The 69,552-nt window shown below is 42.8% G+C and overlaps 6 protein-coding genes, 3 non-coding genes and 1 pseudogene across 13 annotated transcripts; 8 read left to right on the top strand and 2 right to left on the bottom strand.

The window, feature by feature from the left end:
* Positions 1–4,971: 4,971 nt before the first annotated feature.
* nppc (natriuretic peptide C) lies at positions 4,972–8,206 on the top strand. The gene is made up of 3 exons (XM_076151349.1): positions 4,972–5,191; positions 6,022–6,317; positions 7,770–8,206. The coding sequence occupies exons 1-2, from the start codon at positions 5,099–5,101 to the stop codon at positions 6,292–6,294; spliced, it is 366 nt and encodes a 121-aa protein (XP_076007464.1). The 5' UTR covers positions 4,972–5,098; the 3' UTR covers positions 6,295–6,317; positions 7,770–8,206.
* Positions 8,207–11,167: 2,961 nt separating this feature from the next.
* ncl (nucleolin) lies at positions 11,168–18,723 on the top strand. 2 transcript variants are annotated; one of them, XM_076151265.1, is made up of 16 exons: positions 11,168–11,323; positions 12,439–12,534; positions 12,707–12,821; positions 12,945–13,070; positions 13,511–13,735; positions 13,947–14,093; positions 14,553–14,633; positions 14,815–14,938; positions 15,288–15,424; positions 15,549–15,675; positions 15,787–15,923; positions 16,126–16,258; positions 16,669–16,814; positions 17,107–17,233; positions 17,473–17,777; positions 17,958–18,723. In XM_076151265.1, the coding sequence occupies exons 1-16, from the start codon at positions 11,306–11,308 to the stop codon at positions 18,020–18,022; spliced, it is 2,109 nt and encodes a 702-aa protein (XP_076007380.1). In that variant the 5' UTR covers positions 11,168–11,305; the 3' UTR covers positions 18,023–18,723. The 2 variants fall into 2 exon arrangements, with proteins under 2 accessions (XP_076007380.1, XP_076007381.1); XM_076151266.1 differs by lacking the exon at positions 13,511–13,735.
* Positions 13,295–13,429, top strand: LOC143001692 (small nucleolar RNA SNORA57). The gene has a single exon (XR_012963714.1). It is a non-coding gene; the product is annotated as a small nucleolar RNA SNORA57 (small nucleolar RNA).
* LOC143001691 (small nucleolar RNA SNORD82) lies at positions 13,802–13,873 on the top strand. Its single transcript, XR_012963713.1, has one exon. It is a non-coding gene; the product is annotated as a small nucleolar RNA SNORD82 (small nucleolar RNA).
* Positions 17,274–17,400, top strand: LOC143001690 (small nucleolar RNA SNORA75). Its single transcript, XR_012963712.1, has one exon. It is a non-coding gene; the product is annotated as a small nucleolar RNA SNORA75 (small nucleolar RNA).
* A 3,621-nt stretch (positions 18,724–22,344) lies between the features above and the next one.
* On the bottom strand, positions 22,345–26,403 carry b3gnt7 (UDP-GlcNAc:betaGal beta-1,3-N-acetylglucosaminyltransferase 7). The gene is made up of 2 exons (XM_076151419.1): positions 26,239–26,403; positions 22,345–24,946 (listed from the first exon to the last, which is right to left on the bottom strand). The coding sequence occupies exons 1-2, from the start codon at positions 26,247–26,249 to the stop codon at positions 23,698–23,700; spliced, it is 1,260 nt and encodes a 419-aa protein (XP_076007534.1). The 5' UTR covers positions 26,250–26,403; the 3' UTR covers positions 22,345–23,697.
* Positions 26,404–32,839: 6,436 nt separating this feature from the next.
* armc9 (armadillo repeat containing 9) lies at positions 32,840–50,929 on the bottom strand. Of its 3 annotated transcripts, none has more exons than XM_076151375.1 (25): positions 50,586–50,929; positions 49,906–50,067; positions 49,615–49,740; positions 49,343–49,513; positions 48,796–48,951; positions 48,099–48,191; positions 46,617–46,641; positions 46,224–46,381; positions 45,650–45,748; positions 45,166–45,201; positions 43,282–43,316; positions 43,054–43,165; positions 42,736–42,828; positions 41,806–41,896; positions 41,049–41,172; positions 40,580–40,719; positions 39,449–39,525; positions 39,172–39,246; positions 38,762–38,852; positions 38,610–38,671; positions 37,899–37,991; positions 37,360–37,472; positions 36,714–36,883; positions 36,247–36,352; positions 32,840–34,272 (listed from the first exon to the last, which is right to left on the bottom strand). In XM_076151375.1, exons 2-25 carry the CDS (start codon positions 49,990–49,992, stop codon positions 34,110–34,112), a joined length of 2,496 nt encoding a protein of 831 aa, XP_076007490.1. In that variant the 5' UTR covers positions 49,993–50,067; positions 50,586–50,929; the 3' UTR covers positions 32,840–34,109. The 3 variants fall into 3 exon arrangements, with proteins under 3 accessions (XP_076007490.1, XP_076007493.1, XP_076007492.1); XM_076151378.1 differs by having other exon boundaries at positions 49,906–49,969; XM_076151377.1 differs by lacking the exon at positions 45,166–45,201.
* An 81-nt stretch (positions 50,930–51,010) lies between these two features.
* On the top strand, positions 51,011–52,586 carry polr2h (RNA polymerase II, I and III subunit H). Of its 2 annotated transcripts, none has more exons than XM_076151379.1 (6): positions 51,011–51,112; positions 51,459–51,548; positions 51,746–51,829; positions 51,923–52,016; positions 52,142–52,225; positions 52,323–52,586. In XM_076151379.1, the coding sequence occupies exons 2-6, from the start codon at positions 51,476–51,478 to the stop codon at positions 52,438–52,440; spliced, it is 453 nt and encodes a 150-aa protein (XP_076007494.1). In that variant the 5' UTR covers positions 51,011–51,112; positions 51,459–51,475; the 3' UTR covers positions 52,441–52,586. The 2 variants fall into 2 exon arrangements, with proteins under 2 accessions (XP_076007494.1, XP_076007495.1); XM_076151380.1 differs by lacking the exon at positions 51,011–51,112 and adding an exon at positions 51,121–51,282.
* Positions 52,587–53,504: 918 nt separating this feature from the next.
* On the top strand, positions 53,505–58,404 carry LOC143001584 (major facilitator superfamily domain-containing protein 8-like; annotated as a pseudogene).
* Positions 58,405–61,907: 3,503 nt separating this feature from the next.
* LOC143001633 (major facilitator superfamily domain-containing protein 8-like) lies at positions 61,908–68,737 on the top strand. The gene is made up of 11 exons (XM_076151340.1): positions 61,908–62,249; positions 63,623–63,808; positions 64,009–64,071; positions 64,181–64,300; positions 64,538–64,617; positions 64,747–65,122; positions 65,382–65,455; positions 65,627–65,840; positions 65,993–66,115; positions 66,243–66,373; positions 67,005–68,737. The coding sequence occupies exons 1-11, from the start codon at positions 62,174–62,176 to the stop codon at positions 67,080–67,082; spliced, it is 1,521 nt and encodes a 506-aa protein (XP_076007455.1). The 5' UTR covers positions 61,908–62,173; the 3' UTR covers positions 67,083–68,737.
* The last annotated feature ends 815 nt before the right edge of the window (positions 68,738–69,552 follow it).

Below are 69,552 nucleotides of genomic sequence, written 5' to 3'. Positions count from 1 at the left end.
ACAGCCGGTGACAGTAGCCATGGTGATAATGGCAAAAATGGATATCAATAATTGGCAATATCAGCAATTAGCACAAATACTGTTACCGTCAATTCAACTGCTACACACAAATAGTAAAACAGGAGCCAGACAGAATCTCTTGTGGTCCAGAAGACAAAAAAAGGGGTAAGAATAGTTTTTGACCTCAGAGCTTCTTCCTTATGCTCTTTCCTTATGCCTCCAGTTTGGAATGTTTTTCCGACTGAGGCAATGTGCCATGAGAGCATAAATTACACACAGGAAATAGAATCTGCAGAGTATTTGTGGCCAAAGCGCTACAAACCTGAACAGTGGGCTAATGAGATGCTAGTGTCCTGCCATTAAAAGTGGTGCAACATATTGTAATTTAAAATCTTCACAGGGAACAGAAGAGACTCGTTCACTTCACCTTTTCCATCCTGACCGGAATTTAGCCTTTTTTTTAAAGATACAGTGCCGTTGCTGACGTTACTTCAAATTGCATCATATGAGCTTATTCCACTTGTAGCTTCTCTGTCCTTGTGTCTTTGCTTTTGTTTGTGTCCTTCAACATCAATTGTAAAACCAAACTTATTTGTCAAACTGCTGTTATATGCAGCATTACAGGGACCTGCAGAGATCGCAAAGGTCCTCCGAAAGAGAATATGTAATAATTTTGTCATTTCATTTTAAACAGAATTAGCAATTGTTTATTATTTCTCGACAAATCAAAATGCTTTGAAAGACAGTGCTGCCTTATGTGAGCCAGGCTGATCCACATGCTTGAGGACGTATTTTTGATCAGACAACACTGAGTACACATACTTGGTTTACACACACCACACAGACTACTGCCTTAGTAAATACAACGCTATAATTAGTCAATATTTGAGAGGAAGATGGTCTATCAGTCTGTATGTGGCTTCCCACCAGTTTCCATCCATGTTAAAGACACGAAGAAGGCTATGTGGTGTATCCTCAGTTCGGGTTTGATCTGTCAATATGTAATGTAAACATATAATCTCTGTCTCTGTCAGTGGTGTGTTTACGTGTCTGTGTTCATCCCTCGCACCTCACGTCACTGAAGCCAAGCATGTTGTTGGCACACGCAAAAGCCTTCAGAGTGCTTATGTAAAAGACATTAAAACACCCCGCACAATAAAACCGTTATTTATAGGAGTGTAAAAGCCTTGTAGTTTGTCTTACACAAAACCCCAGAGGAGGAACCAAGACACACAACCCTCCTGTAGAGACTCGCTGCCCCCCCTCAGCTTCCCAATGCAAACCAGTAAAGTTGCTTCATTTTTGTTTTCTGCCACATGAAAGCTAAGAAGAAATTAAGCGGATAACAATTTGTGGCGAAGTCACAGGCGAGTGAAAGAGCGGGGACTGAGCAATATAGGTGCTCTCACTTACCCTCATGATGTCATGTGGAAAAATGTGTGACATTGTTAAAATGAAGAAAAAGGACAAATATTTGACACTCAAACACTTGTGGCATCGAGAAAAAATGTTTGTTGCTTATTAAAATTTTAAATTAAGGCATAAGTAAGCAAAGAAAAATGTTCTGCTGCGCAGAGGAGTTGTCATGGACACAAGGTGAGGAGAGTTCAGGGACAATCGGCTTCACACTGTTGTTGTAAAAGTGAAGTTGGATTAGTTTGGAGTGCCACTGAGTGCAAATAAAGAGGCGACTATGTGTCCAAAGCATGTTGTTCAAATGCCCGACAGATATAGTTGTTGTTTTTTTGGACATCTTTCATCCAGAAGCTTGAAACCTTCTTGATCAAATCCAGACCGTATGACCCACTGACCTCCTACCTGTAAGTCTGCTGAATAACATAACAGCACCCTGCTAAGTGTTGAAACTGTTCATGCAATATACAGTGGCTGTGTGAGGTTGAGTGACAACCAGGTGGGCTCACTGACTGACCCCGGACTAAATATTTAGCTGGAAGAAATGAAGGAGGGTTTGCATTTCAAAAGAGTTTTCTAGAAAGAAACCACTCAATGACGTATTTTGATTTTGAAACTGTCCAATTATTGTATTTTTCTCCAGGACTCATTCACGCCAGCTGATGAATCAAAATCAGGGTCTCTTAAAACCTCGACGGCGTGTTTCTAGTAACAGAATTACAGATGGACGGAAAAATCGGGGTTGTGAAAGCAAATGAAAAGTAAGTGTCAGGGTGCCATTGAGCAAGGCACCTTTCCAAGTGAAATTGCTCAGTGGTGGAAGAGTGCTTGTACAGTGCCAGTGTGAAGAGAGGCCAAAGCTGAGGAATGAAACAGCGCACACACACACACACACACTCACACACACCGATTTAATAATTTTACTCCTAATTTGCTGTTTGACGTTGATCTCTCACAATGAAACAAACAGAACTAGTTAGTGAAGAAGTGAGCAATTTGGCTGATTAAAATCCAAATGCGGATTCAAAAGATATGGATCGTTTTTAACATTACAATAGCTCCTTTGGAGAATTGTGCGAGGAAGAACTTTGCATCCTTTGGGTGTTTGTTTTTTTGTAGATTTTATGTATTTTTATGGTTTGGGTCTGGGTTTAAGATTCAGCAGCAAATGATAATGTTGTGTTGGGAGAAACACAGAATATGTAGATTTTAGATATTTACATAAATAATAAAGGTTTCCTACAGGTAATGGCTTGATTTAACATAGAGTATAAAGGAGTATTGTCCTATGGTGACCCATATCAATTGATCCCTACTGTGTCGCCTTTGTGTGTGTGTGTTGTGTCATACAGTCACAAGTGTCAGCTGCTGTCCATAAACCAAACAATACCTTTCAATATTTGTCATCAATTGCTGCACAGTCTTAAATTACACAATTGTAACTTCTGCTAATCTAAAATGTAAAGATGGATGTGCTCTGGTGTTACAATCTATCACATTTTAGGAACAGAGGTCAGTTTAATAAGGCTTGCAGATGAATAGATGAGATCTATCACGCAGAGAATCTGGGATTTACTGACATTCCTCCATCGTATTCTTATCCTGCTTCCATCGCCTGATCTGCTCTGTGCGTCCTTCCTGCGATGTCCGTGTTCAGCTTTGGATATGAGTCGTTACAGCACATTTACAGAATGATATTGATCCAGTAAACACGGGACACGAGGGGTAAGCGCTTTTCGACACAGCAAATACTGCCACTCTGTGTTCCAAAACAGACGGTGCCTCAAAATGCAACTTCTCTCTGCGAGGCTCAGACTCTCTCAGAATCTCAGCCACACTGCAAGAAATATCCATTTGACCAAGACGTCACCAATTGTACAGATGAGTTTTTCTTTAAAGATGTGATACAATCTTTCGGAATTAGATAAATGAAAATAGGCGTTTTCTGCATGGCATTGTGCCAAAATTGTATTTGTTTCCAGATAGTGACATTGTGGCTCTAGAACATCCACGCTCCAAGTGTCCCTTTAAATATTCTATACAAGAGGCAGCGTCACATTCCATTACAGCATCATGTTAGATCAGATATGACTAATCACTCGTATCAGCATCACTAAAGTGTAACACTGAATGACATTAAGGGACTGTCACTGCCAATCCTCATGGGATCACATACGATCTACATAAACCAGCAGAACATGTTGTAAACATCTGTTTATCCTGTGCAGGTTTGCTGGCCTGGTCTATGGCAACTTAGAGATGCTGAGGTGTCAGAAATCACTGTAAAAATCTGTAAAAAAAAGCTTTAGTCTTTACTGTGCAGCATCTGTACAATAATCATTCTCTCATAGTTCTTGCGATTTCAAAATACCCCAAAACACATTTTACAACAACAGGCTGAAAATCTTTGAGAATAGACTTTTGTCATTGAAAGGTCATTGATGGAGGCGGGAAAATTTACATTATGATAAATGCCTTTTCAAGACTCATACACACATAGTAGTATTAGGATTAGTATTGTTGTTGTTGTTGTTGTTGTTGGACCGTACTGTATATTTCACTACTATGCGCTACAACACTAACAAAGGAATTTGATGGATCACTCTGTTGTGCGTGGGCAGGTTGCTGTCTGGACAGAGGAGCTCTGACTGATCATCTGCAACACACACACACACACACACACACACACACACACACACACATACTCAGACATGACCCCTAACCCCAACCCCCACACACACCTCCGTTATGGCAAACCACACTTGATAATGTATCACAATGGGATTCTGTGCTTACTGTCACTGCTGTATTTCATGAAGACGCAATAAATCCACGATAATGAGGCTCTGATGCTGGATTTGAAATAAATCTCCTGCTGAACCATCAGACTTTTCACTTTGAGTTAATGATGTCACTTCAAATGTCTCACTCCGCTTTCTTGGCACGCAGGTGGATACATATGAATCTTACATAATAAAGCTCACATTGTCTCAACAGGGAGTGGAGCCCTTTGTTCCATGGAAACAGTATCCGCGCTGTTATTCTGATGCTTCATCTGCAAATTCCCGATATGTTGCAACCCGAAATCCACCCCTGCTGCTTAAAATGTGACTGTAAATGAAAATAAATGATTCGGCGAAACCTCAATGAGTCGTTTTATATGAAGGAAGTATAGATTAGAAATGTCCACCCATGTCTCACTCTCTTCAACTGTATGTCATGAAGATGGGAGCGATCCGCGGCTGGCACCTTCATCCTCATCATCCTCATCATCATCCTCATCACCTCCGTGTCCCTCTTAGAGCCTTTGAAAGCACCTTCAGTTTCCGAAGCCAGAGGTTCTGAAAGCTCCGCGCCTATATCTCATTTCCTCCCGAACCCCCCCCTGATGACCGGAGCTTGTATCATTCAATTAATCAGCGGCGTGACGCGTTGAGAGGCAGGTAAAGAAAACACGGAGCTGGCGTAGAAGGAGGACCATTACGCAGGTTGTCATGACATCACCGCGGGCTGCCTATAAAGCGCGCAGGGCTCCACAGAGTCAGAGGAGCACTTTGAAGGAGCTTTGGAGTTAAGGACGGACTGAGCCGAGAAAACCTCTATGTTGCACAGCTGATTGGCTGTTACTACCATCCTTCTTTCCCAGCTTCGCCGCAGAGGAAACCAATACTTAGACTCTGTCGAGATGAACTTGTCGTACTTGGTAGCGTGTGGACTTATGGTCACCCTGCTTTCTGTGAGGATGGGGGCGAAACCTTTATCTCAGGCGCAGCAGAAGGTAAGAAGGAGGCTTGAGTGACTCTTGTTTCTCCTCTGTGTGCCCGTGGTGCGTTTGTGGTCCGAGGTTGTTGTGTTTACGCGTCACATTCGCGTCTTTATGAACAATTCTGCCACGGCGAGATTTTTTTTCCTCCCTTTTGCTGCCCACTGATGATCAAATCAAAGCGGCAGAATCGAGGTTTTTGAATCAAATAAGATGCGATAAGATCCAATATATTTAAACTATATTTTATATTTCGAAACGAAAAAAAAGAACCCAATACGTTCAGGGGACAACAATTCAAACATTATACACTTAGACTGCATGCGAGGCTACTTTTAAACGAGACAATCACGAAGACACGGTGAGCGAGGTTGTTAATCCTGTGTGAAAATGCGGCGTTTCCGTGCGTAAAATCAACTTTACGCACGGAATAAACCAGTATAGAATCGCCAGTTTACGTTTACAATCGCTCTTTTACGCTGAGATCCTAACCAGGCTGTTATATGGAGAATGTGGATGACTCAAGCGGGCTCCAGGCACCTGTCCGCCCCGCGTACCGGACCTCTGCTGCAGGCCAAAGAGACTTCACAACTCTCTGAAATGTAATCGTGGGAACTATAACTCATTGCAGAATTTCTTTCGGCGATGGCACCGAATTGATTGAAGTTGCGTTTTAGTCTTAACCTGTTATTTTTTTTTACAAGAGCAGACAGGTTCAAGTCTTATTAGCCCTGAGTCAAATATGGCAAAGTTGATGAAGTCGTTTTGTGTGTTGTTCCACTATATGGATGAACGTGTTGGATGAATATGGATTTTAACGTGAGATTGTAAAATGTTTGATCCAGTCTCTTAAAAGTTTGCTGGGCGAGGAGCTGGCGGAGTTTCTGGAGTCAGAGGAGAGGGAGAGGCGGCTGGACGCGGTGCGCTCCCGGATACGTTTACTGCGAGAATTACGCGTGGACACCCGAGCCAGAGGGATGTGGGCACGTCTGCTCAACGACCAGCCCGCGCCGAGGAGACACAAAACGGGGAACAAGAAAGGGGGCTCCACGGCACGGAGCGGCTGCTTCGGACACAAGATGGACAGGATAGGAACCATCAGCGGCATGGGCTGCTAGGGCCGGATCATGGTGCGTTCATGGTGAGTGTCAAGCCCGCATGCAGCATCAGCGCCCATCAAGGCACCAGGTGTGTGAGTGTATAGCAACATGGAAAGGATGGAGTTAAGGAGGAGAGAGAAGATAGAAGATCATATGTGTTGGATTGTTTTCATATGCAGTGATTATTGAAAGAAAAATGTTCTGCTTTGTCAGTAATTCACTTATAATGTCCGGTAGAGGAAGGAGTGAAAGACAGGAGGAATAGAGAGAGAAAGCGAGAGAGAGAGACAGACAGAGAGAGAGCACTATTAGAGCAGTTGTCTGTTTGGTTCGGTGGGTCTCCTGTTCAGCTGCAGAGATGAGAGGGATGGAAGAGGGGAGAGCGAAAGAAAGAAAGCAAGCAAGCAAAATAGAAAAAGCAAAGAAAGAAAAGATGTGCAAATATGATTATCGGTTTTCTGGATGGACTTCCCAGGACAATGTGTTCTTCACATCCACAGCCAGGCCAAGCCACAGTCACAATCTGTGTTTGCTGGCAGCGAGATCCTCTATGGCAAATAGACAGTGATGACCACCCGTGATCCTTCACTGTTATATGAGGTGTGGGGGGGGGGGTTACGCTATGGATCAAAGGTCAGACTGATGACAGTAATCACATCAAGCAAGTCACGTTTGACTGCTTGTCGTCGCCCTCAGCCTCTGACTTGTATCCTCATTATAAGTATAAGTGGGATGATGTCTGAGTGGTGGGATAGGGAAGGAACATGATGTCCCCCGATTGTGATCTCCTCTCGCCTCACAGTCGTCCGTCTTGTGACAGGAGCCCCCTCAACCACCCACTTAAACCCACGCGAAAAGGAAGTAAGGGAAACAATCCGGTGGTGTTTTAGGAAGTCCAACAGTATATCTGTGCACATCATCACCAAAGCTTCGCTCCGTGAGAAACCAGGAGGATGTGTCAGGTTTGTCAGAGAAGGAAAGGAGAGGAAGGAGGGAGGGAAAGAGAGAAGGAGGGAGGCAGACACTTGTACACAGTTGCTGCTCACAACATCCTGTGATGGTGGGGTATCTTTCTGGGAAACCCTTTGCTATACCGAGCTGGAACGAAAACAACAGCGTCTTAAAGTGTCTGTGGTGGTAAATGAAGTAGTGAGGAAGTCAGGTGACGCACAATTAGCCCCCAGGCGTGTTTTGCGGTGGCGTGGCTAACTGTGCAATCCTGACATGGGAGCGTAACTGTGTGTGACTAACGCGGCGAGTGTGTGTGTTTCATCAGTTGACACCTCTTGTTCCTCCAGTGAGCGAGTGTGTGTGTGTGTGTGGGGCGGGGGGTGTTTGTGTGTGTGCATTAGGAGATTTGTTTTGGACTTGTGTGCTTTTTAGAGGTGAAGCTGGAGTTTGGTGATGCAGAGACGAAGGATATAGACCTCAGAAAATGACAGATAATGTACATGTGATCCTAACCTTGCTTCTCTTGTTTGGTCTCTCTTCAGATCTCTGGACGATGGGTTTGGACAACAAGTGTTCGCTTTGTTCTCACCTGAGCAAAAAAAAAGAAACGACTCACCTAGTGACCGATTTCCGAAAAGTCACCACGACCAGCATAAACAAAGACTGAGAAGACAATGCTACAAAACCCATATATATACTTATATAAATATGCAGGTATACATACATATATACATATATGTATAACATACAGTCAAGAAATACAAAAAAATACAGACGTGTACTACAACATGGCGGACAACGGTGTAAAAACTACAAACTGCAAAGCTGTAAATTGTTGCTGCTGCTGCTGTACATTCATGTAATTCATCTTCTCCTGCATAAATGTATTTATGTTTAAAAAACTATTTATATGTTTATAAAAAGAGATATTTATAAATATGAGTTTTATTTATGTAACATTTTGAAAATGGATGCAAACTGCAGGTCAATTCTGTTTGTAACATTTTTCTTTTGTCTCAAATAGTTGTAAATGTTTTCAAAAATGATAAAAAAGAACATTCCATGTGCACTTACATGAAGCCTCTGAGGTTTTTATGTTGCAATGAAAGTGATGAAATGGGATTACTCAAGAGTTTGCGGTTGCCAGGTGAAGGAGAAAGGAATCTGTTAAGTGTCAGTTAATCAGGGAGGAAGGAGAGTTACCTTCATTTCAGCATCATCATCACTGTGTCATCATATCAAGTGAGACTGTAAGAAGGTTTCCTAAGCAGAAAGGGTTCCAGAATGTTCAGAAAAGTGAGAATATAGGAAGAGAAGGAGAAGATTCACAACTTAAAATGGCAAAGCAGAGTCATGTGACACAGGTAGAAGAGGAATAGACACACAAGCTGGATTTAATGGGGTTTCTTATCAGGCAGATACATTGGCTAACTTGTGAAAATGAGGTGAACTTACCTTTTACATCCACATTGTCCTGAAGAGTGACTTACAGTAAACAGTGGAATAAGCCTGGAGACACACCAGATGTTCTAAATGTCCCTACAGTCGTTACAAACAAGCTTAGAAGAGGGATAAAGTTGTGAGTAAGTGACTGTGCCGTCCTTAAGCCCGGCGCTCACTAACCTTGGATCTGAGTCAAGCCTTTACTTCCACGGCATTAAGTTTTATGGTAATGGTTAATGAAAAGAACGATAAATATTTAGGTGCCACTTATCTAAAAAGCAGAGTTTCCAAAGTGAAAGACATAAAAAACAAAACAGGAACGATACGCAAAAAAATAAAGGACATCTCAATGGGAGCGTTGCAAAGGAATAGAGGACAATAAAAACATCATAAGATCATAAAGTGGGAGTAAGATGGAGGTCTAGTCTATAAAAGTCTGTTTTATGAAGAGAGGGGTGAAAATGAATTAACTCGCTGAAATGACTCACACAGCTCTGTCCAGTCTGATAGATGAGGAACAGAAGAGAAAAGCCCTCAAAGTAAGAAACACCTCAATCATTAAGACTGAAGTGAATAAAGATGTCCAAAAAGAGGCAGAAGATGCATTTGTACGTGAAATTGTTTAAAGTAACTATAACTATAACAAAGTAACTTCATAAAGTAGAATAATCCATTAGTCAACTAACGGTAGGTCTTTAAGTCTAGACTAGTATAACTTATACAGAGATACTACATAGATCAGTTTGTGTTCCTCAGAAGGTCGTCACTCAAATTAGTCGTGATTACATCTCACACACTTTGGAAATACGCTGGTGATGGTCAGATGAGTGGAATGATGTCACATTTGTTACCATTTAAATGAAGACCACTTCAAGTTTAAGCACAAAGTCAGAGTTAATGTCAATTCGTACTGCATTGTCAATATGAGCAAAATCTGCATTGATGATTTGCATTAAGATACTTCTCCACAAGAGGGCAGCATTAAACTGAGGATGGGACACCTGTTGCACGCACACACGAACACACACACACACACACACACGCACACACACACACACACACACACACACACACACACACACACACACACAAGATTACATGTGGGGATGTTGTATTGATTTCGTTATTTCCCTGGAGGATGAACCTAAACTAAATCACAACAAATATGTCCCTGACTCAATCTAATGCTCATTCTAGCCTTAACCCCCAAACCAAGTAGATGGAAACCCTGTGGATGAAACACCCACATTTACAAACAAACACACACGTTTCCTGCTTCTGTTCCACTGTAAAAGTTGAGTGACAGGCATGGTGGTTTGTGTGCTGAGTGGGCGACGAGTGAGTGACAATGTGAAATGCAATGCTGCCTCTGTGTGGTTTGGAAGGTTAACTACTCAAATGATGTCTCCTGGGAATAATGACACACTGTAGCAGAGATAGATAGGGTTAGGGTTAGATAGATAGATAGATAGATAGATAGATAGATAGATAGATAGATAGATAGATAGATAGATAGATAGATAGATAGATAGATAGATAGATAGACAGACAGACAGACAGACAGACAGACAGACACAGACAGACAGACAGACAGACAGACAGACAGACAGACAGATAGATAGATAGATAGATAGATAGATAGATAGATAGATAGATAGATAGATAGATAGATAGATAGATAGATAAACAATGAGTCAACAATGCACTACCACACCATGTAAGTGTGTGTCATCGCCATCTAGTGCCAATTGTAAGCATGTGGGAAGTTTCTATCAAATGCTCTTTTGTTTGAGCACTACTGATTTGAGATGATTTACATGAACCAAAACACTGAATGACTATGTCACGCTTGATAGATTGGTTTTGGACTGATTTAAAGCTACTGTAATGACAGCATTATACTTTCCAGCCTCTGGTGGCTCTGGTTAGTACACTCAAGTCTCAGCCTAACTGACTGATGGCTGCGAGCAGCTGGCTGAACACGTGGGTCACTTCACCAGCTGCCCTGCCGCCATAAAGACGAGTATTGTTGATCATCGTGACATTAACATTAAGTCTGGCTTCTCCTTCTCTTCAATTCGGAATAAATTCTAGAAGTAGTGGTAGTGAGTAGAAGTACTGTACTAGTTAACTACCAATAACTTTACACGGTGTACTGCTTAACTGTGACCGGAACTGGAGATAAAAAATGTATTTTGGCGCCATTAGCTGGCAACTTCTGGACTAACGACTTACTATTTTTTCCAAATGTGTTTATCAATAGTTGATCGTGGACGCGTAGTAGCGTAATAAGCGCCGTCTTACACGTGTGGGCGTGGGTGTGTGTTTGTGTGTACGTGTGTGTGTATGCGTGTGTGTGAGTGTGAGTGAGGGTGAGTGAGGCAGAGAGAGAGGGAGGCGCGCGGGCACATTGTGCAAATGTCCCGCGTCGTGATTGGTGGATGAGGTCATGTGGGCGGAGCGGCGTGAACGCGCACAGAACGAAAGTAAGGAGCGCGTGTCCGGTCGCTCTGTCTTTCCTGTCCAATGTCCCAAGAAGTGTGAGCCACGTGCATGCAGCGCCGACCAGCTTCATTTCTCTCATTCTCGACATAAAAAATTCCCTCGTGTTTCAAGGAAACACACAACCAGAACCATGGTGAAGTTAGCGAAGGTAAGAGCGGACACGACACCGCAGCAATTACACTGTCTTTGTTAACGCTGTGTTTACGCGGTGAGGCCTTTTCGGGAGAAGAAGTTCCTGCGTGACGGCGAAGTGGCGTCGGGGGAGTTGGCCGGGTTCGCGTCCCGAGTCCGACGGGGTCTTATCTCTTCGGTTAAGTTAACAAGAACGCGTCTGTTTTTTAAAACGGCTCCGTTAAATATTTTTCCAAGTGTCGACACGCTACGTAATGGCGGGTGTGTGTGCGCGTTTGTTCTTTGCTCAGAATCAGCCATGTTTTGTCACTTGTGGTTGGCGTGCAGGCCTGCTAGCTCTACGAGCTCAGGCGGCGGCGAGTGATTCACTTGTGAATCAACTGACGCATCGTACACGTTTCACGGGCAATATCGGTATTAATATATGAAAAGGTAAAATATAAATCTGTGGCAATTACACGCGTGACGATGTGACGTTATGCATGCAATGCTAGCTAACTGTTGGGCTAGCATTATTAACGGTAGCAACACAGGTAGAAATCGGAGTGAGTTGACGGTAAAACTCGTGATCTGATGTTTGGAACTTGTATTACCGGGTGTTTCGGAGTGTGTCGAGCTTCTTGCGTGACCAATTATTGGCTAAATATTAGCTACGAGTCCTAATGTTAGCCAACATGCTACACAACCCTCTGACGAGCCGTGTTCCACGTGGGTCTGCGCCTGCTCCTTCGCGCACGAGGCGCAAACCTCCGCCCGCCGTCATCTTTACTCGTCTCTGCCGCCACATTAACTTCACTCCCTCTAAGGGGAAAATGGCCCGCTTATCCCACGTTTTACCTAATTTCTTACCGTGGAATTGGCGGTGACACTTTTATCGTGTTTTATCCACTAGTGTGTGCCTTTGCCGGTGTCTTCGTCTTGAGTTTGTGCGACCATCGAACGTCGTAGTACAATGTTGCGGGACCCCACGCGCGCATTTAAAGGGCTAAACTAACAAAGCAGGGTTGAATTAAACATTGCTATTTTAGGAAGAATGCTGATTAAGCTCGAGTTCTGCTGACTTGCCGAATAAAGTGAATTTGCTGAAACTGGAGCTGTGCATTTATTTGAGTTTTCTCCTTCGCCTTGCAGGCAGCAGCCAAGCAGGCAACCCAGAAGAAAAAGGCCCCCCCACCCCCGAAAGAAGTGGAGGAGTCCAGCGAGGAGGAGAGCAGTGAGGAGGAAGAGGTTTGTTCATTAAGTACTTCATGTTTCGTTCTTGTTAACCAAATAAATTTCTGTTGCATTTACATAAATTTCAATAAAGCTCTTTTAGATGTAATGCAGGTTGAACTCTTTAAGGTTGACATTATTCTTTCATGTTTTAATGTATTTCTGTTTTTCCTTTTTTTTATTGCAGGCTCCTCCCCCGAAGGTGGTGAAGAAAGCCACACCTGCCAAACCCACCCCTGCTAAAAATGGTACTAATGCCAAAAAAGCAGAAGTTGAGGAAGATGACGATGAGGGCGAATCTGGTAAGTAGTGAAATTAAGTCTTAATTATTGGTGCTTTTATGACAAAGTGCCGATTTGAGTCAGAGGTATCTCAAATAAAGTAAGAGCACTGACTCAGTGTGTTATTGTTTTATCAACTTACAGAGGAGGAGTCTGATGAGGAAGCACCCCCACCTAAGAAGACCCCCGCTAAAGCCACTCCAGCTAAAGCAGCACCAGCCAAAGCCACCCCAGCAAAGACTGAAGAGTCAGATGATGAAGAAGATGATGGTAGGTTTTGAATGGGTTGTGTTCCTGGCATTGTTAAAATTAAAATTTTGTGGCACTTGTGCATGATATTCTCTCATTAATAGAATTATGCATGCAACTAGCAAGTAAGTGAAATATCTGGACCTGGTGTCCAGTTTAGCCACTTGACTTGCTTGTTTTGTTTGGGTGTGCCAAATGTCCAATTAAGCAGTGTTTTGTTTTAAAGAGGTCACATTTCCAGACATCCTCCAGTTCTTGACTTACACGTGGTTGCTTAGTACCTGTGTATGTAATGTATGGAGGAAGAGCGAGTCCATGGATGTCTTCGGTACCGGTGTTTCTTGCGTACGCCGGCCCTATCCTCTTTTCATGGAACATTGAGTCTTTGCTACGTCCAGATGATCTGCAGATCTTCTAACAGCAATCAAGAAATCTTTTCATGGTTCTCGTGTTGTCTTCAGATGAGTCGGAAGAAGAGGCACCACCCCCCAAAAAAGCAGCCAAGCCAGCCAAGGCCCCAGTGAAGGCCAAGCCCGCTAAAGAAGAGTCCTCTGAGGATGAAGATGAGGAGTCAGAAGAAGAGGCCCCACCCCCCAAGAAGGCTGCCAAGCCAGCTGCCAAACCAGCAAAGGCCCAACCTGCTAAAGCATCATCTGATGATGAAGAGGATGATGACGATGAAGATGGTAAGATGATTTGGTCCTCTTGTAGCAGAGGTGGTGCATTACTTGACCAACTTGGATACAGTAACAATCGTGTATGATGATCAACAAGGGACTTAATACTGAATGTTTGTGATGTGACCTTGTTTGGATCTGATGCGTGTCACTAGGGGGCAGTACAGTCACTTTGTCACAGGGACTCTTACTTAACCACTTTGCCACTTGTGGCTTTCAGGCTCTGAGGAGGAGATGGACACCACACCTGCACCAGCAGCTGCCAAGACAAAGAAAGCAGGCATGGTGAAAGCCAAGGAAGAGTCAGAGGAGGAGGAGGAAGACGAAGAGGAAGATGAGGAGGAGGAGGAAGATGATGATGAAGAGGGTGAGTTAGTGTGGGGATACTGACAGAATGTTTTGTTAGATTGGGGGTTTGTGTGACCTATTCCTTTTAAGAATTTCATGTGACAAAATGGCTGTTGTGGAGCAGTTTAAGTAAAGAATTGTTCTGATGCTCCTTCTAGACCACCTGATAACTCGGCTGCATTAGCATCCTTATAGCACATCCCCCCAGATGTTAATTAGCTAATGTATTTGCGTAATTAGCACAGTACTTCAAACACAGAAGTACACCCCAGTGCCTCACCGCAAAATGGTGGTCTGAATCTAAGATGGCCTGTGAGTGTAACATCACCCAGTGTCTAAATGTGCCATAACTCTGCCATTAAAAACTTCTTAACCAACCCTAAACTGACTGAATTTTGAAATATTCAGTTCCCTTGTCATCTTGACTGCATGTGTACTGTCTGTTTATTTAAATAATAATGTACCCTGTTCTCCACAGCCTCCGCCACCCCTGGGAAGAGGAAGGCAGAGGGCAAAAAGGACACACCCCCTGCCAAGAAGGCAAAGTCAGAAGGAGAAGGTAAAGTCAAAGCACCGCCGCTCACCTTTGAACCTTCTGTGCTGTTATCATGATGACAACAAGGGACTTAATACTGATATGTGATGTCACCTTTAATGTTCTGAATCTGTTCATTAGAATTCATTAATTTCACACTTAAAGTAGACGTTAAAATTCACTGCCCCCTCTGTTGGTTTTTCAGGATTCTGTCTGTTCATTGGGAACTTGAACTCCAACAAGGACTTTGATGAGATCAAAACAGCCCTGAGGAAGTTCTTCTCCAAGAACAGTCTGGAAGTTGCAGATGTGCGATTGGGTGGATCCAAGTAAGTCATGAGATCAGATGGTGTTTGCTTGCTCTTTTATTGTTTTGCTGGCCTCTAGTGGTTGGCTTTGTCATCCTGCAGCACTAGTGAAGTCTTTTTATATGGTGTCATTGATGCACCTTGACCTCATTGTTAAGCATTTTTACTGCTGTAATTGACAATTTCCAGATTTAGTTAATTGCTTAATCAGACGTCCATCTCACACATTAGTAAAACTGACATGTTCTAGTTGCGGCATCTCTTTAAAATCCCTATAAGTTAAATACTTGCAGTTTTCATGCAGCTGCAGCACTTGACCAAAGGGAAGTGCGGATGCCTTATTTGCGTTTGTGTCATTAAACCTTTGCAGGAAATTTGGTTACGTGGAATTCTCAAGTGAGGAGGACATGATGAAGGCCCTGGAGCTCAGCGGCAAGAAGATCATGGGCCAGGAGGTGAAGCTGGACAGAGCCAGAAGCAAGGACAGCTCACAGGAGGGCAAGAAAGGTGAGGGCCGGGTTCTTTTGAGGATGGAGATGTCACAGATGAGTGGTGACTCTGCATTATCCAGTGGCCTCTGACCTGAACGTGCAACTGTTGGGCTCATCTGACTTGAACATTTTCCCTGCAGAGAGAGATGCCAGGACACTCTTTGTGAAGAACCTTCCATTCTCTGCCACAACTGAGGACCTGAAGGAAGTGTTTGAGGATGCAGTTGAAGTCAGGTTACCCCCAGGCCAGAACGGTTCCAACAGAGGGTGAGGCCCCATATGCTGCTGTGGTTACTTACCCTGTAGAAGTGTTTTGTTGTCAGCCATTTTCTCCCTAAAATTGATAACATGATTTTCTGTTTCAATCTCCCCCAACAGCATTGCTTACATAGAATTCAAAACTGAGGCCGAAGCAGAGAAGATGCTGGAGGAGGCTCAGGGAGCTGATGTGCAGGGGAGGTCCATCATCGTCGACTTTGTTGGAGACAAAAGCCAGAAGGGTGGCAAAGTGATGTGTGAGTGGAGTCAAATACTAAATCTGCACATTTTAAGGAATTGATGACTTCATCTGATGATTATACTGTTAAAATGATCAGGAGTATCTGGAAATGTGTATTTCAGGATGAAACTTAACCTGCAACATCTCAGTGGATCTCTTTAGATGTAGCACTGATCTACTGGCATCTGGGTCTCAATCTTATTATCTTTCTCTCTCAGCTGCAGCAGGAGGAGCCAGCAAAACTCTGGTGGTGAATAATCTGGCCTTCAGTGCCACAGAGGAAGCATTACAGGCCGCATTTGAGAAGGCTGTTGGTATAAGGATTCCACAGAGAGACGGTAGAGCTAAAGGGTAAGTGTGTGTGTGCGTGTCTTCCGTTTGTCCATCATGGCTTACTGGATTCCTGGCATAGCTGTTATTTCTTTAAAACATTAATGATGGAGGTCAAAGTGCTGATCCTTCTCACAAGCTCTTCTTGAATTTTCATGAGAATTGGAGGCAATGCTTAGTTAGAACAGCAAAACCAGCCGCTGCAGTAGTTGATGGCTGTGATGAGTTTTAAACTGCACTCATTTACAATTCAAAAGATGTGACAGTCTGGTGCAGGTTTAACTTCTGTAAAAGTATTAGGCTTACAGCTGTAATCACACTTCAGCTTGTGTTTCACTTCCTCACTTCTCTGACTTTTGTTCCTTATGGTCTAATATGCTGCCTTAAATCAGCTGTAGTAGATTAATTCACTTTTTTTATTATTTCCCCAGATTTGCTTTTGTAGAGTTTGAGAGCACAGATGACGCCAAGGACGCCCTGGAGAACCTGAACAACACAGAAATCGACGGCCGGGCAATAAGACTGGAGTACAGCCAGAGTGCCGGTGGCCGAGATGGCGGCGGAAGGGGAAACTCGGGTATGTTGTAGTTCTGAAGTCATCCACAGGACAGGCTGTCATCACACTCGTTGGTTGCCATGATGGGACGTGCAAGTTAAAGGGCCTTGATCCCTTGTTTCGCGCTCATACACGCCCAATGTGATGATACACTTGAATCTCCTGAATGTCTGTGATGCTCTCATGATAGTCAAGTCCTGATCTGGTCGCTGCTGTTGAACTCCCAGTGGCAGCACAGGACGTTGACTCTGATGTGAGATCCTCAAAGAAGCACAATGCTGAATTTGTCACCATTCTTCCCCTTTGAAACCAGGTCCAACAAAAACCCTGTTTGTCAAGGGCCTGTCAGAGGACACAACAGACGAGAGCTTGAGAGATTCCTTTGACGGAGCCGTCGGAGCCAGAATAGTGACAGACAGAGACACAGGATCATCCAAAGGGTAAAGATGCAATATGTCACCTATTCCCTCTGCCTGGCCGCTCTTCTCATGAGCTCCTCCCTGTCTATCAGTGACGGTGCACGGATTCGCACGAGAAGTAGAGTAAACTCGCAGTCAAACCGGCAGCTACCTAAGTGGGAGGTGCCCATGTCTGATGTGAAACAATCAATGAATCAAATGTGTTGAAGTTCAGTTTGCCAGTGCCCGTTACTCAACATCACTCTGGTTTTCTCCATCAGCTTCGGCTTTGTGGACTTTGACAATGAGGGTGACTGCAAGGCAGCCAAGGAGGCCATGGAGGATGGTGAGATCGACGGCAACAAGGTGACCCTAGACTACGCCAAACCCAAGGGTGAGGGCGGCTTCCGTGGTGGGCGCGGAGGCGGCGGCTTTGGTGGCGGCGGATTCGGAGGCCGTGGCGGTGGACGCGGAGGTGGCCGTGGCGGCTTCGGAGGCGGCCGTGGCGGTGGAGGACGTGGGCGCGGCGGATTCGGAGGCGGCCGTGGAGGTGGCGGCGGACGCGGAGGTGGACGTGGATTCGGAGGTAAGATGGGATGATGTCATGTCATTCATCACTTTGACCTGATCCAAACTCTGGTTACCAGGTGGAAGTGATGAATGGCTCCACGCTGGTAACAGTGTTGGTGCTGCTGGGTGCCAACTTGATGATGATACACTGATTCTTGCATTTTTACCCAAATTAAATGTTTTCTTCTCTCCCCAGGTGGAAGAGGAGGCGGAGGAGGATTTGGCAAACCACAGGGGAAGAAAATCAAGTTTGATGACTAAACCCCTTAGTCTGTTTTACTCTTTAAATGGACTCTGGTTTCATCCGTTTCAGAGCTTTTGGACATTCCAGAAAGCGTCATTGATATATATTTAACTGTAACGGGCATTTTAGCCCTTATTTAGACCCCTAAAACTTAACCCACCCGCCTGTGTCAGAATGGTACTCTGGACCTTCTTGGCTTGAGGGCTATCTGTGAGTTCTGAATGTCCCCCAAATGCAAGCCTGCACCCCTCACCCACATGACCTTTAGTTGTTTGTCTGAAGGAGTAAAACGGAACGGGTCTGGCAAACGTCTGCTGTGAAAAAGAAGATGCGCTCGTCTCTGTCAGAAATGTGTAAATTTAAGCAGTTTGTATGATTTCATTTTACCTTTTTGTAAAAAAAAAGACAGTTGTATCCTTGTGTTTGTTTTTTGATTTCAATTGTCATTTAGTTTGCTTTAGGTGCCAAGTTTTACTGTAATGTGCAAAGCATATTTCAATGGTAGGAAGCAAGTCAGAACTCAAATGAGTTGCGTGTTAGGAAGTTGGTGGAGACGTTTCTATGGTGGGGCACAGTCGATATCTTTAAGTCTATGAGGATAATTAAAGCCTCAACTTATTAACTGTAACATAAAAATATTTGTAATGTAATGACAAATTTTTCCCATCAGTTGACTTTCACGTGATTGAATAAAACCTTGTAGGTGGTGATTTTTAAATGTCTATCTTCATTGTGTGAATGAAAACTGGTGGACCAACCTGCAGGAGTTCACAAAGCAGGGGAATGTGTTCTATTTGTCCACTTGGTGGCAGTATTCAGCCAGCCTGATTGTAGTGGCCAAGGAATTGTTCTCAGAATTGTTAACGCCAAGCCACAGTGTCATAGTGTTAAACATTAACTACTTCAAACAACATTGGAGATGTACAAAGAAAATGGAAACATTTCTCTGGGTGGTAACTTGTTCTTTTTGTTGAGCATGTGAGTCATTCCCTGTATTATCCCCAAATACAGGGACATTAGTAGATTTCATGATATGTAAGGATGAAACATGTAACAAAGGGCAATGTTATCATGCAGGAAGCATGTACGCAAAAAGCGAAAGCCCTGAGTTGTCCTGCTGGGTGGAGCTTTGGTCACTGGCAACCACACAGGTCACACTGGTGTGAAATTTACTCCTGCCACCTGAAGAGAGCTTTGTTTTTCCCTGTGCCCGCTCAGGAAGCACTGATGATGGGGCCACTGAATGTCTCTGTTTAGGTTTGTGTCAGACCTGGTCATGTTTCTGCCTGGAGCTCCAGTCCTTCCGCTGCTGTGAATGCTCCGTCTGTTGCAATGCTTCAGTTCATTTTAAGAGAGGTGAAGGAAATGAAAGAGGATGCGGTTTGATTTTCTATATTAGGAACGGAGGACGGTGTTTGAGCGGATTCAGCAAAGTGACCAAAGCACAAGACGCACAAAGCTGTTTCTAATAAAGCTGGAAGCAGAGTCAATAGGGCATTGTGCTGAAGAGAGCAGGAGAGAGACTGACACTTGGTTTGACTCATTAGCTTAGTGCCTGGTGTGTAACAGGCCCTCTTAAATGGGAGTATGGAGCTTAGAGTACTCCTCACAATGGACCTTTGTCACGTACGTGTTGTCCAGTAGCACAGATGTACTGTCCAGTTGCTTTACCCTTGTCTCCAGTGTGATTACAGTCCCGGATTACACACCCAATATCTGCTGACTGGACAAAAGAGAATGTGGGATCATAGGACATGTACCTTTATCCTGATGTACTTTCTTCCAGCAATAGTAGAGTTTAGCTTGTACTCATGTCTGAAATGGCTCATACTCATATTAGCGTGACTTTTTCATCAGCGATTCCTCTGACGAGTGCTGTTTCTTTGTCTTCTTCCTCTGTGGGCAGCTTCATTATTTGTCAGGGGGAGGAGTCTTTCTACACAAACACTTGTGTGGGTTATCAGTAACTGTGCAGATGGAAAAATATCGCAATCACAATCTTCAGCGCCCATAAACTAGCACTCGTACCCGGTTTGGTGAACTGAAAGTGAAGTCAGACAATATCCTTGCGAAATGTGACGGTTGAACTTTTTTGAACGACAGACGCGTGGTGAAAGAATGTGGTTTGATGATTGCATGTCTCGGTAGCAGAATCGTGACAATACAAAGTCTGGAATGATAATCCATATAATATTGCCACATACTTTTCTCAGACTCGCATTTTTAGATTTTTGTCTTTATCAAAAAACATCAACAACATTTCTGCTCAATATTGTAGCCAATCAAAACAATTAACACATAAGAATAAGGTTTTCACTGTGAATGTTTCTGCAAATAGATTTTCAGTATTGTAGTGACAACCATTGATACCAGTGGCTGTTAGAATGTCAAGCATGGAAGTGGTGCAATATATGTGTGTTTGTGTGTTTAATAAATGAGATTTTCTCGTGTTGCTTTGCAGGCTTCAGTCGGAGGAATGTTTTTAATTTTAGCCCGAGCAGCAACATTCCCACCTTAAGCTATGCCAATGAGGGTGCTGCAGTGGCCTTTGAAGAAAATAGAGGCCTTGTGTGAAAGCCTCTGGTCCCTCACAGACGGCCCGGTGAACCAGCTGACATCAAACGCTTCCCCAATTAGTGTCGACAAACACACCGGCTCCCGGTCTCCAGTCGAGTGGGAAGAAGGCACAGAGATGAGGGGATCATCTGCATACAGTGGCATATCAGCACGGGGGTGGGACGTTTACACTGGATGATAGTGAGTTTTGACTAGTGGCTGATATGTTTGAGAGACAAGGCAAATGTTTTTTGAGGCCTTTTTAAGAACCCGTGGTAAAGAAACACTCAGCTTGACTGCAGACAGTTCTAACCACAACTTTATGGTGCAGAAAAGAGAAGAGATGCGTCTGCTGACCACCGACGACCTTCCTTCATCGCTTGTGCACATCCTGTGTCAGGGGGGTTTTTTTTGTGGTTCCTCACCACCAGCAGTGAGTTTTTGCGGAAGTGGGACTCGTTTATGAATCACTCTCACGCGCTGCTTTACACGCTAATACAAAGACTTTAGAGTTCTGACTGCAGTGTGCATTCGTTTAGGCAGCAGTTGCAGTGACAGAGGGGAGGCAAAGACATACTGGGCAAAGAAAGAGAGATTGGTTGGTTTGTTGTAGAAAACAACATATGACACCTCATAAATGATCAACCAAATGTAATGTCCTTCAACATTTCAAGGGTGTCAGGACATTCTCTCTTGCGTGTCAAGTTTCTTTAGAAGAGGATTGTCCTTCCTCTTGAATGAATCTGAATGGATTACTGAAGCTCAATAACGAAATTGCTCCCCTTTGTCGTACTCTCTTTTGTTTCTTTTGCTAAGAATAGTTTCTACAATGCAAAACAAGACGTGAAACGAAAAGCTGAGTAAGCAAATAGTTCAGTGTGTTCTCGCTCTGTCAGGCCATACGAAGCTAATCACCGAGTTCTAGAGTCCCAAACAAGTCCCAGAGATAAATGCTGATCTGATCCTACTCTGTGTCGTGTACAGTACATGCTGTGTTTCACAAACAAGACACAACAGATAAACCTTTATTAGATTCTTCTCTGGCTCCATCCACATGTGTTGGTGAGCATCTTTCGTGGCCTTTATGTAGCTGCCTCACGTGAAAGAGAATATAGATGAGATCCAGTTTCTGAACTGGCTTTGTTGTCTCTGTGAACAACAGCATGAATGTATTTTAAGTATGTCACAATGGTGTTGTTTGTCTTTTTTGGACCAACTTAAAGTGAAAAACAGTATCGTTACTGTTAACTGATAGGATTACTCGCCACTTAAGCTCTGTGAAAAAAATGACATATAATGCTGGGAACGATTAATATAAACAATGTGAAAGGACAGAAAGTACAAGCGTAAATACTGAACCTGAAAAACAGAAAATACACAATCTTGACTTAATTTGCTGAAGATTGAATGAACACCAATTATGCTGATGTGATGCTTCATTGTATAGTGGAGTAACTGATACTCACATGTCAACACTGGACACTATTGTTGAGTGACCTGATGTAGATTTTCACATTGATCTTTGCTGCCGATAAGACCAGAAAAAACATAAAACACACAAATGTAGGACAAACTATTCACGGAAAAATGTATTGAGGTGATTTTAGACATTTATTTAGAAACATCCTATATACATTTCAATTTTTACACGTATTTACATCAGCAACATATAGTTATCACCCACTACACCCACAATGTACAGATTTATAATCATTCAACACTCCATTATGATCATTTAAGTTAAATAAACAACAACCCCTGTTTGCCCTCTTTAGTTGCAGGGCTGTTAAGTTAACATGGCATGTACTCGTACCAACAGTAGTTCTTCTTTCACAGTGTCACTGTAAACCCTTTCACCAAAGTCACGTCAAGTATATCAGCACATTCAGAACCATGGACGACGTCAAGTACGTCTAACAAAAGTAGTCACGAGTCAAGATTTCAGTCACCAGTTTGTGTCGTCGGAGTAGAAGTCCAAATCAAGTCAGTCACATTCTACATGAACAGTGCAAAGACCTCTACAATCAAAGAGAAACTATTTAAATCTTACTTTAGGAGCATGTAGTGTACCCACACACCTTCCAGGCAATGGTATCCTGGATACAGTTAAAGAAGTGGAAAATTCTCACCAATAAGTGGCTGTGAAATAAAAGACGAAGAGACCTTTGGACCAAATCACTGAGGTAGAGACATAAGCTTCTTTCTCTAGTTTGACACCATCTGAAGCCAAACTTGTCCAGGTGAGGGCGAGATGTATAAGACTCGGTATACAAAGCCAAAATAGTAACGCACGTTTTGGTACTGCAGTTTGTGCAAATGCATCAGGATCCCCCAGGCCTCTAGGGGGGGGGGACCACGAATACAAACTGTCCCTAGTCCCACATGAAATAAACTCTAGAGGAGGGGACGAAGAAACACATTAATTGCAACTGTATTCTTGTATTTGACAGTTTGCAGTGAATTCACATTAAAGGGTTTGTTGTCATTGGTGACTCAGTGTGACAAACCGCAGGAACATCCAAGCCTAATAAAATGGTCTCTGTGTGTCAGTATGTTCACACACACACAGACACACACACACAATACTCTGCCTATACTGCATGTAAGGCTCACATGTGAAGTAATAAGCCTCGTCCACGTACTACAGAAAGGATAAGGAGATGAGGGTCAGAGTACAATAATGTCCATTTATACTGATTTTGATCTATGGTGTTTACGTGAAATCAAATTGTATAAACATGCGTGTAAAATGTACTGTATGTAATGGCGTGTGACAACATATCATCTCACTTGGATCAAAAGACTGTTACTGCAGAGAAAGTAACACCGACTGATGCAGCGGCTCAATCTTTGGTTGTTGTTGTCGTCTCAGAATCTGCCTGTTGACAATAGGAGTCCTTCAAACAGCCAATATAAATACCTAAGTCTAACTCTGCATAAGTTATAACTGCTGCAGACGCTCTTCAGTAACATCAGCATCACGCCGCTGAAATACCAAATTCAAATAAGGTGTGGTTCCACTCTGCACCAAGTCAGGAAGAGGAACATTTTCATTTTTTTGCATTTGGCTCTCATGCATAAACTGTCTGTTACTCTCCAGCCCATTGTTCGTGCAGTTATTAAATTAGTGTTTCTGCTATAAGATCTCTGTTTTCTGTGAGCAAACCAAGTCGCTGTTGACCAGATTCCACATGTGCATGAGGTCCGACGGGAGCAGCTTGTGCACCACCAGCATGTTCTTAAAGAAACAAGGTTCATGGTTCAACTTGCTCTTCTTATTTTTCACCAAGCCAAACGTCTTAAAGGCGTTGTGTTTGATGGGCGTAACCTGGAGCACCTCTAGACACATGCCCAAGAAGACGTCGTCGATGGGATAGAGCTCCAAGGTTTCCGACACCCAGTGTAGCCTCTTCACCAGGGTCCCGTCCATCAGGAACCCGCCTCCGCCTGCGTAAGGAGGGTAGTGTGTCTTCTCGTACAGAGCCTGGGGGATGTAGTACTTGTTCTCTTTTTTACGAATGGGCTTCGCTTTGAAGATCACGTCGCCTACAAACAGGTTCTTAACATGGCCGACGCCTTGTAGATACTCCAAGATGTTTTCCACGCTGACGAAGACGTCGTCGTCCCCCTTGAAGACGTAGCGCACTTTGGGGCAGTAGGTGTCGAACCATTTAAGGAAGTGCGTCTCCTTGAGTGTGAGGTTAAAGAAACTATCCATGAAGTCCCACTCCAGAATATCACCGTAGATGTAGTCCTCGTAGTCCAGCAGCTTCTGGTGGTTCGCCTTCTCCACTTGGTTGGAAGGTTTGCCGAGGAGGAAGAGGGTCTTTATCCTCTTGCCGTCCACCACCTGTTCTTTGCCCCAGGTTTTTCGGATCACCTCCCTGCGGTCATGCTGGGTGGCCACAGATTTGACCACCATGAGCAGATAAATCTCCCCCGCACACTTCTCCGGGTGATTCGCGATCATCGGAAAGTAACGGCAGTGTCTGTAAAGCATGAACTGCTTGAAGTTGTCCTCCAGGCCTTTGAACCACTCCTGGCCTGTGAGGTTGAGGTTGGCGCTGCAGTTGGAGCTGGTCACGTCCCAGCTCCTGGGGCTGAAATCCGTAGAGATGCGGGGTTGCTGCGTCGTGGCCAGAGCCCCTGGAACCAGCTGGGCGTTACCGGCCTTCCAGAAGCTTTTCATCCACAAGAAGCTGCCTCTTTTCAGGGAGGTCGCTTCCGCCGCTCCCTCGGAGGCGTCCATGCGAGCATGCCTCTCGATTTGAAAGGGAGCCCCCATGCTGATGGTCCCTCTTTGGACCACAGTCAGCGCCACCACTGCCAGGAAGAACATGACACTGACCCGCTTGTACACCCTGCAGCGATCCCTGTTGTTCAGCCTGAGGGACAACAAAGATCACAGCTGTCAGTCACAGTTAGGGCCTATTTAAGTGAACGAATCAAATAGCTTCTCTTGCTCCAGTATTTGAGTTTCCCTGTTTTCTTCTAATCCTGAACTTGTGTTTTACTTATTACTACTACTACTAGTTACGTTTTATTCCCCGTATGGTATTTTGTTGACTTCCCCTGTGTTTTGTGCCTCCCTGTTGTCATTTAGGTGTCATTCTGTCTCCCTGCACCTCAGTCGTCCTCCGTGCCCTCCATCTGGCACCGTTTTCTATCGTGGCCCATATCATAACATGAACAACATTTAAATAACCCAGAGGCATGTTCACCTAAAGAAAGGGCAGCCTGTCCCTTTGTTGACTGTATATCAGGGGTTTGTGTGCTGCCAGTCAAACAGACAATAAGGGCAGATTGCTGTCTGTCTCTACACACACACACACACACACACACACGCGCAGGGAAGTGAGTCAGGATCTTTACTTTCAATGTTCAATTTGAAAATGTTAACTTGTATTGGCGTACAAATACATTTCCCGCGCTGTTTGATGCATATTTGTGTTTATTTCTGACTTTTCCCCGACAAAGATCAGAAGGTTTCGACCGCACTTATCAGTTTGTTTCATTTCAGTAGAGACACTTCTGGAGGAAAAATGCGGAATGCGCCGGGAGACTAAAAGTGCCTGTGAGTTACGTTGAGTTCTCTCCCGTTTCCATCATGTCATGCCAGGGCTCGTATACAGACCCGCAGACCCCGGGGGACACTCCCCCGTGTGGGGCCCCTGAAGGAGAGGACGTGTTTCCCCACATAATCACAGACATGGAAGAGGGAGCGAGGGAGGGAGACATCTCTTATTGTAAAAAAAAAAACAAAAAAAGGGAGACAGAAACAGTGTGTGTGTGTGTGGGAAGCAGTAGTCGAGTGGGTAGAGCTCCTTAAGAACCGGAGGGTTGCCGGTTCGAGTCCCTGCCGAGGTGCCCCTGAGCAAGGCACCGAACCCTCAATTGCTCCCCCCTCTGCGAAGGGTGGTAATGTAATGTAAGTCGCTTTGGATAAAAGCGTCTGCCAAATGATCGTAATGTAATGTAATGTGATGTGTGCGTGAGCAGTGCATCCATCCACGCCTCAAATCAAGAATAAGATAAAACAACAATTTGAGAGACCGTTTTATGCGTCAAAACATACAAAAGTCAAGTCAAACTGTTAAAATTGCGTAAGATAAAGACGACCCAAACCTTAACAACCTTAATAATAATAAGAAATATACAGTAGATTAACGCTACTTACATTTTGCTCATGTTTGATTTAACCGATCTCCGTGACAGTAAACCAATCAAAGTGTTCGATAGATGATGAACAGATATTCCTTTCCGTCCCGGGAGCCGGTTGGAAGTGACTCTTGGGAGGCTGTGATGATTCTCTCGCCCGGTGCAGGAGCGCGTTAGGCGGGGAGGGATGATCAACTGAGGAGGCTTCGGGGGCGGCGGCGGGTTTTAAAGGGGGCGGCCGCCCGACATGGTTACGCACGAGGCGGATATAAGGATGAAGCGCGTCACTGAGATAAATAATCCAAACGTCCCCTGACTCGAGTTAAGAATGAGATATGAACAATGAAAGTAGGAAGAGTAGATTCAGTTTTCTTCTGTTTGTTTTGTGACTTACATTCCTGAACATGTTCCCTCCTTCTAACTATCAACCGACACACTGAACACACCAATCTGATCACTGATTCATTATTCCAAGCTATTTAGAGGAAGCAGATAGATAATTTAATTGGTTTTGCTGCTCACCACAAGCACCAAACTCTTGTAATACTCTGAAATAATAATGAAATAAAGTTTGAACATCTATTATGATGGGGAAAACATAAAAGGAGATCAGTTTATCCTCATGTGGAGCTGCAACTAATTACAAATTAACCTCTAACATCGTCTCAGGTAAAAGCCAGATAAAATGACGTAAAACAGCAGATCAGAGAAGAATAAATCATATCAACACAATGTATTTCAACAATGAAGGTCAAACATGCACCTGTTAGATTTATATAACCTAAGCTAGTTAACATTGACCTTGAGGTCAGTGTTGACCTTATTAGTCATTAGTCAAGTATTAGTTAAACTTATTCGGTTGCCTGGACTGAATAACTGTACAGAATGCTCCTGACGTAAGCAGCCGGGCCTTGGAGTTAATGATCTGTCTCCGAGCAAACCACGGCTTTATCAGCTCCATAGCCATTGTGTGACTAAAGATTTGAAACATCTGAGCATCTGGGAAAGGGACGGTGAGCTGAGTTTTGTGCGAGAGTGTGCAAAGGGAGGCCTTTACGTTATACGAATGTTGCTTCTACTAGAGAGACAGACTCTAAAGTGATGCGTCCACTCTGCACCGTCTTAACAGGAATGAAGACGGATTGCCGGTCACATTGCACAGAGCTCTGGTGTCACCACAACCGCTCTTAACCCCCTCGCTGTGGCAAACTGAGCTCTTCCGCCTCTTTACGGGCCGGGGGAAAGAACAACAAAATGTCTCCGTACGCGCTTCAAAACAGGAATTTTTCAATCTGAACGCAGCTGTGATCCAGGATCCCTCCTTCCTCTCCTTCTCTCCCCGTTTCCTGCATCTAACCAGCCATCCTTCACAGGGCCATGTGCATCCTGTTGCCTGCCGCTGGTGTTTTTTCCCGTTGCTCTCTCTCTCTCTCTCTCTCTCTCTCTCTATCTCTCTCTCCCTCTCTCTCTCCCTCTCTCTCTCTCTCTCCCTCCGTCACTGCTGCACTGTGGTGGACTGACATATTCTCTCGCACAAAAGAACAATACATCTGAAATAAAGTCCTGGAATGGAGAACAGCATCTCCAGATGTAATGAATGATTATGTAAGATGTGTTTCTCCTTAGGCCACTTGTCACTTTGACCCCTCCAGTGCTAAGATACATGAGAGCCAGTTTGCTGGGAATAAAGGGAGAAATTAGTCATCTTAACCCACCCACACATGCCACTCGAGTCCACATGCTGCTCTGTTCAAAGTCTCCTTTTCACCTCTGAAGGCACCTCAAGCAAGAATGAGGAAGTGAATGTGAGCTGGGGGATGAAGGACGAGGAAGGTGTAATAGAATATACCAAATATTATTAAGATTATCACTTTGCTACTGTGGCGTGTGAATTTTCCCGTTGTGGGACGAAAAAAGGATTATCTTATCATTTAAGATAATCAATAATCAGCCTCATGGATTGAGGCTGGCAACCAACATGTTGTGACGTAAACAGTGTAAACAAGCTGCATGCCTCACTCCAAAACACTTCACAATACAGATTGATTAGTTTCTGATCATTTACACAGTTTTGTCATTTCATTAAGATTTTTTTTATGTTGGTACGTTTTACGTGTTTAAGTTTAGGTTAAGAAATGTTTGATTTTCGAGGAAATAGATGATCACTTTGTATTTAAATCCATTGTCAGATTGAGGAGGGGGGCCGTTTCCGAGTGTGTTTAGGGACCTGAGAACGAGAGCGCCGGCCCTGCACCACCTTTCACCCCAAGGAAGTTGGTGCTAATCTTTTGTTGGCATACCTGAGGGACTCTGGAATGGATTACTTGGAATGGTCCGTCTGACATGTCAGCTATCTTCCAGGAACCGCCGAGCCAGCCGCAGACATTTCATGCGTCCCCCTCCTCCGGGTGCATGTGGGGCCTGGTGTGGCAGCTCCTCAGTCACTGAGAAAGAATTTAGTGTGTAGGAAAAAGAAGAAAAACATGGCTGGAGGGGGATCTTTTCCTTCTTTGTTCACGTCCCCTCCCTCTTTTCCATCCAGCCGTCAACGAAAGATGTCGGCCTCTGAAAAGAACAAAGGAGACGTGAAGAGATGGGAGAGCCTTGCATGCTCCAGTCAGCTGTGGCTACAGGTAAACACCTGCCCCACCTCCCACCACCTAAAGGCAACTGTGGCTTTAGTAAACAGCTCTGAGGCTCCTCACTTGAGTATCTCTATTTTAATGCAAATGGTAACTGCCAAGTCATTGTGATAGAACAAAACCCAGACGTGAAACAAAACCAAAACCTTGTGTCTTTCCATCAGATAAGCACTTGGAAGGCTCATTAATCTGGAGTTAGCAGAAAGGCTGAGAGGAAGGCGAGCAGCGTGGTGCAGCTTGTCATCTATGCCAGAGTGATTCATCTTTTATCTCCTTCCTGCTCGAGAAAACGTCAACTTCAGACGGGCCGTCTTTAACCACGGAGCCCCACAATGCATCCAACCTGCAGCTGGGAATGTACACAGCGATACAGTGCAGCGGCATTCATGTAAAAGGTTAATGGATAGTTTGTGGGGGCATTCCTGAGAAGGTCACAGATGTAAAAGGTGAATTCCAAATAAGCTCAAGCCTTTGTGTTATTGGGGCTCTCCCCTCTGTCAATACAGAAGATAAACACACCTTTGTTTCAGTGCATTTAACCAAAAACTACCAAAAAAAAGAAAAGAAAAGAAAGTCAACAAAGCAGCGGTGATGATGTATCAGTTTTTCAAAGGTCTGCTGGGGAGGAAACAGGAGGTGCAGGAGACAGACTGAGACTGAGGGGCTGTCTGCTTTGCTCGGCGTCGCCTTTTATCAGAGCACGGGGCTGTCTGCTGATAAACGCATCAGAAAGAGGTGCCAGTGATCCTCAGGACACTAAGAGGGGCAGAGGAGCAGAGGGGCAGAGAGGAAGAGGACGTCCCCTGTAGTTGCACACTTGAAGGCTTCAAGCGAAACTTATTTTTGCGTTCATACTTGGTTGGGTGTTGAGAACATGTTGCAGTGCAGATGAGCTGCACAGGTGGAGAGGTTGTAGCGTTATTGGGCAACAACCAAACCCCAAGCACGCACATCATAAGTTCTCAGGTAACTATATTTACTATTAGTGTTTACTGGGAAATGAAACCAGGTGGGAAAGTCAAAGTCATCACCCACAGCTACTTCCCTGACTTTCCATTTCAATTGATCTCTTGCGCAATCCCTACAATCTCTCACCCTCGAGGAGATGATCGACATCTGCCATCAGCTGAGTCACGCCGCTGTGTGTTTAGCAGATAAAGATGCGGACTCTTAAACGCTCCAGATTTGTCTAATGGGGTGAAGATAAAGCAGGAAGGAGCAGGAAACAGAACCAGCTGATACGATAAGAAGGATCCTTCCCGCCTAATGTGAATCATTAACACCTCCACATGTTGATAAATCCATCTTATGCTGATTTGTTCGCCTCGCAATGCGGTTTAGCCGGAGCCTTATGAAACCCTGGAGGGCCGGGGCTCATGGAAAAGCTCTGGGCCCTCTTAGTCTTTTGTCCCACTTGTTTTTTTGGGTGTTTTGATAGTAAGCAGCTTCCTCTTTGTCGCGGTCACAGCTGCACCGTCCCGACCGTGGCTCCGGCTTCAGGGTTACGCGGCCACCTGGCTGCCGGTGCGTCACGCTGTCATGTGCGGCCTGTTTCCTCGCATTGTGCTGCTTCTGCTGGCTCACTGTTAATCGGCAAAACACGACGGGGGGAGGTTGAATACGAGGTGCCGAGCCAAAACTAGCTGTTATGATTCCTGCTTTATTTCCTCATTTAACCGGCGAATAGCAGACGACTGTGTGTGTGTTGATTAACTACAGCCAAGGTTAACTACAGTGAGGAGTTATGAGCTTCAATCAGTCACTTCAAATGAGTGATTGCTCTGATAATATTGGATAAAATGTGACACCAGCAGCTTATCAGTAAAGGAGTGGAACCTGTTGCGTTAGATGTTCTGTCTTATCAGCGCTCCTATTGTCAACACGTATCAAAAAAATGCTCTTGATGAGTGAGACTTTGATGATGTGGGTGTTTTTACCATAGAGTGGGATTGGAAGCACAAAGGCAACAATGGCAGTTAATGAGGGAAAATGATTCATACTGATTTGCATTTTTCATTTTGTCAGAACCGATACAGGTGAGATGACTAAGCTCCTATACTCCTGTTTGATGCAATAGGGTGCGGTATTCATTCTGAAACTGGCAGAGGGACGCCATCGATGACTCAAGGTATGTGTTGAACTCCAAGTCAGAGCCTGGCTGTGTGGATTCATGTTGAAGACAGAGGAAGAGGAGGAGAGACATTCAGGAGCAAGCGAACACAGTGTTGGACGGCTATTGTCTGACCTCATATTATGTTACAGAAGAGGTCTGTTCTGAAGGTGAAGAAAAAAAACGCACAGCCACAATCCTGCACATTGTTCCCCTCCTCCTCCTCCTCTTCCTCCTCCTCCTCCTGCTGCTGCTGCTGCGACTCCCCCTCTCTCTCCCTCTCCGCTAATGCCGATCTGCTGCCATCTCTGCGGCCCTGACCCTGATCGCAACCTCGGGGGGGATGAGGTTACAGGAAGCTGGATGCTCCTGGGGAGATAGAGCGACTCTATGGTGACAGCTCCTTCTGCACCTCCTCTCTGAGTGGCTGCTGCCTGGAGGAGAGCAGACAGGATGGGGGGGGGGGGGGGGAGTAGTAAGAAGTAGAACTGTGTTGTAAAAGTAGAACTAGAAGGCAAAGAGTGATGATTCAGACTCCGAGTGAAATTTTGTCCATTGGAATTCTGATACGTCCCAATGACAACTATTTTATTGACCCCATGTTTAAGTTTTAAGGTGCAAAAATGTAATTTATAGACACTGAGACACGTCTATCCTGAAAAGAAGCTTGGAATCAGAATCAGAGCTCTGTATTGTTCTAGATCCAAAAAAGTTGCAGTTATTTTTGGCAATTTCCCTTTACTGTGGATCTGACACAGCAGTAAGAGCACACACACACACACAAACACACACACGTGCACACACACATTGTAACTATGCGGCCCTGTCAGCAGGTCAGTCATTTCTGCCCAAGGTAAACAAAGAGCTCAAGACAGTGGAACAGTGGAACAGTGGGGGTGACAAGAGCCAACAACAGCAAAGTCACACTTCATCATCAGATTTCCTCATCGTATTCATCACCGGGAGCCTCGTTGCTCGTGTCTGTGCGGAGGATCTGTCACCGCCTGGAGATAGCGTTGTCGACATGAGTTGGGTAGAATAACACAATTTTTCCATCATCTCAACCTTGCAGGGAAGCAGCGCTCTTTCCCCCCAACAATTCAATCTGTGGCGTGGCAGAGTGTGTGTGGCCCAAAGACGCCTCTCTGTCACTCAAGAGCGGATGTTTGGTGCTGCCTAGAGGGAAGATGGCTCAGAAAAGAAACAAACATGATAAAAGATTGTCACAGTAAGATGCTTCAACTTCCTCTTCGCTCCATAGACGTCTCATTCCTATCTGGGGAAAAAAAAAGAGACATTTGCCAGATATGGACAGAGAAACACACACATAGGAGGATGCAGCGTCTCTTATCTGGCCCATTAGATCCCTGTAACAGGCTTTACAGTGAGGGAACCCGATGGAAGAGCCGGAGGTAATCGCTCATCAAATGCAATTAAGTTTATGCATGAGCGCATGAGGAGATGTTATCTTCACGCTAAAAGGTTCCGGACTGAAAGTGATTTAGACATTTACCCTGAGGACACAAAAGTTCTATGTTTTAAGATGTTAAAATAAATAAATACATAAATAGAAAGCCTATCAAATTTAGAAAACAGGGGTCGTCATGGAGATTCACCTGCTCTGATTGATTGATGAGGTTTATCAGCTGGTGTCAGTCAGCTGTTTGGCTCCATTGACGTATTGTTCTTCCTTTTGTTTAATTGAATGACTTTTGTGGGTCTTTTCAATTTAATATAATGACTTATGGCAATTTATGAGGGGAGATGATTCATAATAATTTCCGTTGTTGGTACGAGAAAGATTCATTTCCCATAAATTACCGTCTCAAACCGCACTTGATCAAACATTTCTGAGAGCACACATCATGTGACGGGTTACAGGTTTATTTACAATCACTATCAAAACAACATTGACACAAATACAACAATTTGCGATGCATAAATATACATAGTGTGTACAGTGCAAATGCAACAAGGCTGGGTCAACCAATTTTCAAGTTCTGTGTAGAGTGTGTGACGTGGCTGGTACAGCTGAGACATTACATCATTGTGAAACGCTTTCATCATGACAAATATTATTTAATGGCATGCGCTAAACTCATAGAAGCAAATCGAGGTCTTCCTACTGTAAACAATTCTTAAGCACAAGTTAAATCAACTAAATGTTTTAGATTACAATCATTTCTTCTTATGGACGGGTCGTTTCCACGGTTTTCAAAGTGAATATAGTGATGAAAATTGAGAGAAATGTCTGAATCACAAAGAGGAATTAGCAACTTTCTGTGATCCGCTGTACAATCAAGTTCAAAGGGCAGAAATCAAAGAGGTTCAGGAGACGACGAGAGTAAAGTCCACAAGAGTGCAAGAGGCTGAACAGGATCAAATGAATGAATGAATGAATATAAAAGTGAATGTCTTTCCATAAAGGGCTTTATTTTTAACCTTTACTTTACGGCGACAGGACCGTATCGACAGGCATAGCTTTTAGTTTTCGATTACTTTGTCTATGCAGCAGGGGGGCAACAGTTCATCGCAATACATCCTGCGTTATCATAATGGTAGATTTTATTACTGACTTCCTGTTTGAGCGGAGGATACCACTATCTGTAACCCAGGTCACAAGCTCAAGGGAAACCGCTGTGGGAATGGACATCTCAGAGCAAACATGTTTACTTCAGCTCGTTCTATTGTTGAGGGAGACAGGCATGAAGATATTATGTGCGTTGGTGAGAGACACAAAGGGAGAGAGGAGGAGAAGAAGAAGAGGGTGGAATGGCCTGCAGCTTGACAACATCTTGCATTTAATGTCACCGTATATCTAATATAATGTTCATATTTGATAACAGGCTTTTCCCGGCAGAGTAAGATGGAAGGAGCCGTAGGCAGAAAATACATGTTTGAAAACCGGGAATAGAGCCGAGACTCAGACGCTGTGAAACAGATACAAGGAAGTATCTTTGCTCTCCTGGCTACATAGTTTAGATTTATGATTTCTGTAATGCAACGAATAAGTGTATCATGACCACAACAACAAGCTGGCTCCAGGCAAATTATTGCCAACGCAGGCCGGCTGTGTCCGTGTTAAGTGTCCCTCCTCGGCATGTAGTGTGTTTACAGACGCTCTGCGGTTCCCGTCCCTCATGTGTACCAGCCCGAGCTCGGCCGGCCGGTCTGCCGCGGCCCTGAGTGGGAAAGCTGAGGCGTCGGGGCAGCGTCCCGTCCCTTGTGAACGCCGCTCGGGCCGGCTCCCGTGTCGGGTGTCCGGGGAATCTTGGGCCGACTCACCAATGGGGAATGTTCACTGCAAATCAATAAGAATATAAGGGAAGATGAAATAGAAGAGGAGGAAGAGTACATTACAACCACCGGACAGGCAAATCCTGTTTAATAAAAGCTTCCCTAAATAATATGAACATCCTAATATGGTACATGGGATAAAACTGTCATGAAGTACTTTATTATATTGTTTCATTTCATAGAACTCTCAAAACTGTACATTAATCCACAATCTTCAGACGCTGTAAACGGTGGCTGCCTTGGCTGCATCATTAACCTTGCACAAAGATGAAATGGATGCTCCTGTCCTCCTGTCCTTGACACTCCATGGCATCCATTTCATTGTTTCAGTCAATACCCTCCATTACCCGAGGTACCCAGCACAGGAGATTTTATAAATACCCCCCAGATAACCAGGAGAAGGACGGGAAACACAGAGTCTCATTCCTGATCCATCAGGGCAAAGACCTACTTCCCCGGGAACGATCCTGTACCATAACAGATTGAAGCATTCAGGCAGTCTCGATCTTGTTTTGCCTCACATTGTGTTGCAGCACTCTGGACTTCCTTTCCTGTACAGGCTTCATAAATTGCTGATGTATCGTTATTTCAATCCTAAGCGAAGGAACTCCAGGAGTAAGAGAGTAATAAAGATGGAGAACTGTGCTAACAGAACTATGACCATGAATTTGTGCCTTCCAGTTAAATTTTCGTTGAGCAAAAGCACTTCTGAATACTTCTATCGTCATTAAAGCTTCGCAATTATTTATCTTCTACTGCATCTTATCCCAAAATATCAGTGTTTAATTTACTTCCAGAGGAGAAAACACCGAGTTCAACCCTGAGTGAGGTAAACAAGTGATGCTAATTAGCGGTTTAGCATAAGATCAGATCTCTAAAGAGAAAGAGCAGCTTTACAACAGCTGAAGTTCAGGTGACGAGTTCACATGAATTAACCATTCACATTCCTCCTTTCTGTTCTGACTTTGATGTCTGGCAGAAAAACAGCCCTGCCGGTCTCCCCCAGGTGTTACCTCGTGGGACTGAATGAGTGTGAAACAGAGCTTTGTCTGCTCAGCCAGCCTCCTGCAATTAACTAGACAAGGATAAAGAGATTTTGTTTTTGTTGATCTAACGTCTGCCAGATGCTGTGTTGCTAGGATGCCACCGTCTTCACCTGAATACTAATGAAGACGTCCTTGACACCTCTTTTTCCCCCCATAAAATCAGGTGAATTGAGGTGACTGAAGTCAACCAGGGTGCTTTGTCGAGGTGTTTTACGTTCCTCGGGGGTTGAGGGGGAGGGACATCTGGTTTCCTGGGACTCATTACACTCTTGGAGGGATTCGGGAGTCAAGTTCCTCTGGGATTTCAATGGGAGAAGAAGGAAGGGAAGTTTTATTGAATGGGTCTCTTTGTGGGCCCTGCTCGTTTAAACGCATGTCACAGTCTCACAGTCTGGCTTGGCAGTGCTGAGTCACTGGTCACTGTGGAATCCCCTCCTTGCCAACTCTCCTCTCAGACACACAAACACACAGACACACAGACACACAGACACACAGCTCAGGGTTTCTTGGATATACAGTAGCTCTGCTGACTTATGCCGTCTCACCTCGTAGCCTAACTGGATGTAAACTAAGTCAAGATATTGTTTATCAAATGCTCAGGCATGACCTCGTGCTTTGTTTGGGGTCTGGGACGTAACTTTGCAACTTTTTCATATTTCTAAAAGGAAATCAAATGTTTTACAGTTACTTTATAAAAGTAGATGTAAATATATAATATAATGCAGTCATAGTGGCCAAAATGATGTTAAGATGTTCCGGTTAGGATGATGCATTCATAAACCAAAGGCTGCCTTAATGTGACCTTTTGCTTCATACAATCAATGTTTAGTATGTCACATTTTAAACATTTGATAGTTTCACCTCCTTACCCATTCCCCCCCTAACCCTGGCCTCTCCTCGCCCTACTTCCTCAAGGCTGCGTGCAGATTTACCTGGCAGGGTGTCCATTGTGTTCCTCCTGGGAACGTCTGTCTCTGGCTCGCCCCTCGTACGGCCCATCCAACCCAGACTCCTGGGACAACCGGCCACACTCTGGGTCTGAATGTGTGTTTGTGACACAAACAGAAAGAGAAGAAAGAGAAAGAGTGAGAGAGAGGGAGCTTCACTGCAGTAATTCTTAAAATGTCTGGTGCTCCTTATCGAGGACATCTCAGGAAAAACAGGGCCAGTGAGTATCTTGGGACAGTGTAGGGCAGGAAGATGGCTGGAGAATTGAAGTGTTACTATTGTGATGAAGGAGCTACATCATCATCGCAAAGAACAGGAAGTGAAGAGGAAATGGAACTGTATCACAAATATGCAGCTGACCTGTGAGCACATTTTCATTCGCATTCAATTGTGGCGATAAAAGACACAGGGAGGACAAACTGCAAAAACACGCAGACAAACAAACCCCCACCGATGCTGAGACAAAGGGAGTCGGCAGAGTTGGGACGGCTGCCAGTGCGTGTCGGAGGTCTGGAGCTGAAGCGGGAGGGAGGCAGGCTAGCCCCCTCGCTCCTCACTCTGCTCAGAGGATAAACCCTGTCCGCGCCGCCGTCACCACCAGGAACGCCAGCTCGGAAGTCCCTACACACCACACATGAACACAAATGCATAACAGTAATCCAAATCATTCTTATCTCAAGGGGCTTGAATGGCATGATTTATTAGAGCCTATTCTTCCTTTGCCCTGCTGAAATAGTTTTAATGAACAAGTTAAACAATGAGGACTATCTAATCATTGTCTTTTCCCCGCCCCCTTTGTCCCTTCTGAGCTCAGTGTATGAGCTGTCTCTTGTCTTTTTGTGCTGTCGTAAACCGATCAGCCTTTGAGAACAGAGGCCGTACGTACAAGGACTTTGTCTACGTGAGTATAGTATTCTTACACAGCCTGCCTCTTACTATCAGAGGAAGATAAGACAGACAGGCTTGATTGTCACAACAGCTGATATGCAGTTCAAGACAATTTAACCTTAACAGCATAATGATACACACAACACACTGGATAAAGTATCAAATATGAAGTGAACGTGAACGTCTCTCTTTCTTTGTCTACAACGTACATTGGATTGACGTTGCGGTGAGATCCAGGGGTGACAGGTCGCTGTAGGAGCTCATCGAAACTTTGTTGTGGCAACGGGACAGACTTCTTCACTCTTGTCATGTTGGTCATAATCTACATGGACACACAAACACACACGGTCAATATAACGTATATAACTGTGTTAAATTGTGAAACTGAACAGTAATGTGTCTCAAAATCAAGCTCAGTCTTTGATATGTAACACTGGTTCCTGAGTAAGAATGGTGGCCAAGGGATAACTGGCTGACCTGGAGTAAACTGCTTGGCACAGGGTTATCTAGAGTCATTGTGTTTGGTCTGTGTGTTCAGAATTACAAGTTGGAGTAATTGGTTGGTTGTTGGTGTGTGTGTGATCAGTACCCAAAGCAATTGACTGGGATACAGGGATAAATCTAGAGGTCTCTAACCACACTACGTTAGAACTCTTGAGTCCTGCAGAGGCTTGGACTTGTTTTTTAAAAGGTTGTGAAAATGCTTTACAGGGTGAGGAGAATCGTGTGTGTGTGTGTTTCCTCTTACACCCAGGTATTCGGTTGTGAGCAGGCTCTCCCCAGAGAGTTCCCTCGGCTGTGGTTGCAGGTCATCCTCTTTCTCTGTTTCCATCAAGTCTTCCTGTTGAAAGACATTCATTCGAGATAAGAATGAGAATGAGAAAACCATGAACCTGGAATGTTTTTGTTACTGTTACATTTTAAATGAGCTCTTTCCCATTAAGGATGAATGTGAGTATACAAACAAGGTTAAATAGTGATACAATGCTTGGCACTTATCCACACAGTGCCGATGGTGCTCACTTTCTCTTAAATGTAAATGGATAATGGCAAGGAAAGCACCATGACCGAGATCACAGGCAAGAGAACCGGGGCACTCACACTCAAGCAACTCTTATGTGACCACATTAGAAATAGGAGCACTCACCGACACGCACACGCACACGCACACACACGTGAGTCCAGCCCTCCCCTACTTTAACTTACTACCATCTACCTTATCTACCTTAACCCACTTTCCCACAGAATGTAATCTGCCATCACTCGCCATACACACATACACACGGATTCAATATCCGTGTCACCCTTAGATTGCCATCTACGGTTTGGAAAACGTGTCATATATGTAGGTTTGGTGCTTCCTCTCACCCTCCTTTCTTTCCACGGATCCTTTAAAAAAATGATACGTCTCCATTTGTGCTGCATGGAAACATGGAATATTAAGGAATATTTGACTCACATCATCATCATCTTCTTCTTCCTTTTCATCCTCCGACTCAGGGCCTTCTTCTTCAACTGATTCTAACATAGTGATATCAGCAACATTATACTGTGTATCTTGAATTATTATACACACTATAAGAGTGAATTCAACATGACTGACTGACTGACCTGAGTTGAGCTGGTCGATGATGTGCTCAATCTGTTTGTTGAGCTCTGGATTCTCCTCGTTGCAGAAGCAGTTAATAATCTCCTCTACACTCTACACATGACAGGAAAACAGAAATCACACCACTGTATGAAGCTTAAATCTCAAATAGCATATTTGTGGATGGACCCAGGCTATGCAGGGGACAATTGTATTATACTGTATGTATTATACTGTCAGAAGTGTGACACCAATACTGTCCACTAGCTCCCCAGTGTTTGGATGCAGTCACCGTTCCTGTACAGTCGTCCTGTACGACTGTGAGCACCTGTTGTTTCCACCAAAACATGGCCGAGTGGTGACATAAATAGGAGAGCTAAACACAAACTGAGTGTGTTTGCTGGGAGCAGGTGAATCATGTCTGCTATCTCACCATCTCCCTGGCTGCCTGCCGCACAGAGGGGACAGACAGGACACTGTACAGGGCTCCATTCACATATGGATGAATCTGAGAAAGCAAAGTCACACACACACACACACACACACACACACACACACACACACACACACACACACACACACACACACACACACACACACGTATGATGGGTCATTTATGTTTCTGCCTCCGTAAGTATGTTTTTGTGTATATTACACACACATCATGCAAGGCTGTGACACTTCAGTGGTAGTGGATGTGTGAATGTCACCTCTGGGTTTTCATGTCCAAGGAGGTCAGTCAGAACCTTCAGCACTTGCTTGGCGTTCTCGGCACACTTCCTTTTTCCTGCGTAAACACAGCCATAATGCACACATGCACGTCAAAATCTAACAACACAATCCAATTTGTCTTTTTATTTTTCTATTTGCTGTAATAACTCTTTGCCTGTTTGTTGAGTTTCAAGGAACGATGCCCTTTCACTCAAGTGTACTGAATACTGATCTACGTCTCCTGCTCAATCTGTGCTTTCTGCTATTTCCATGTGTCACTAAACAAACCATTGCATCATACGCAGTACAATATTATTTTATGACATAAGAGGTGGGCCTTGGACAAAAGCACATAAACGACGAAGGAAAAGGGAGTGTGTCTTTGTCAGAGGAGTGTGTGGTGAAGGCGAGTGACATTTACAAAGATACACTTGTGATATTACAAGACGCTTTTATTCAAAGCGATTTACAACTAGTGTGTTCAACAAAGGTAGATAAAACGATAAAAATGATAAGACGTAAGAGGAAAATAGTTCAAAGTGGAGTGCAGATAAAGTGGAGAGCTCTTTTAAAAACATGTTTAGAGAAGCCACAGCCACAAACTTTAATGGCTTTCACTGTGCATTTAATAAAATCATCCAACAGGAAGTAAGACAGAGGGCCTGTACACACAGACTTTACCTGGTTCATACTGACAATATATATATGTATATATTTGTCCCCAAATTGATGTTACTTTATTAATATACTGTAGATTTTCAGATGTAAAGGGCCAGCTGTACACACACACTTACAGTATATACAGTATGTCTAAGGACAACAATGGTGGGTTCTGTCTTAAAGTGGGTGGGGACAATGAGACAGTAAACCACGTTTCTACACAAATGAGGGCTCCTTTCAAAGCAGCAGCAGAACTGTAAAGAAACTAATTGGAGGGGTTGTTTCATTCATCAATCATTTGTTGCCACTGACAACTATTCCAACTAATCTTCTCTTGTCTTTTTTTGGAAAGTAATAGAATCCTATTTTGGCCCACAAAAGTAATCTATCCAATCTAAAATAACAATTTTCGAATACATTTCTACGCGGTATTCAATGTTTATTGGTAAGTGCTTTCTGCTGGCTCTTACCCTTGGTTCGCAGACAGAGGTTCATGAGCAGAGCCACTGAGTACTCCAGGCTGTAGTCGCTCAGACAGTCCGAGTCCTGCAGGTCATTCACCAGCCAACCAACCAGATTGTCAGCTATCATGAGTGTTTGCTGGCTCCTCCTATCAAGCCGTAAAGACAGATAAAAGCATCCATACAAGTATTTAGTTTTGTCAGTGCAATGAAACCATTGATGAATTCAGCATGTGATATTTTGAATATTCTAAATAGACACTGTGCTTTCACCTAACTCAAGCCTTTCTCGCCTTCAATGAAAACGTTCATCTTGCCGACCCTCCAGTGACATCTTCCACCTGACATTTCCCTTCCATAACCCCCACACCCTGAACCCCAGCCTCCCCTGACCCTCCTTCACCGGCTATTAAAAGCACGTTTTGGGCGTTTCTAACTTTTCTTGCTGACCCACAAACAAGCCATGTTTACAACGTACCTTAGGCTGAGTTTCTGCAGGGCCACTAGAGCGTTCTCTCTAGTCAGGGAATCTTTTTCCTCATTCCTGAGTGTCTCTGACAAATGTTTCAGGAGAAAGGGGATCTGGGAAAGGTAATCCCGACCTGTAAAGAGTAACACAAAAACTAAATATGTCCTATCTGTTTAACTAAAAATCAAATAAGAGGCTGTGACATAGAATGAGAAAATAGCATGACAATTCTCCTTGGTGCACAAAAATGATTCCCCTAACCCAAATTCACAAGTGAATATAGAAAGACAAATTGCTTTCTGAATCCCCTTAAAATGTAATGTAGCTTCGGAGCACTAGCCTTTGTACTGGCACACAAAAGGAAGAGCTTTTCTACTCTTAACAGTGAGAAATTCTTTATCAGTAACAGTAAAATCGTTCCGACAAAAAGGTCCATAACAAACACTATGACTAACAGAGATGGAGAGTGGGGACAGAACTTCCTTTTTGATGAGAATGGTCTTGCCACAACCATATAATGCACTCTGGGCTTGGTTCTGTGTCAATATAAAACAGATTCTCTTTTACAAAATCAAACAAAAGGAAGTGTCCTTCCTCTATATCTGCATCCTGCTAGCTGCGGATCATTAGCGGTCTTTCTTCCATATAGAAAGACTTAACATAAAAGCTACTTAGGTCTTCGGTGAATCTAAACACATCCAATCAGATAATGACTCATCTTACAATAAAACAATGATGACCGATTCATTGACGTTTGAGCACTTACCATCTGCAAGGGAAGCAAACGCATTGATGAGACTGGCCGCGTATTGACGGACAGGCTCGTTCTTCGACCTCATTATGCCCAGCACAGTTTTCTGTTAACACAAATGGAGTTTTAAAAAGAATACAGATACAGACTAGATAATGGTTACTAGATATGCATTCTGATAATAATCCAACTGTGAATGAAAGACATTGTGTTCAACAAGTATTTTAAAAAAAGCACAGAAACTTCTCTTATCAGTAAGTGTTCTTATTTTTGTTCCAAATGAGGACATGTAATGGACAAAACGTTGCATCCTACATGTGTGTGTCTGCTGTCAGGGCCACTTGTGATATTCTGCGTTTTCCACTTCAAGAGGCTTTCTACTGTCATGTCAGAGCCTAGGAGGATACAAATTCTCTTTCTTAGATCTCTGAATCCTTTTCACTCACAGCCAGCCAACAGGTTGACGGTTTAAAGCTTCCTGTAATCCAAACGGTCATATGAGTATTTTAAAGTGCGATTGCCAGTAAGTGACACCTGGCTACTATTGTAAGGACGATTGTTGCGGTGGGCCTCTCAAGTCCTTTGAGACATTGTATGTGATATTGGGCTATACAAATAAACTTGACTTAACTTGACACATCAAGTAGTGTGAATCTGTAAACGGCTCTTGTGTCCCAGTCGGCCCATAGAACAGTAGTGAGTACAAAGACAAAGCGGTGAGGTGAAGAACATATACTCCTCTTAAAATAGGGGACAGTCTTTCATCTGCTGTCCTGGGGCTATGGGCGAGGGGAACAAGACCCTCCCCTTTGTCCAACACATATGGAGATTACACAAGGTGATGCCGCTGCTCGGTGGGAGATGGGGCAGTGGCCTCTCCTCCTCACATTCACACACAATCGCGACAATGGTAATGATTTATACAACATACTGTGACCCTCCTACCTGTTTAGTACTGTAGCGATCCAGCAGGTCATTGCTGATGTAGGCCTGGAGCACTGCGTCTCTCTGTTCACCGGCCAACGAGCGAGTCAGTCTCTAAAAAGTAAGAAGAAACTAGATTTGTAAACTAGATATGAACAATTGCTGCTTTTCCCTCCACTGCAATGTGCGCCTTTAGAGAGTATAGATAGGAAATACTTAGGAACAATATTGTAAAAAACCCTACAGTAAATATAGCAATTCAGCCTTTTAACAGTTGTTATTAGAGTGATTGATATTGTGTTAAGAATTCAGGAGTAAGGTCACTGTCCTGCTCCTCACCCAGCGTAACGCCTGGAGCAGCAGGGTCTTAAGCCTGTCTGGGCCTTCAATCAGATCTTTCTTCAGCTTTTCATAGTCCAGCGATGGCAGCATTGGAACCTCCTTAGGTTTCCTGGAGATAGTGAGAAAAGACAACTGAGCAACGGAGAACACAGAATCAGACGACACCGAATTCTGATTGTGTTTTTGATCAGGTAGACAACCAAAATCATCAAATTTGAGACTTACTGTGGTACAAGGGATGCCCGTAGCATTGAAGAAGCCTACGAGAGAAAGAAAAGAGCAAAGAAGACTGAGTGGAGTGGAATATATGTGAGAATACGATCACGTCAGATTGCCTTTATTCACATTCACATATCCTTGTGTACAAACGTAACCCATGCAACCGCTCAAATGCCATCATCTTTTTTTTTCATCTCATTTCCTTCATTACTCACCCTGTAGTGGCTACTGTCTAGATAAACCTTAACAAGTGGATTGGACATGCATTAGTCATGCTGGTACATGCCGAGTCCCCGGACATACAGCACTTAGTTCCCATGCAATCAGTGATAAGGTGACTCAGATAATACATTGAGTAAAAAAATAAAGCTTAGCCGGAAACCAAATGCGTTGTTCATGTTAGTTTGTTAGTTTGTCACTTTTGGGTCAAAGGGAAAATGAGGAAGAGGAGGCTTCTGAGATATATGGTGGTTTTAGTGGTCTACATCTGTGTGTGTTGGAGGTAGGGGGAAAGAAGTAATTATTAGCTCTTTCTACTCATAAGAGGGGGATTTTGGGCTCTGAAATCTAATCTAGAGGGCTGGGAGCTTTGGCCTATAGCAAGAGCAGAGGAAGGTCAGGAGAGTGATCCGTGTCGTCTGAGGTATCATGAGCTCTGGCCACATTTTTGCTTTGGTGTTCAGGGGGGGAAATACGGCAGTGGAGGAGAAGAACATGAATACCTGGATCCCTTCCGGAATTTTCATCCCCTCTAAACATTTCAGTGGCCCTGAAGCGTAGAGGAGCAACAGGTGAACATGTTGACACCGTGACATCTGACACTCGGGGCGCCTGGGCCCCAGACAGCTTGACCGAGTATGACTCCGAAGGAAAGACTTTCAGAAAAAGTACAACTAGGACAGAAGCAGGTCTTCAGTGGCGCCTAACACAAAGCTTTGGTGGATGGTAAAGAAACCTTGGGTGTTAAGGGCTGCAGTTATTCTCTTAACATTCAGCCGACAATGTAAACAAAGCAAGAGCTTGACCTGAATTCCGTCAACAATATACAGTTTACATACGATATGTCTACACTATCTTCACCATCTTCTCAGCCTTGACTCTATTATGGCATGAACACAACTAAAGGGCACCCATTGTTGATGTTATCTTCTATTGAAGATTTTGTCTAATCCAGTTACATGAGTGTTTATTTCACTGTAGGCAGGTAAACCATAAAGAAAGAGGCCTGATAAAGACATAAACATATATAAGTACACCTCAATAATGGTGTTGTGTTGCAATAAGGGGACACGTCACCGTCTGTGAGAGAGAACATGACACTGACCTGAGAGCGGCAGTTGAGAGGTAAGATACTGGACTAGGGGGAAGTAGCAATTAGGGCCTTTGTCGTACTAAATGGCTGAAGCTATACCTTGACCTATATTCTTGTCTATGCACACTCACATGGGTTTGGCTCACGTTTATGGTACACGTGATGTTCATGGTATGGTGGCATTGTTAGTTGTCTGGTGCACTCCATAGTAAATAAATGAATGAATGAAAAGCAAGAATTGTACACGCAATGCCAGTAACTACAATTATTTCTTTGGGTTGTAAGGAACGTTGAGTCAACATTTTCCTAACATTCAGTGTGATACAAACATTTATCGCCATTATTGTGACGGTTTCATTTGTTTCAATTGACAGCGTTTCGAATTATTTAAAAAACTGAAAACTTGAATTGACAAGTGGAGGGAGTGAACTGGGTGGGAATACAGGGAGTACAAAGGTAAAGGTGTGTTAAAGGAAGGGGGAGAAGACAGAACGACAGGGGAGGAGAGGTGAAGCGCAAGCAAGATAAGAGGCGAACTAGAGATGAAAGAAGTAAGGATGAAAACATGTGAAACTTACATAGCCATCGTCATAGGGACTCATAGAGTAACATCCCTTTGTGGACAAAGCATCACACACGCACAACAAACACAAAAGACAGAAGCTGATAAATTTAAAGCAGAAAGATACAGGATTACAAAGGCAGAGGTCAACACCATAATGAGGGCTAGTGATAGTAATCTTGAACGACAAGGTTTAAGGTTAGGAAAGGTTTGTTTTGATTGAGAGCCTTAATGTCAAATCTGTTTTTGTTTTAGTTTGTGTCAATCAGAGCCACGATACCGCAGCTGTTAAATGATGGCAACCAGGGCGTGATGTCGTCAGGGGCTATTGGAGTAAATATGTGTGGTTAGGTTATGTGTGTGTTTCTGAAAGCTTACGTGTGTCTCAAAACCTTTGCATGTGAATGTGTATTATGTAAACGCAAGATGCAGGCACCCATTTCCTTTAGGTGCAAACTGTCAGTGACGTGTGAAAGAGAGGGCTGTGTGCTGCCACTCACGGTGCCAGGCCGGGTGAAGTCGATGCTCTGTGCCACGCTCTGCCTCATCTTGCTGCTGAAAAGGCGAACACACACACTCTGCAGGTACTCCATGGAGATCTGCAAAACACACAGGAGGGCTCTTTAGTTTTAAGATAGAGTGTGACTGCAGGGAGGGAGGATAGGTTTGCTATCTTTGTATCTGTGTGTATCTTGTCATTTAGAACCCAGAGCAGGTGTGCCTCTTAACAATGTAATAAGGCATTTCAGTAGTGTTCACGAATACAAACGTGACTAGAGCAAGGCACCGTCCCGTAACATCCTCCCCCTGATATTTAACCCCCTTCACCCCAAGGCCTACGCTTGACCCCTAACCCGAGCCTGCCCTGACTTGAAAAGCAATTCCGGACGTCCATTGTTCTCCAACGTGGTCTCAAACTAGTGTGGTGACGTCATTCATGATGCTGTCATTAATAACGGTGACATCATTTCACATCATGTCATCCATTCAATCTCCCACTATAATCATTTGTAAAAGTTAGTTTCATCTATCTCCACTTATAGTAGAAGAATAGGGTACAATAAGATTACTCACCATTTTTCCACGGATGGTGTCCTCCAATGCTTGTACCACATCTGCAGTGATCCCAATCAACTTGTGGCATTCAGCCTGCAATTTGTTGAACTTCCGAATGCAGCTGGCCGTGCGGCGCTCGGACTCAACCAGCTGGTGCTGTAACTGCTGCAGGGTCTCTGTTCAGCCAATAAAGGTTTGATTAATATCACCACAAAAATTGAATAAAGGAAAAAAAAGTATCATTTTCTGTTGCCATCTTAAAAGGCCTTTCTATTTTATTCAGTGTATTATTGTTCTTTTTGAATCTTATTTATTAGGTGCCCATTAACTGTACTGAAGTGATATTTACAGGTGAAAATCAACAAGACATATTTGAATAATAATAATCACAGACTTGACAGGGACGTTTACCTTTTGTACTCCTCCCACCCTCCTTCTGTGTCACACTGGTTAAAGAATGAATACGAAGATATACTCCACATCCGCAGTAAAATACAATGAATGAGCCGGTAAGGGTTTAATCCCTTGCTAAAGGGCACTCACGCAGCAAACACACAATATGCCATACATATTTACACATCCTGTTTGGAGATTATGCATTCAGTATGCAAACTGTTTGCTTTAGATTAAGCTTTCTTACAGTACAATGCAATATCAAAAACACCCTTGGGTTATTTATGTACCATTTACAATAATCTATATTAATATTTTATTTAAGATCATCTATACGTCTGTTGAAATTTTCCACCATTCTGGTGAAGTGATATCAGGCAGGATGAAGCTAAGGTATTTATTCTAGAAGGAATAAAATGACAAGGAGGGGAAAAAAGAAGAGCATCTTAGAAACCAGGGATCAATGTCTTTCTGCACAAATGAAATTGTAATATAAGATATTTTGCAACATGGATTTTATTTGGCCATAGAGATGACAGTTGCTGTTATTCTGTCAGCCAATGTTTTAAGGTTTAAAATCATGAGTCAGGTGGAAAGTTGATCCACATGGTTTCCAGTTAAAACAACATTTTCTAAAAAGGTTTTTGGGAGTTCTTCTTGTCTTCCTGTTGAGCTCTGGGCTGAGTCCGGAGCCACCTGGTGTTGTGGGCCTGTAAAGCTCTTTGAGACATTGTGTGTGATATTGGGCTGTACAAACCCTTCATTTAGCCTCATACAGTGAAGGCCTGTGTAAGTGAGCATTGGACTTTCATGCATAAAACTATTTATAAAGAGAAATTATACATATATTTGGAGAATATGAGCCACATCTTGGCCACAGGTTGAATCTGTCACTGAATGCTTTGATTATGTTCTGAAATGCTTTTTATTTGAGATGTAATGGTGCAACTCAGCCAGAAGGACTGTGAAGCCCTCTGGGTTTGGCCTGAAATAAATCCCTGAATTGTTTCACTGGACTTTGTGATTTTGCCCACTTTCTGGTCTACTATATTAAAGCCAATTGCTGGAGATGTTTGGCTCCTCACATAGGTCTCCAGAACTTTTCCTTAGTTGTGCACAGGTTTCAAAAGCCAGCTTAGTGATGTTGCTAACTGTCAGGTGCATGATTAGGTCTGAAAGTTGACAATTGGCCTTTTTGTAGAATGACTCTGCGATGGGCTGAATTCAGGATCACTCTTGGATGTGAACTGAGCTTATTTCAATAGAAATATATCCATGTTAATAACAATTTATCTGCAGTTGTCATGGGGGAACTTATTACTGAAATGTTTAGCACAACTGCAACAGATATCACAGAGACCTTCTGACTTGTGTTTTTCATTAAGCAGAAACTTTTCATGAAAAGTATTAGAAACTGATCCCTGTAAGATGTAAACTAGTTTCCTTTCAACCCTCAAGCATTTCTCAGAACCTTTCCCAGCATGTCACACAGAAGGATACGTATAAGGTCAGCAGCCTCGGGCTGTTGGGCCGCTTCAGTGTCATTGACAGGAACTTTTCCAAATCATCCTTCAGCTGTATGATCCAGGAATCCTGAATACATAACACATGGATAACAAAGGCGGTTGTTCACCATCATTCAAGTGTTGCTAGAAAACAGACCTCACCTTTAATAAGCAAACAATCATTTTGACAGCGTCTCTTGTTGACAGTGTTAAGTAGAGCTAACACACTGAATACGTGTAGATAAATTCAATATACATATATTTGTCCTTACTGTTATTCAAAGCAAAACTGTGAATGTAAATGCACGGCTTTAGTCATAATATCATTTTCCCATGTAAATGTACTGACTGAGGTATCCTGAAATTGAAAAGAAGAGAACAGCAAAGTGAAGCTGCACTCTGTGAAGCTGATGCCATTCTGTCACCACACATTCTATTGTTTATCATTTATCTAGTATGTAATAACCAACAAGGCAATGTGCGATCGTGATTATGCAAAGTGTTAATCAATGCACTATTCATTGCCTTAATCAGATTAAAATCAAAGAACATGCATTTGAAGTGCATAGTGAAGGCCAGTCTAAGTCCCTGCACCTCATAGAATGATGGAAACATAGCATACTTCAGCTTCAGTATGATTCTACTCATCTTAACTAGAAAGAAGCAGAATCTGACAGCAGTGAGCAGAGTACCTGGAAAAGCTGTCTGAAGGAAGGGTGGACCATAGGGTTGGGAGCGAAGGACAAGGCACAGTAAGGTGAAAACTCTGGAGATTGACATAGTGCAGCGCCCCGGGTCTCCAGGTATTGCTTGAAGAGGGAGATCCTCTCCTGAAACTCAGCTTGGCCCTGAGGAACAAAGTTAGTGACTCCTGTGAATGAAGCATCTGAACAGGACTTCACTAAGGCTCACTGGACCAAATAGATATCACAACACAACGCAATTAACTTGTGTACAAACAGACAATTCAACCACATTTTGTTTCTTGATATGCTGCCAGCACATAAAACAGAATAACCTGATAAAATTGATTTTTATACTATCATGTAGATTGATTAGAAGATGATATGACTCGTTCAATCAGCACTTTCATCATTTCCAAAAGAAAATCTGTTAGGGAATGTCTGCAGCACAGCTTAGTGGCCAATTTGTATAACAGCACTTGATGAAGAATGATTTAAGTGGACAATGTGGGTGAGAAATAATGAATTAATGCATAAATATACGAAATCTACATACATGTCTGCCACGGTGCCTCTTCAGTGGGTAGATTGTAAAGTGGATTTGAAGGTAGAACTCCAGGCGCTGTGCTTCAGCATCCGTGTCTTTGACCTCAGCGGGAATGTTCTCCATCCATAGCTCAAAGAACACCTTGTAGTCTCCATCATCAAAGGAGCTCAGGAGGTCTTTCTGTGTGGTCAAAGGATGAGCTGGTCAGATGAGCTGGACAGCAAAGGAAGGATATTATCAGCACAACAACAATTCATATTGAATTTAATCTTGTTCTTCACCCTAACAAGTTGGGTCTTGGAGTCTCTCAGAGCGCTTCCCTGTGGCTTTGGGACGAGTTTCCCTCTGTTCTTGCATTCCTTGTCGAAACTGTGGACAGTCTCTTCAAACTCCTCAAACCTGAGATACTACCAAAACAAATGAAAGGCACAACTGAGCTCAGAATGTGGCAACAACACAAGCAGAACCTGTGTGTGTGTGTGTGTGTGTGTGTGTGTGTGTGTGTGTGTGTGTGTGTGTGTGTGTGTGTGTGTGTGTGTGTGTGTGTGTGTGTGTGTGTGTGTGTCGCTAACCTCCTTGATCATCCCTAGGAGATCGGCTTCAGTTGCCAGGATGTCCCCCATCTTGGCTGCCTCCCTGGAACTCATGTGAGTTTGCATGAACTTTTAAACTCGCCCAATAACAGTAGATGTTGCTAAAGTGATTCTGGATATTCAGTGTACATTCTTCAGAACCTGCGAGGAAAAGCATTGCGTCATACTGAAGGGGGCGGGCGGAACAATCAATTTCGTCACGTCAGAAACAACACGGTTATCTTTTAAAAAGAGTTTGTTTTGCTTGGAATTTGAGTCCTGATTACAAAAAAAAACTAACGATGCGGTTGCTGGTACGTGTTTTAACAGCGAGTATCTTATTTACATTAATAAATATTACCAAATGTAACTGTTTCGAAGTAGAACGTCATTTGATGTTAACAGTATGATGATGAAATGACGTCAACGTCAACTCAACTTGGACTCGGAAATTACGAGTTCCTACAATACATTCAGCACATTCAGGCACGGTCGTTTAATTTAATTAAGATTAACATGTATTAACCACCTTTTACATCGGTATTATGTTTTGGTCTGTTTTTCTCGCTCCGTGTGAGGGTTGATGCGACGTGAAAATATGGCAACTTAAGGCTAGCGAGCTAATAAGTCAACGATAGTCAAGAAAGAAAATGGAAGAACTCATGCAGGTTAAGTCTCACCTTTTCACTAGCGATTTATTCTGTGGATATCTCGTTAAATCGCAGCAGTTTTGTCTTTTACACAGTCCATACTCCGCAGGGGTTAGCTCGGGCTTTAGCTAGCATCATCACTCAGAAAGGACGCCAAAAACACCTAGCAACCAAGTGTCTGGGAAACGTCGGGCGTAAAAGGAAAGCAAGTGTCGTAAATAATGATAAAGCGACACACCAGCGCACGTTTTGTTTTTGTACACCATAAATGCATAATTACAGAAACTCCGTGTTAGTATAACTTTATTCATTATTAGACCAGACGAAGAAGAGTGTGCGTCTAAATACAGAGATGTCAATTTATTTAGTGTTACTTAAATTCACATTCACATTTGAGGGGTGTTTCCACAAAAACTTTTTTTTAAATGTCAGTTAATGCGTCTATCATTTCAAATACGTGTATTTGAACCAAGAACTACATGTTTACCATAATTAAATAGGATTTCGAATAGTTTCAGTGATGAACCGGAAGTGATTGTGTAGTTCCTATGTCGAAGGTAAGCACATTGTTTCTGCGCGGCACCGCCTGTTTGAAACAATAATGAATGAAAACATACTGGAATAACTTTATTAGCTGATACTTTAGCGTAGGTTGCTGCAGCGATCGATTGAGTTTCTGCGGCGCCGAATTGTGTACATTTTTATAGCAAGGCTTAATTTGTTTTAGGTAGGTTTCGTAATTGCTACAAGCTAACTGCTAACTGTACAGAAGATAAACAGCTGATGAATGTATTTAATTTGCTTACAGTGAGGGCTTTTGCTTGTTTTTCCACATCTGCCAACTGCTTGTCTCTATCAAAGTCATAAATAATGTCTTAATTCGTAATCTTCTTCGTTTCCAAGGCGAGAGCAGGCGAGAGATGGCTGGAATTCTGTTTGAGGATATCTTCGATGTAAAAGACATCGATCCAGATGGCATGAAGTTCGACAGAGGTGTGTGCAGTCTCTTTTAAGAATGTCTCATCTTTGTATGTTGTGAAAGTGTGAACCCTTTGTCTGCGGATAATCCTAATAGGCACGATAATATTGATTAAAAGAGTAAATGCGGAAACATATTACATCAACATATTACATCTTAAACCTGTTGTTAAACAATGTCAATAAACAAGTCAATACATTATTTGCTACAGTTTCCCGTCTACATTGTGAAAGTGAATCCTTCAAGATGGACCTGATCTTGGACGTGAACATCCAGATCTATCCTGTGGATCTAGGTAAGGAAGCAACATTCTCTCTGTTGGTGTGTGTGTGTGTTTTTTTAAATGATCTTAACAGATGAAAGTATCCCGTTCCCTTGTGTCTTAAAGGTGACAAGTTCAGACTGGTCATCGCCAGCACACTGTATGAAGACGGGACGCCAGACGACGGGGAGTACAATCCACAGGATGATCGACCATCTAGGTAACAAAGATAATAAATAATAAATTGCATAATGTCGTAACGTTGTTGTTGTTGTTGTTGTTGTTGTTGTTATATGCATAATTGTGCGGTTTGTGTTACTAAATTCATTTTACCCAACTTTTCAGAGCGGACCAATTTGACTATGTGATGTACGGGAAAGTTTACAAGATTGAGGGTGATGAGACATCAACAGAAGCAGCAACGCGCCTGTGAGTGCTACACACTTTTTTTGGGGGGGTTTATGTGTGTCAGAGTCTCTTATGTGTTGGTATTGATCCAGGTGTGTGAACGGTCCCTTTGTTTCAGCTCTGCGTACGTGTCCTACGGCGGCCTGCTCATGAGGCTGCAGGGAGACGCCAACAACCTGCACGGCTTTGAGGTGGACTCCAGGGTCTACCTCCTCATGAAGAAACTGGCCTTCTAAAACACGCATCACACAAACACACCAGACGGACTGCTTTGTTTTTATTTTTGTATTCTCAAAGAGGTGAACTGCTCACTAAAGGACTGTAAACGCAAAACAACCGCAAGAGCTCCATCTGCTTACAAACTGTAAATAAAGATTGTTTTGTATATAAGAAACAAGTCGATCACCTTGTATGACCTTTCGTGCGTGTGCGTGTGCGTGTGCGTGTGCGTGTGCGTGTGTCTGTGTGCGTGTGCGTGTGTGTGTGTGTGTGTGTGTAAGAACATGCAGATGTACGTAAACGACTGGTGTGAATAGGAGATTGCGATTTGATTTCTCAAACCCGAGAATGTGATTCTCTGATGGACACACACTAAGTGTTGCCCAACACAAGCGTCTGCTTTGCCCTGGATTCCAGCAACAAGAAACAGAGTTGCGAGGCCATTTGACACATTCTTATACAATTAAACTGTACAAATGAAAGGAATTCTGGGAGGAGAGTAGACTCAAAGCTTAAGGATGTAACAGCTGTGACCTTGAGATGTTGACTAAGTACTCTAGGTAAGAACAGCAGGGAGTTGCATTGGAGTTGTGTTACAGTAAGTGAGGCAGCTGCTCTGTATGAGCTTAGAAAGTTAATTCAGTGAGCAGTACAGACTTCCCACTATTCCTGCTAATAGATGTCACAGGATGAGATGTGACCACTGACAGACCAAATCAGATGTTTGATCCAGCGGCTGGTCTTGGTAGGATTATAAACATGCAGATGACAAGGATGAAGAAGGTTACAAACATTGGCAACAGCAGATAAGTAACGTTATGAGACATCTATGAAGGATGAGGCAGAGTTCACTCCTCAGGTTCATGTAACCTCAGTTGAGGAACATGATTGGATTAGTTTGTGTTATCTCCAGCAGGGTCACGTGATGTGTGTGTTGAGTTTTGGGTAACACCATGAGGAGGGTTTAGGGTGAAGGAGTCAGCGGGGATCATGCTTGATGCTCTGTTAGAAGCTCCTGGAACAACACTGAAGCTGGATAGATGATGATCTGTCCAACTGAAAATAATTGCAGTCAAACATGATGGATAATCAACGAAAAATGAGGTCAACATTCTTCACCATCGGGCTCATCTTTTTTCTAAGTGGTATAGAGTATGGTAAGATATATTTTACTCACTTATAATATTGATAAATTGCTGTGTTGCAGTGCTAGAATTGAGAGTAAGTAATATTGGCTTATTGGTATGACAGTTATCTTGGCCTATATTGTGTTGTTTGCCCAAAATGATGTGCTTGTGATTATGTGAGAATTTTACACCTCATGTAATCATCAGTCAACCATTACAGGGAATATCCCAAATCATTGCTTCTCTCTTACAGGTGAAACATGCTCATTATAGAGCAATGATAGAGTGAGTTATTTTGAATATCATATCAGGGATTGTACTATTTAGTGGCCTTACAACGGCTTTAAGCTCATTGAGTGATCCTTAAGACTTAGGGAGATTCTAGAACCGATATGATGCAGGGATAAATCAGAGGAAATGATAAAGTCATGAGTGTAAGAAGAAGAAACTTCATTGGGTTAAATCACACATGCCAACACGTCACCATGCAAACACGGCAATCTGAAATTTCTCTTTTCTGGTATCCCTGCCTCTGGGGGGGAATAGTTTCATACAGAAGTCTCCGTCAGTGTAATGCCACAATGGAATTCATACAGAGAAGTGAAATCTTTCCCTTGGTGGAATGTTATGAGAGCAAGCTTCATGTCCCTTAATTGCGTCTCCTGACCCAGGAATTGAATTTGGATTAGATTAGATCAGCGCGATCCTTTGTCTTTGTGATAATGAAGTTAGATACACTGAGGGGAAGGAGGCGCTGCAGTCAATGTCTTCAGTAACTTCAAAGTGTTTAATCAGCTCTCTTTATCATTGCATGGTGTGTGATCTTTGTAGTACATAATGACATACTCACATCCTGTTACATCGCTTCTGTCTTTCAAATACAGAAATGTGATTATTCAAACTGAATAATTTGCCATATAGTCAGTTAGTTTTCAGTTCCTGATAAACAATCTACTGTAGGGACAAAGTCAGGCAATTGTAGGGTCATTAGGGAGTTACAGGAAGGTATCAACAATGCCTTGTTGCCATGGGAATGCCTGGATAGTGATGCATGCAGGCAGCTCTGTTGAGGTTACCATTGACAGTGCTGAATTACACAAATAGTTTATATTATATTCACATCAAAATGACCATGATGAAAGATTTGGAAGGGAAGGCAACTCAATCATTTAGTTGTTTTCAAATGCAAATGCCGTTTAGGAGCCTTCATCTCGATGTGTTATGCAAAGTGTATTTCAGTTTTGACATTATTTCCACTTCAAAAAAAGCATCGGTTCTTCTGTGACTCACTTTTCTTCTTTCTTTTCTCTCTCCCAGCTGTAATATTACCCACAGTATGGAGATACTTGCAGACTTTAGATGCGGCCCCTTACTTCCTGGGTTTGGCCTTATCTGCGTTCAGCCTGAGCGGCCTCCTGTCAGGGCCGCTGTTTGGCCACTGGTCCGACCGGACACGAACCACCAAGAAGATCATCTTGTCTGCAACCTGTTTTGAGATAATTGGTGAGCCCCCCTACTTTACTCCTTTTTATTTCAACCAGGTGTTAAATCACTGCTATAACTACGTTTGACTGGAAAAAGAAGTGATGCATTTTAAATAGAATTTCATAAAAGTGTTCGACATTTTATTCATGTATATGACTGGATATTCTTCACATTGCAGGTAATTTCATGTATTTCATGGGCTACTCCAAATGGGTCCTACTGTCCAGCAGGCTAGTTGCTGGTAAGTCCATACAAATTGCCACTGAGACTGATGATCAATCTGTCAGACTATAGAATACACACACACACACACACACACACACACACACACACACACACACACACACACACACACACACACACACACACACACACACACACACACACACACACATAATATACGATATACATTCATATGTGTTTTGGAGGTGAAAGTTCCTTATGAGGTGTGTCCTTTCCTCAGGCATTGGCACTGGAGCTGGATCCGCCATCTTTGGCCTCCTCACCAGAAGCACTGCTCCAGAGGATCGCTCCACCGCATTTGCTGCCGTCATGGTGTGTCGACAAGCTGGCTTTCTGCTTGGTCAGTGCAAGTCTACTTCCTGTTGAAAATCAGTGGCTGTATGATGACATCTATCAAATGCTGAACTTTTCACGTCAGAGGGAACTGTTGACAGAAAGAGACTGAGAGAAAATTACAAAATGTTTAAAATGTGAGCAAATTAGACAAAGCAAGGGTGTTTCTGCTGAGCTGTTTCGGTCAAAAACAAATTATACCTCTTATGATCAAAGATTGATGTCACTGTGTGCTGGACAAACCTCCACTTGAGGGCGCCAAAACCAAGATTTTCAGAAAGCAAAAAGTTGAACTGATATTTGTGTTTCTTTGGAGATTACCTTTTTAATGATTGGCTTTTGGCTCTTTTGTCTTACACAGGTCCAGGATTTAACCTCTTCCTGAGGCTGTGTGATTTCAACTTGGGCCCATTTGTGCTGAATAAATATACAGCACCAGGGGTAAGAACCAACCTACTGTCAAACAATCCAGCATAAAAATGTACCATGCTATTTTAATTTCATTTTAGGCAAATGCTTAGAAAAAAAGTGAGATTGACTTAACAAAGGAGACCATCACCATGCTTATTAACTAGAATGTGCTGTGGTAAATTTTTCCACCATTTAAAAAAAAAAATCATAAATGATGGAGAAGCTGCAGCAAAACCTTTTTGTCCCACCAAAGTGAATGAAACTCTCCTCTCTTTGCAGTTGTTCATGTGCCTGCTGTGGATTCTCCTCCAACTGGCTGTGGTCTTCCTGTATTGGGACATTCAACCTGTGGAGAAGGGGAAAGCCAGGGACGTACTGACAAGAAGATGCAATGAGGTTGACAGTGAGCAGGGACAGGCTGATGATGACACCAGCGAGGGGAAGCCACTAATGGGGTCCCTTGAGCTGCTGGGGTCCTACGGCACAGTGGTGACACCCGTCCAAACTAGCTATCACACCACCATCCCTTCTGAGTCTCAGGGGTCGTCCAAGAAGTGCAGTTTGGCCCGAGGTAAGAGATTAAATCACATCACCACTGCGTATTATTTGAGACGTCTGTGGGGATGTTGATGGTGGAGGCGGTGTTAGGATCTTAGTCTCTAATGCTGATTTGTTAGGGTCAAGTCTTTAATTGCTCTTGAGTTCACATTCTTGTCAGCACTGTGCAAAAACCCCTTAATATTCATCTGCAAAGCTCCTCATCTCTCCTTCTTCGTCTGCTTTGATCTCTCTCTGCTCTCCCTGACTCTGTCTTTGTGTCTCTAGAGTTCCTCAGAGAAGAAGTGATTGTGCTGCTGGCTGCTCAGTTCATCACACTCTTCAATCAGACGGCATTGGAGGTACAGTAAAGGCACACACGCACAATCACACAGACGTGACACAGCCACTTGGGAATAAATAAGATAGATAATAAGAATATCTTCCTTCTGCTACAGTTTATTAATTGAATTACATTTAAATGTTTTAAACCATATATGACATTAAATGCTTTATTCTTCCTACTTCTTCATCCATTCCCTTGCCAGGCCATGGTGACGCCGTTGACCCAGAAATACTTTGGCTACGGGGAGCTGGAGAACAGTGTGATGTTCTGCCTGTGTGGCGTGGAGGTGATCGCTGGCTTCCTGTTTGTGCGCTGGTTGAGCCAGCGTGTTGCAGAGCGAGTGATTCTGGCCATCGGTCTGGTCATCTGCAACATCTCTTGTGTCTGGTGCCTCATCTTTCTGACAAACCCAATAGGTCAGCCCTGTTTGCACGTCTTCACTTTTGCTGCTTTAAAATTAAAATGTCCGTCCCTTGAACACATTAACATGCCTGTTTTTCTCCCCTCTGTATCTTTGTACTCCAATCATGCTATAGGGGGGTTCACATGGCAGCTGACAGAGTTTGTCATTGGGGTGTTCCTGCAGGTTTTGGGGTTACCGTTTGTGGCAGTAGCCCAGGTTTCACTCTTCTCCAAAGTTACATCTGAAAAAACACAAGGTGAGAAACAGCATCCCCTAGTGGACATTAGTTAGCACTACCACGTGGGTGGATTTTTAGAAATACACAATCCTCTACCCTGTGTTCATCTTCTTCTTTGTGTCTTGGTCATATTGCAGGTTTCAGCCAGGGAGTGCGTCGCTCAGTAGGGGGTCTAGGTACCATCCTGGGCCCCCTGTGGGCCGGTGGCTTCACTCAGAACATGTACATCATGCTTGGGGTGATGATGGCACTGCTGGTTCTGTTAACAGTAAGTGGGGAAATCATTTGAGCAAGAGAGGAAAGGAAAATATGTGTTTGTGGCCAGAATATCTATCATTGTGTGAGGCAACAGTTGTTTAGTCATGTTAACAATGTTTCCAAAATGGCTGGAAATGTAGGTCTCAGTTTGTTTCCAAGCAATAGCCAATTACCTTTTGTCAATTGTGAGCAGTGGAAATCTAAGTGAAGCTTCAATAAACCAAGTAAAAGGATTTCAAGTGAAGGGATGCAAGTTAACATCTTATAGCACAATAAGTGAAGCCCGGGAAAACAATGAATTACAATGACATAATTTCAAGACAATTATATCTTTCTATCTATAGCTATATCTATATCCATTAGATATTTCAAAATAATCTCTGGTATTGGTGGTAGGTGCCTTGAGGTAAACAACCAGAATTTAGGAATTGGATGGAAGGCCAAGATTCTGAAATTTGAACTTTTCTTTGTGTCCTTTAGGTGATGATGGCTTGCTCATACGAGCGGCTTGTGGAACCTCCTGCAGTGCAGCAATCAGACTCTGATGACATGGACTACCCACCAGCTGTAGGATACAGGAAAGATGGATATGGAAGGTAGATCTGCAAACATACAGGCAGACTGGGGTCAACTTAGTGTTTATAGTGGATTTCTGGATCTCTGCCAGTGTAAAGTGAGAGATTCTACTGCTGGAACCTTCCAGTCCCTCCACAGGATGAAGAGCAGAGGGACAATGTGCACCAACATACATGTCACGTCCTTTCCAGAGCTTTTTCACCTCTTGGGCTTGTCAGTCCTGTGCACTGAAGACTGAGGCTGACAGATGAACTGATTCAGTGTGCATTCAGTATATTTCCCATGGAAATACAGAATCCTGCTGACTTTTTTTTGCACCAAGTACAACTTAGGTGTCAGTAATTCTGATGCAGTGGAGGAGAATCAATTAAAGGTTCAGACTTCACTAACATCTTGTGTTAAAACCGACATTCACAATATTCACCAGCTGAAATAAGGGTAGCAGAATATTAAATAAAATATTTTAGTCGTTTACTGATAGATAATCAATATCTGATATTATAATGCTGAGTCCTCCTTGGTTACACACAGACCTGATTCTTAAAGTTTGTTACTGTAATTTATTTTATTTGTGACTGTATTCTTTAATGTTCATGTGTTTCATTTATTCTGTCAAAATAAAACGCTACTAACATTTGTTGTAGTAGGAACTGAAACATCAGGAAAGTACCTTTTCCAGTCCATATTTTGTTTTGGGGTCCTTTCACCTCCTCGTTGGCTTGTTAACAGTTGAAAAATCAGCCAAAAGGTATCACTAAAATCTCATTTTCCAACAGAACGTTTTATTTCTTTTTAATTTTATCAGTCTGAGCGGTGAAGTCCGCTTGTTACATTTCAGTTATGTCACAGTGAGATCCAGGGGTGACTGGCCGTTGCAGGAGCTCATTGAAACTTTGTTGTGACAAAGGGACAGACCTCTTCACTCTTTTTATGTTGGTCATAATCCACATGCACACACAAACACAGATAGTCAATAACACAAATACAACTGTCTTAGGTTGTGAAACTGTGTCTCTTTGAAATGAACAGCAGAGTATTGTGTAGATACAAGCAATTGAGGGCATCTGTGGTCAGTGGATCATGGAGAAGAAGACTTTCACAACATAAGCAACAACTGAAAGCAGCGTCACCTGCATCTGTGGCTGTGTCTTGTACCTCATGGGAAATTCATGTGTTCCGCTTCGTCGAGTGCGTCTACCAGATCAGCTAAGACCACGACCAGGTTGTGTTATTGAGCCAACTGTTGAACTTCTGCATGCAGCTTGACCGTACGGTGCTGGCACTCAACCAGCTGGTGATGTAACTGCTGCAGGGCCTCGGTTCAGTCACACAAACACATTTCTGTCAATACATGTTTGATTAGCTAAGATATATTGTGATATTAGGTCATCAAAGCCTCAACGAGGAAATTACCTGTGGGATCCAGGAGCCCTGAATAAATATCACATGGATTATCAATATATCCATAAATGTTCACCATCATTCAAGTGTTGCTAGAAAACAGACCTAACCTTTTAAATTATATGATATTACATGATATGATATTTTATTATAAATTATTAGACATTGTTACATGTTGACGGTGTCTCTAGTTCACCTGTACACCTGGTAATATGTATGTGCATATACACTATAGTCTTTATTTGTTCTTACTACTATTAAGGTAAAACATGTGACTAAGTTGTATAAATGGACACGATCATACCTCTGAGTGTATGTGACATGTTGTGAAACTGCAGTATGAAGTGAACCCTCGAATCTACTCATCTTTCCGAGATAGAAGGAGAATCTGTGGTGAGTAGAGTGCCTGGAAAAACTTTGAGAAGAGAGGGACGACCATCGGGCCGGGGACGAAGGACAAGGCATAGTAGGACAGAAATTCTGGATATTGTAGTGAAATGACGTCAGCGCGAGGGCCGTCTGCATCCACAACAGCCCCCCCTGCTGACGAACTTTAAATATTGTTTTGAGTCTTGAATGGTCGATCACCTCGTGTAACTTTTCACATTATTTGCGGTCGAAATGTTTATTCCTGATAATTATTGGGTTCTTTCTTTTTCTACCTCAATTTTGAATTTTGAATTGAATACAAAGATGTCATTCAATGATTGTCAGCAAATTCCCTTTGAATTCCTTTCTTTAGAATGACCTATCCTATGACATCGTTCATGATGTCAGTGTAGTGTGTGTCAGTGATGTCATAAACAACTCTTCCTCCACGACTAGTAATTGGTTTATTGCAAATGAAACATTAAATTGAAATCATCAATGAGATGAATAGCACCCTGTATGCAGATGCCTGACCTCGCCATCTTCGGAGGCAATCGGATGAGTGGTTTGCATGTTATTGATGTGGAAACACAAAAATACGCTCTCCAATTATAATAGTAAATATAGATGTTGCAAAAAGAAATTGCGATTTGATTTCTGATATACTAGAAGGGAATTCTGTCACGGAAACACATTGAATGTTTCCCAACACAACTGTCTGCTTTGTGACCCTGGATATCTCTGGATACTTCAATGTAAGAAACAGGAAACATAGTTGCTGGGTTATTTGACATTCTGTTTTATATTTCATCGACATCTATTCTTGAGATGTTGACTAAATACTCTGGTAAGGACGGCAAGGAATTAAAACGGAGCCCACACTTCCAATGGAATTTTGTAACATTGGTCTGTATGTCGGAGGCAACTGTTGTATGTGCTCGGATGGCAGCAAATGCAGACATGACACAAAATTAAATTAAGGGAAAGAAGTCATTTTGTGAGCAGAACAGACTTCCCACTATTCATGCTAATGGATGTCACAGGATGAGAAGTGACTGCTGACAGACTAAATCGATGTTTAATCCAGAAGCTGATGTTGAATGCAGTATGACAAGAATTCATACGTTTACAAATGTTGGCAACAAAAAATAAGTAATGTTATGAAATATCTACGAAGAATGTGGCAGAAATACAGGCTTCACTGCTCAGGTCCATGTTACCTCATTAGGACCTCAGTAGGATTAGGCTGGCATACATTTTTGAAATGATTTTTTTTACTCTTGCCAGGGTGGAAAAACCTCCAGGGTCATATCTCCTGATCAATGAACAACTTGACCAGGTGCTTGCTGAATAGTAGGTGTTTGTCCGATCTGGTATTTTTTATTTTTTATTTATTTAAAACAAATCAATAGTTTACCAGTGTGCTTTACACAAATTCCAATCAAATAACAACAGGATACACAATTTATTTGTTTCTCAGTTCTTGGACATGCCTAATTTTTTTCTCCTATCAATCTGCCTAAACAAACTGTATAATTTGTTTTATTGCGTTATTTGTTACGTATGACACTTTTTATTGCATAAAATGTAATGAATCACCTTGTAGTTATGAAATAATAACAATATAATGTTGATTTGAGAAACAGAATTGTAGGGAATTCCAATATTTTAACATTTTACGTAATCCGGATGTGACGTAACACACAGTCGCTTAATCCGGTTTTGTCGGGACGCCGTGTTCTCCTCATCCAACATTGCCGTGTGGAATGTTTGATGCAGGTTGTCGTGGTGGCGCGAGGGTGCAGCGTCCGGCTTTACCTGCGCACTGACTCACTGCGCAGCGCGGCGGAGGTAAACACAAGTCTACGCTCGTCCTGTACGCCTTATTATTGTTGTTTCGAACTATCTGCAGGCAGGATCGGTGTTAAAATGATCAACCAATTGGATTATCTGTACACTGGAACACAACTTAATCCTGAGAAATGATATCGTGTCAAACAGAAAACAATTGCAGTCAAACACGATGGATAATCAACGAAAAAAGAAGTCAACATACTTCACCATCGGGCTCGTCTTTGTTCTTAGTGGTATAGAGTATGGTAAGATATATTTTATTTACTGTTAACATTGATAAACTGCTGTGTTGCAATGCTAGAAGCGTATCTGCATTATAGTCTGAAGTGATATGGTATTGACCTATATTGTGTTGTTAACCCATAAATATGTGCTTTTTAATTGATGTGACTGATAACTTTATATATAACATTGGCATCAATCAACCAGTAAAGGGAATAGGACATTTTATTATAGTTTAAGTCTCTGTCAGTGTAATGCAACAATGGAATTCATACATAGAAGTGAAACGGGTGGAATCTTGTGAGAGCAGACGTCACGTCCCCTAATTGTGTCTCCTGACCCAGGAATTGAATTTACATTGCATTGGATCAGCACCATCCTTTGTCTTGAATAATGAAGAATAATGAAGTTAAATGCACTGAGGGGAAGGAGGCACGACAGTCAAAGTCCAACTTCAGTCAGTGTTTAGTCAGTTTACTCCATCTCTCCCACATTGTTCAGCAGCATGTTGTATGATTCATAGCCCAGACTGGCTTCAAATATGTGACACATTGTGTGGGATAACTGGTAGAACCTCCTTTAGGAGTGTTGCCCTCCACCAAATGTTCCCTTTGACTGCCGGTAAGACTTGCACAACAGGGAGGACTCATTTTAGACCTTTCCACCTTTACAGACAGTTTTGGTTCTGTTTCTGCTTTTTGTTGCACGAGATAATGTCTGGTCACCTCACAGCATCTCTGTATTTTTGAACAGCAAAGTCAGAAAACAGACCATAAGCCAACAGTGCTCCATTTTTATGTTGACAGTTTACTGTGTGTTTAATGTCGTTGTCTTCTTGCACCATCCAACCTTGATCGAGCTTCAGGCGCTCTGACAATCTCCTGTAACATTTCTTGATACAATTTTGTATTCATTTCCCCCCTAATTCTAATAACATTCATTCAGTTACATTTTCTCTTTCAGTGGGCGCCACTTTGTTTTTGCTTTGACCCTTGGATTCTATTGCACCACCTTTAACATTGCACATTGCATTCTTGGTGTGATCACTGTAGGACATAATGAAATACTCACACATTACAACACTTCTGGCTTTCACTTCTGGCTTTCAAATCCAGAAGTTCAGATTGTTCAAGATAAGAAAAGTTATAAATAAAAGATACAAGTTTATTATCCAGAGGGAAATTACTAAAAACTAACTTCAAACAGTTACATTTGCCATACATGAGTCAGTTTTAGCCTCTGATGAACAGTCTACTGCAGGGAAAGTCATGTAGCTGCAGCGCCATGAGGCAGATCTGTGTATTTCAGTTTTGACATGATTTCCACATCAAAATGACCATTGGTTCTTCTGTGACTCAATTTCTCACCCCTCTCTCTCCCTCTCTCTCCCTCCCAGCTGTAATATTACCCACAATATGGAGATACCTACAGAATTTAGATGCGGCCCCTTACTTTCTGGGTTTGGCCTTATCTGCGTTCAGCCTGAGCGGCCTCCTGTCAGGGCCGCTGTTTGGCCACTGGTCCGACCGGACACGAACCACCAAGAAGATCATCTTGTTTGCCAACTGTTTTGAGATAATTGGTGAGCCCCCCTACTTTACTCCTTTTTATTTCAACCAGGTGTTAAATCACTGCTATAACCACGTTTGTCTGGAGAAAAAAACACTAGTGATGCATTTTAAATTGATTTTGTTGACAGTGTTTGGAACAGTCCATAATAGTTTGTTGATGTGTATGACTGAATATTATTTACATTCACCTTACTTCTCTTTCATTCTGCAGGTAATTTCATGTATTTCATGGGCTACTCCAAGTGGGTCCTACTGTCCAGCAGGCTAGTTGCTGGTAAGTCCATACACTTATACAGTACATACATATATATACTGAATATACTGTTTATATTCATATATATTTTGGAAATGAAAGTTCCTTATGAGGTGTGTCCTTTCCTCAGGCATTGGCACCGGAGCTGGATCCGCCATCTTCGGCCTCCTCACCAGAAGCACTGCTCCAGAGGATCGCTCCACCGCATTTGCTGCTGTCATGGCGTGTCGACAAGCTGGCCTTCTGATTGGTCAGTGCAACTCTACTTCCTGCTGGTGTGCTGAACAAATTCGACCTCAATGTTTTCACATGTAGCAAGCTTTGTCCACTGGAGGGCACCAAACACAACATTTTCCTAAACTGATATGTAACTTTAACTCTGATGAGCTGATATTTGTGTGTCTTCAAACCTTTTCACTCGCTCATTTCCTTTATCCTAGATTACATTTAACAACATTTGGTCATACCTTTCTTTTGCCTTACACAGGTCCAGCATTTAACATCTTCCTGAGGCTGTGTGATTTCAACCTGGGCCCATTTGTGCTCAATAAGTTTACAGCACCAGGGGTAAGAACCAGAATACTGTTAAGATAGCAGCATGAAGATGTTCCATGCTTATTATATTGGTTTATTTTAGACAAATGCTTTTACCCTTTTTGCCCCATCTAAGTGAATCAATCTCTCCTCTCTTTGCAGTTGTTCATGTGCCTGCTGTGGATTCTCCTCCAACTGGCTGTGGTCTTCCTGTATTGGGACATTCAACCTGCAGAAAGAGGGAAAGCCAGGGACGTATCGACAAGAAGAAGCAATGAGGTTGACGGCGAGCGGGGACAGGCTGAAGGCCAGGCAGAAGGGGACGATGATGATGATAACAATGAGGAGAAGCCACTAATGGGGTCCCAGGAGGTGATGGGGTCCTACGGTGCAGTGGTTGAACCACCCGACCAAACTAGCCACCACATAGCCGCCGCGTCCGATGCCGACGCCCCTCATGGCTCGCCACCCCCCTCCCCCCCTCCACCAGAGTCTCAGGAGTCGTCCAACCCCTTCAAGAATTTCAGCATGACCCGAGGTAGGTGAAGTTTCATCACCGCTGCCTTTTATTTGTGACGTCTGTGGGGATGTTGTTGGCGGAGGCGGCGTTTTGATCTCAGCCTTTCATGAAACTGAAAAGCCAAATTTTAACTCAGGTCTTCTTAAATTCGCCCCGAGTTCACATTCTATGCAGCGCTTGGAATAATGTGTGTTTAATATTCACCTGCAAAGCTTCTCATGTCTCCTTCTGCTTTGATCTCTCTCTGCTCTCCCTGACTCTGTCTTTGTGTCTCTAGAGTTCCTCAGAGAAGAAGTGATCGTGCTGCTGGCTGCTCAGTTCATTACGCTCTTCAATCAGACGGCATTGGAGGTACAGTAAAGGCGCACACACACACACAATCACACACACACACAGCCAATTGGGGACAAATGTGAGACTTTCTTTCTGTCTGTTTGTTGATTGAGTTCCATTAAATGCTTTAAGCCATATATGACATTAAATGATGTCGTCTTCAAACTTCCTCACCCATTCCTTTCCCAGACCATGGTGACCCCGATGACCCAGAAATACTTTGGCTACGGGGAGCTGGAGAACAGTGTGATGTACTGCCTGTGTGGCGTGGAGGTGATCGCTGGCTTCCTGTTTGTGCGTTGGTTGAGCCAGCGTGTTGCCGAGCGAGTGATTCTGGCCATCGGTCTGGTCATCTGCAACATCGCTTGTGTCTGGTGCCTCATCTTTCTGACAAACCCAATAGGTCAGGCCTGTTTGCACGTCTTCTCTTTTGCTATCAAAAGCCTGTAAATGAACCTGTAGAGACAAATGCCTTAAAAATTGTCAAATGTGACAGAAAAATGTCTGTCCCTTGACCACATCTCTCTGTTCCTTTGTACTCTGATCATGCTATAGGTGACTTCCCATGGCAGCTGACAGAGTTCGTCATTGGGGTGTTCCTGCAGGTTTTGGGGTTACCGTTTGTGGCAGTAGCCCAGGTTTCACTCTTCTCCAAAGTTACATCTGAAAAAACACAAGGTGAGAAACAGCATCACCTAGTGGATGGATTTTTAAAAACATGCAAACTCCCGATGTTAATCTGCAAAACATGCTATATCCTCTGACCTGTGATGATGTTTGTGTTTGTGTCTTGGTAATATTGCAGGTTTCAACCAGGGAGTGCGTCGCTCAGTAGGGGGTCTAGGTACCATCCTGGGCCCCCTGTGGGCCGGTGGCCTCACGGAGAACATGTACATCATGCTCGGGGTGATGATGGCACTGCTGGTTCTGTTAACAGTAAGTGGGGGAACTTTATGTTTGTGTCCAGGTCTGAATATCTATCATTTTGTTGTTCAGTCATGTTAGCAATGTTTCCATAATGCCTGGAAATCTGCGTCTCAGTTAGTTTCCAACCAAATGCAAATTATACTTGCATTTACAGACTGCAGTGTTATTATAAAAATATAATCTTCCGTGCTAGCTTCTTTAGGGGTGAGGTATTAAGTGAAGTGTGGGCAAACCATGAATTACAATTACAGTGCAAAGAAGCTAATGCTGCTGTATGTTGCTGATGACTCTGAATCAACTTCCCAGGGCTCAGAGCATCAAGTGTGAAGAGGAAACAACAAATCTTAATATAACTAAACTTTAAATGATTTTCCATAACTGCTTAGCAACTGAGCAACAACTTTGTTTGTAGATTATATATTTTTCAAAAGAAAAACTAAATTTAAAGGTAAATAAATAAAATAGGCTTCTAATGTCAGGGCTGTATAAAAATGGCGGATAAACAATCAGGCAATGGGTTTGTATTTACGTATTCTGTGTTTTGTGTACAAATGAATGAATGGTTGTTCACTTTTCTCTTTTCAACTTTAAAATTGGTTTCTGTATCATCAAGTATTATTATTGTCTTTGTGTCATTTAGGTGATGATGGCTTTCTCATACGAGCGGCTTGTGGAACCTCCTGCAGTGCAGCAAGCAGACGCTGATGACACGGACTAATGTGCCGGCTGGAGGATACAGGACAGATGGATATGGAAGGTAGATCTGCAAACATACAGGAAGACTGGGGTCCACTTAGTGTTCAAAGTGGATTTCTGGATCCCTGTCGGTGTAAAGTGAGAGATTCTACTGCTGGAACCTTCCAGTCCCTCCACAGGATGAAGATCAGAGGGACAATGTGCACCAACATACATGTCACGTCCTTTCCAGAGCTTCTTTCACCCCTTAAGCTTGTCAGCTCTGTGCACTGGAGACTGAGGCTGACAGATGCACTGATTCAGTGTACATTCAGTATATTTCCCATGGAAATACAGAATCCTGCTGACTCAAGTTTGGATTAAAACCTTTTCCCTTCCCTTTTTTTCTGCACAAAGTACAACTTAAGTGCATCACTAATTTTGTGTGTGTATTAGAACATGCAGTGTAGCACTTAGTGCTAAACTGAATGGTTAAGGATGATTATGTTGCCAGAATCAATTAGATGTTCAGACTTCACGAATCATAGTTCAGTAACATCTTGTGTTAAAACGGATTCAGAATATTCAGAATACTTATTTGCTGAAATCAGGCTTTATTATATTCCAAAAAAGAATATTAAAATGTAATAAATTGGTTTGCTGATAGATAATCAATATAATAGTCCTCCTTGGCCACACACCCACCTGATTATAATGGTTTGTAACTAATTTATTTGTGATTCTATTCTTCAATGTTCCGTTGAAGATTAATTATTTTTTGGTTTGGTTTGGAGTCCCCCCCCCCCCCCCCCCCCCCACTGCCACCCCTTAGTTTGCTGAGTTATCCTGTCAAAATAAAACTCTACTAACGCTAATGTGATTTAGTTTGTGTCAAAGATATGTCAGGATGATGAAAATGCTGTTGTAACATTTTCCACCTAATAGAATTCCTAGGAAAATAGGCAGTACATAAAGTTTCTGGAGGGAAATCGGTCAAATAAATTAAATACCGTACTAGTAAATGATCAGTAGATGCCGTTGTAGTACAGAGTTGCAGCACTGGTGGGCGCTCTTGGTCTTTCTTCCAAAGGGCGTCATCCTTCGTGCTGACTGAGCCTAATGTGTGGCGTAATCCCAGTCAGCCTGAAAGCTCCATCAAGTCAAGTGCAGCATCTCAAACAGACATTTAGGGAGAGAGAGTGTATCTGACAGGTCAAGTCAACTTGTTAGCGTTTGAAATAGGTTCAGCTCTCTGTGCCCACTTTGACTGGACTCACAGACTGTATGTCCATCAGAGTAATAGATCTGTTTATCATTATTACATTTTTATGCCGGTGTTATTTATTGATTTATTTATTAAATGTGAATTTATTTGACAGTCGTAAGCTTATTCTTTGGAGAACTCTTTGGAGAATTCTTTGGAGGTTGTGAGCTAAAGCCAGCAGATGATGTAATGTGTGCAGTATGAGGGAAGAACCTACCATGTCTGCCAATGGCACAACTTGTAAGAAGTTTCCTACATGTGTTGCACATACTCATTTCTTTTTTGAGGCAAAAAGCTTTCAGGAATTCAGTGCTGAACACCTCTAAGATGTCCACATTAAATTCCTCACTATAAAACTGCAATTTGTCAACCAGGTTTTAAATGTTTGCTCTTAAAAAATGCTGTCATTTATCTCAATTAAATTTTTCATTCTTGTTTTTGCAGCACCAGAACTACAGAAATGCTCAGCAAATGTTTGACTAATATTATGTCTGAATGATAAATATTTTAGCACATTTAAGGTTTGACTAGAAATCTAAACTGATTAATTAATACAATATACATTTTAAATCAAACCTTTCATAAATTATTAAACACATTGATTTGATACTATTAAGTATGTATTATTTATTGGAATTACAACTATTCTGAATTACAATATTTAAAACAACAATAAAACATTTGCATCATATTTGTCATCAAAACATTTATATGTTGGAACCAAATTTAGGAACCCCCTTTTCATATTTCAGTCAATTATTTTGAATAAATGCTCCTTGCTGTTTAATATTAATTTGACCATCATTGTTTTTCATTCAAAAAAATCTTATTTATGTATTAAATATACATTTACAAGAAATAGATTATTCAACACTTAGCCTATTTATAATTTGCTATGTAATTATATGTTGTATGTAATTCTTTTGTTAAAAATGTAATTGTTCCTGTAAAAGATAACATCCTTACATAAACCCTGAATGCTCTGTCAAATTTGAATTTCAGTTCCAAGGCACAACAAAATTACAAAATATTTCTAATGTCAAACAAAAAGGAAAAAACAAATAAAACCTCCAATAATGTCATGAACATGGAGTAGAAACAAAATAAAATATTTATATTTACTCTTTGTTTAACCTCATAAATTTAAATTTTTTTATTAAATTCGCCACTCTGTGAAAGAGAAAACAAAATCTTTAGAATTCCATTTGATAGAATAATAAATAGATATAAGTAATATTTAGATTTTTTT

The sequence above is a fragment of the Genypterus blacodes genome, unplaced genomic scaffold, assembly GCF_046128005.1.
Source record: "Genypterus blacodes isolate CSIRO-AG114 ecotype Tasmania unplaced genomic scaffold, CSIRO-AGI_Gbla_v1 ptg000054l_1, whole genome shotgun sequence".
Lineage (NCBI taxonomy): Eukaryota > Metazoa > Chordata > Actinopteri > Ophidiiformes > Ophidiidae > Genypterus > Genypterus blacodes.
This window is presented reverse-complemented; position numbering and strand designations above follow the sequence as displayed.

Coding starts and splice junctions, on each gene's coding strand:
- nppc (XM_076151349.1), top strand. CDS start 5,099: ATGAACTTGTCGTACTTGGTAGCGTGTGGACTTATGGTCACCCTGCTT. Junction 5,192..6,021: donor TATCTCAGGCGCAGCAGAAG/GTAAGAAGGAGG, acceptor TGTTTGATCCAG/TCTCTTAAAAGTTTGCTGGG.
- ncl (XM_076151265.1), top strand. Junction 13,736..13,946: donor GGATGATGACGATGAAGATG/GTAAGATGATTT, acceptor TGTGGCTTTCAG/GCTCTGAGGAGGAGATGGAC. Junction 17,778..17,957: donor AGGTGGACGTGGATTCGGAG/GTAAGATGGGAT, acceptor TTCTCTCCCCAG/GTGGAAGAGGAGGCGGAGGA.
- armc9 (XM_076151375.1), bottom strand. CDS start 49,992: ATGCAAACTCACATGAGTTCCAGGGAGGCAGCCAAGATGGGGGACATC. Junction 45,749..46,223: donor ACACCATCCGTGGAAAAATG/GTGAGTAATCTT, acceptor TGTGTTTTGCAG/ATCTCCATGGAGTACCTGCA. Junction 38,672..38,761: donor CATCGACCAGCTCAACTCAG/GTCAGTCAGTCA, acceptor TCACTATGTTAG/AATCAGTTGAAGAAGAAGGC.
- polr2h (XM_076151379.1), top strand. CDS start 51,476: ATGGCTGGAATTCTGTTTGAGGATATCTTCGATGTAAAAGACATCGAT. Junction 51,830..51,922: donor GATCTATCCTGTGGATCTAG/GTAAGGAAGCAA, acceptor TGTGTCTTAAAG/GTGACAAGTTCAGACTGGTC. Junction 52,017..52,141: donor CAGGATGATCGACCATCTAG/GTAACAAAGATA, acceptor CCAACTTTTCAG/AGCGGACCAATTTGACTATG.
- LOC143001633 (XM_076151340.1), top strand. CDS start 62,174: ATGGATAATCAACGAAAAAAGAAGTCAACATACTTCACCATCGGGCTC. Junction 63,809..64,008: donor CAACTGTTTTGAGATAATTG/GTGAGCCCCCCT, acceptor TTCATTCTGCAG/GTAATTTCATGTATTTCATG. Junction 64,072..64,180: donor GTCCAGCAGGCTAGTTGCTG/GTAAGTCCATAC, acceptor TCCTTTCCTCAG/GCATTGGCACCGGAGCTGGA.